General features: G+C 42.4%; 1 protein-coding gene across 2 annotated transcripts; it reads right to left on the minus strand.

The window, feature by feature from the left end:
• Positions 1-8428: 8428 nt before the first annotated feature.
• Positions 8429-38588, minus strand: med4 (mediator complex subunit 4). 2 transcript variants are annotated; one of them, XM_060929167.1, is made up of 7 exons: positions 38481-38588; positions 37893-37959; positions 32354-32524; positions 30595-30652; positions 23107-23193; positions 22395-22526; positions 8429-8992 (listed from the first exon to the last, which is right to left on the minus strand). In XM_060929167.1, exons 1-7 carry the CDS (start codon positions 38546-38548, stop codon positions 8817-8819), a joined length of 759 nt encoding a protein of 252 aa, XP_060785150.1. In that variant the 5' UTR covers positions 38549-38588; the 3' UTR covers positions 8429-8816. The 2 variants fall into 2 exon arrangements, with proteins under 2 accessions (XP_060785150.1, XP_060785149.1); XM_060929166.1 differs by having other exon boundaries at positions 32354-32527.
• Positions 38589-64331: the final 25743 nt, after the last annotated feature.

The raw sequence follows: 64331 nt of genomic DNA on the forward strand, positions 1-64331 counted from the left end.
GCAATACCTCTCCTGCTGGCTTTTTTTTTCTTTTTTCCCCATATCTTATTATTTTTTATATTTGTATATGTAAATACTTAATTTAATTTAATTTATCTAGAAGTTTTTCTCTATTTTCTATTCTCTGTTTATCCTGTAATGATGCTGCTGGAATTTTAATTTCCCTGAGGGAACCCGCCCAAAGGGATCAATAAAGTTCTATCTAATCTAATCTAATCTAATCTAATCTAATCTAATCTAATCTAATCTAATCTAATCTTTTATGGCTGAGGACTACAGTTGACTTGCTAACTTTCAGACTGCAGTTGTCATGAACAGTTTTGTACTCAAGTTTCCATTAATGAAGAGTTATAACATCAACAAAACTGACTTCATGTTAAAACTGTTAATGTTAGAGTCATGTTGTCTGTTGTTGCCCAAATGAGGATGGGTTCCTTTTTGAGTCTGGTTCCTCTCGAGGTTTCTTCCTCATGTTGTCTGAGGGAGTTTTTCCTTGCCATCGTTGCCACAGGCTTGCTCATTGGGGATAGATTAGAGATAATATTGGCTCATGTCTTGGGTCATTCAGATTCTGTAAAGCTGCTTTGGGACAATGTCTATTGTTAAAAGCGCTATACAAACAAATTTGACTTGACCCTGTTTATTATCATAAGGAATAGGGTTAACCTTAGAAATAGACTTATAATCACCACTGAATTCATTCTTGACTTTTTGGGTCTTTACCTACATCGTGTCAGCTGTATTACCTACTAATGGTTGTGCTTCACCCTCAAAAAAACAACTACTACAGCAACTTACAAAACCAGGTGACGGGTGATTGATATTGCAGCATTAGATAAAGAAACACTGATAGGTGCCATTAGGGGGTGACACTTCGCTGTTCTTGACATATTTTGGTGCTCCGAGTGCAGGCACACCCTTTCGCACTCTTCATCAAACTCCATAACACCCCACTAGCCTCACCTACTCACTGTTCTCTTCCTCCTTCATCTATGATGGTTCCCTTTTGTCCTCCTCTTTTCTCCCTGGCAATGGGATACACTTGCAGTGTGAGGTGTGTATCCAAGTGGCTCCTTCCTCCCAACCTTGATAGCTGTCTGCATCGTCAACCACCGCAATCCAATCGCCACGGTCCTTCACCTACTTGTGAGTGATAGCGAGAGCAAAAAACAAAAAAGGGAAAAAGAAAGATCCATACAATAATGCAACATTTCATCTTCACACAACACAGTTAAGGTTTGTGGTTAAGGCGCTGAGCTCATGCCAGTATTGGGTGGTCTGCCAAACAGAATTTCAAATGGGCTCAGATTGTTTTTTGCTCTCACACGCATTCTCATATGAACCAACACAATAGGGAGGACCTTTACCCAATTCAAGCCTGTATTTTCACAGTATTTGGCCAGTTTATTCTTCAGTGTGTCATTTTCTCTCTCTACTGCACCGGCACTTGCCGGGTGATAGGCACAGTGGTGTCTTAGGTCAAAGCCCATCACTCACTTACTTGTTTCAATGCCTGCTTAACAAATGAAGTACCATTATCACTACTAATTTTCTTTGGCATGCCCCAATATGGAATAATTTCAATCAGCAGGGCCTTTGCTACTGCACCTGCATCTTGTTTGGAGGTTGGAAAAGCCTCTACCCATTTAGAAAACATATCCACAATCCCTAGACAGTACTTTTTCCCCTCAGTGGGTGAGAGCTCAATGAAATCCATCTTCAAATGATCAAACGGCATGTCTGGTGTTGAGTGCGCAGCTGTAGGCATAGTCTGATCTTTTCCCATATCGTGTACAGCATAGATGGGACACTTTTCACAAAATCTTTGGGAAAAAATTGAAAACCCCTTTGTAAACCAATATTTAGCCATATAACTCGTCATCCCCCTTTTTGATACATGGTCCTGCCCATGTATTAACTCAGCAACCATGGGGAAATAATAACTAGAGAGGCAGGCCTGATACATGACCTGGCCTAGTATCAGGACCATACCACACCCCATTACATTTGACACAAGTAGTCTTTTCCCAGTGTGTTATCTCCTGTAATGGGGCTGGTGACTGAATCTGCTCTAGCATAGCAAACCTGAAAAGAAGATTTTGAGACACAATTAGAGTTAACGCAAGCGCAAAATGGGAAGCAGCTGCGTTTCCTGTGGAGACAAGATCAGTATAGTTAGTTAGTTAGGTAGTTAGTTAGTTAGTTAGTCGGCACAAGTGCTAAGGGTGACTATTCCCCACGGCTCTGGCCACCTAACTCTTGGGTAATATAGGTACACTTCAACTATGAGAGACAAAATGAGGAAAAAAAATCCAGAAAATCACATTGTCTGATTTTTAAAGAATTTATTTGCAAATTATGGTGGAAAATAAGTATTTGGTCAATAACAAAAGTTCATCTCAGTACTTTGTTATATACCCTTTGTTGGCAATGACAGGGGTCAAACGTTTTCTGTAAGTCTTCACAAGGTTTTCACACACTGTTGCTGGTATTTTGGCCCATTCCTCCATGCAGATCTCCTCTAGAGCAGTGATGTTTTGGGGCTGTCGCTGGGCAACATGAACTTTCAACTCCCTCCAAAGATTTTCTATGGGGTTGAGATCTGGAGACTGGCTAGGCCACTCCAGGACCTTGAAATGCTTCTTACGAAGCCACTCCTTCGTTGCCTGGGTGGTATGTTTGGGATCATTGTCATGCTGAAACACCCAGCCACATTTCATCTTCAATGCCCTTGCTGATGGAAGGAGGTTTTCACTCAAAATCTCATGATACATGGCCCCATTCATTCTTTCCTTTACATGGATCAGTTGTCCTGGTCCCTTTGCAGAAAAACAGCCCCAAAGCATGATGTTTCCACCCCCATGCTTCACAGTAGGTATGGTGTTCTTTGGATGCAACTCAGCATTCTTTCACCTCCAAACACGACAAATTGAGTTTTTACCAAAAAGTTCTATTTTGGTTTCATCTGACCATATGACATTCTCCCAATCCTCTTCTGGATCATCCAAATGCTCTCTAGCAAACTTCAGACGGGCCTGGACATGTACTGGCTTAAGCAGGGGGCACTGCAGGATTTGAGTCCCTGGCGGCGTAGTGTGTTACTGATGGTAGCCTTTGTTACTTTGGTCCCAGCTCTCTGCAGGTCATTCACTAGGTCCCCCCGTGTGGTTCTGGGATTTTTGCTCACCGTTCTTGTGATCATTTTGACCCCACGGGGTGAGATCTTGCGTGGAGCCCCAGATCGAGGGAGATTATCAGTGGTCTTGCATGTCTTCCATTTTCTAATAATTGCTCCCACAGTTGATTTCTTCACACCAAGCTGCTTACCTATTGCAGATTCAGTCTTCCCAGCCTGGTGCAGGTCTACAATTTTGTTTCTGGTGTCCTTTGACAGCTCTTTGGTCTTGGCCATAGTGGAGTTTGGAGTGTGACTGTTTGAGGTTGTGGACAGGTGTCTTTTATACTGATAACGAGTTCAAACAGGTGCCATTAATACAGGTAACGAGTGGAGGACAGAGGAGCCTCTTAAAGAAGTTGTTACAGGTCTGTGAGAGCCAGAAATCTTGCTTGTTTGTAGGTGACCAAATACTTATTTTACAGAGGAATTTACCAATTAATTCATTAAAAATCCTACAATGTGATTTCCTGGATTCTTTCCCCCCATTCTGTCTCTCATAGTTGAAGTGTACCTTTGATGAAAATTACAGGCCTCTCTTATCTTTTTAAGTGGGAGAACTTGCACAATTGGTGGCTGACTAAATACTTTTTTGCCCCACTGTGTGTGTGTATATATATATATATGCACACACACACATTTATATATATATATATATATATATATATATATATATATATATATGGGCGGCACGGTGGTGTAGTGGTTAGCGCTGTCGCCTCACAGCAAGAAGGTCCGGGTTCGAGCCCCGTGGCCGGCAAGGGCCTTTCTGTGCAGAGTTTGCATGTTCTCCCCGTGGGTTTCCTCCGGGTGCTCCGGTTTCCCCCACAGTCCAAAGACATGCAGGTTAGGTTACCTGGTGACTCTTAATTGACCGTAGGTGTGAATGGTTGTCTGTGTCTATGTGTTAGCCCTGTGATGACCTGGCGACTTGTCCAGGGTGTACCCCGCCTTTCGCCCATAGTCAGCTGGGATAGGCTCCAGCTTGCCTGCGACCCTGCAGAACAGGATAAAGCGGCTAGAGATAATGAGATGAGATAAAACCCTGATTCCAAAAAAAGTTGGGACAAAGTACAAATTGTAAATAAAAACAGAATGCAATAATTTACAAATCTCAAAAACTGATATTGTATTCACAACAGAACATAAACAACATATCAAATGTCGAAAGTGAGACATTTTGAAATTTCATGCCAAATATTGGCTCATTTGAAATTTCATGACAGCAACAATCTCAAAAAAGTTGGGACAGGGGCAATAAGAGGCTGGAAAATTAAAGGTACAAAAAAGGAACAGCTGGAGGACCAAATTGCAACTCATTAGGTCAATTGGCAATAGGTCATTAACATGACTGGGTATAAAAAGAGCATCTTGGAGTGGCAGCGGCTCTCAGAAGTAAAGATGGGAAGAGGATCACCAATCCCCCTAATTCTGCGCCGACAAATAGTGGAGCAATATCAGAAAGGAGTTCGACAGTGTAAAATTGTAAAGAGTTTGAACATATCATCATCTACAGTGCATATCATCATCAAAAGATTCAGAGAATCTGGAAGAATCTCTGTGCGCAAGGGTCAAGGCCGGAAAACCATACTGGGTGCCCGTGATCTTCGGGCCCTTAGACGGCACTGCATCACATACAGGCATGCTTCTGTATTAGAAATCACAAAATGGGCTCAGGAATATTTCCAGAGAACATTATCTGTGAACACAATTCACCGTGCCATCCGCCGTTGCCAGCTAAAACTCTATAGTTCAAAGAAGAAGCCGTATCTAAACATGATCCAGAAGCGTAGACGTGTTCTCTGGGCCAAGGCTCATTTAAAATGGACTGTGGCAAAGTGGAAAACTGTTCTGTGGTCAGATGAATCAAAATTTGAAGTTCTTTATGGAACGCCGTGTCTTTAGGGACGCCGTGTCATTCGGACTAAAGAGGAAAAGGACGACCCAAAATGTCATCAGCGCTCAGTTCAGAAGCCTACATCTCTGATGGTATGGGGTTACATTAGTGCGTGTGGCATGGGCAGCTTACATATCTGGAAAAAGACACCATCAATGCTGAAAGGTATATCCAGGTTCTAGAGCAACATATGTTCTCATCCAGACGACGTCTCTTTCAGGGAAGACCTTGCATTTTCCAACATGACAATGTCAAACCACATACTGCATCAATTACAGCATCATGGCTGCGTAGAAGAAGGGTCCGGGTACTGAACTGGCCAGCCTGCAGTCCAGATCTTTCACCCATAGAAAACATTTGGCGCATCATAAAACGGAAGATACGACAAAAAAGACCTAAGACAGTTGAGCAACTAGAATCCTACATTAGACAAGAATGGGTTAACATTCCTATCCCTACACTTGAGCAACTTATCTCCTCAGTCCCCAGACATTTACAGACTGTTGTAAAGAGAAAAGGGGATGTCTCACAGTGGTAAACATGGCCTTGTCCCAACTTTTTTGAAATGTGGTGTCATGAAATTTAAAATCACCTAATTTTTCTCTTTAAATGATACATTTTCTCAGTTTAAACATTTGATATGTCATCTATGTTCTATTCTGAATAAAATATGGAATTTTGAAACTTCCACATCATTCCATTCCGTTTTTTATTTACAATTTGTCCCAACTTTTTCGGAATCGGGGTTGTATGTGAATGTTATTAGCCAGATAGCTACATTATAAGCATAGAGATATCCATTTGATTGCAGTGAAGTAGCTGCTGAAGTATAACTGTAGCAAAAAGAAAAGTAGATCAGGATTTGTAAGATAAGACACAATGTTCCTCTATTACCAAAATTTTAATCAGATTAGTGAAAATTGTATCATTTATGGCCTTGTTAAAATTGCAAGATTGTTTGAGGCTAGATTGTGCCTTGCAATGATTGTACATTCATTTTATTTTTGCATCCTTATCACAGCAGAAGTAGTTACACCACTGCCCAACTCTGACATGTTTCTGAATTATATTAGACAAACATGACCTAAATAAAATGCAGCAGACAAGTCATTTATTTTAAGCAGTTTCAGTTCAGAGATTGGTGCCTGCTGTCCAGTGGCAGTTGCTGGACTATGGTGAGAATTCTGGTGTAGACAAGCAGATACTGCACCATTTCAACAATATTTTTTCAGGTTTATGGAGCTGAAGGAAACAAGACAGTGGGCTGTATTTGGCTCAAGTCGTGTGTTCAATTTGTGTACTTAATTGAAACCTGTTTGAAAATTCAGTGCCCTTTAACATCATGTCCTTCCTATGGGGATGGGATTTCTTGAGATACACTTGTAAAGCAACAGACGTAGAAATAATTTAAAATTACTAATAGTAAAAGAGAAATAATTTCATGTTGAGTTATTCATAAAAAAGAAAAAAGGGGGAATGGTTAAAAGCAAAGTTAAAATCTATCTGGCGAGAGAGAGAACAAGCATGGTTTATGGTTGAAGCCACAGCAGTTTGTGTACTGAATGTTCAACTAACATTTTTCTGAAGCTTATGGTGAATATGTACACTTTTGACCAAATTAACGTTGTCTTCTGTACCTTGAACTAAAGTTCACATAAGCCAACACTTCAAAATTCAATGAATTAAAATCCCACACTGTTGTAATTATACTTATCCTAATTTAAGACTGTTCAAAAAGCCTTGCCCCACAGACCATATTAAAATGTGCTTAAAGGTAACTGCAGCAGGGGGAGGGGGGGGGAGGACCCCACAGGCTAGAAATATTACATATTTTGCACAAATGTAGTTTGACTACCCTGTATTGTCACACTGTCACATAAAGCTGTGCTTTAAAAGTCTTTTGTATTCCCGCTCACTTAAGTTCCACTTAAGGGCATAGCCATATTGCCATTTTGTGGGTGGCGTCAAAGATCAGTATGACGTAGAATCACCGAGGAGTTTCCTGCATCTTGACTGGCTTATTGCTCCTGACACCGCAACGCAGGCAGTTGTACAAAACATTGTTGAAAAAAATAGAGTGCAAAGCCTATGGTTGCAAAAATAATAAACGTGATGAGGGAAAGCATTTTTTTCTGTGTTACATTGCTGACAACTAAGCAATGTAAATGACTTGTTAAACAACTTGGGAACAGGCCACACTTTCGAAACACTCATTTGGCAGGAATTCTGTCTAATTAATATTTATATACACACACACACACACACACGTGTATGTATGTGTGTGGCAATGCCTAAAAGTGGAGCGCCTAACGAGTGTAAAATGTGTTAGTAAATAATCCCACATTATTTTTTAAAAAGCAAATTAAAAGATAAGCACTGGATAAAAACCCATCTATCTTCTATAGATAGAACGTTTGTTGTCCAGTGCTCCACGCATCGCTCTGCTACAAACTTACACTCTGCTTTGAACTGGTCACTAGCCTGTATTTAGACCATATAAACTATTGTGGCACATTGCATGTCTATACCTGTATTCACACATGCAATAAAGACAAATAGGCTTTATAGTTAGTATGGGACACAGATATCCATAAACATATGCACACACTGAGTTTCTATTTATAATAGGCTGCGGACCAATTTGCGAGTTCTCCATATGGTGCTGGCCACACACACCATCATGGTCTGTATGTAGTCCATTTCCAATGCAGGCTTGTGTGCGACATACGTTTCCAAACCGGGTTTATCTGTGAAACAATTCAATGACTATGCCTGTATTACATTGCATACAAGTTCATGCTCTTTACAACAAACACATTCAATGTCAATTTTCTGCTTGGCACACTTTATATCAGCACCAGATAGCTGCCAAACCCTTTGACCTGTCTTCCCAACTTTGAACTTGCAAAGCGTCACAGATTTCATCATCATTAGAATCATGATTTGCTGCTGAAATCATTTACCAGATACGCATAGTCCTTTTTCCAAGGTTCATACAGATACCAGATTTCTCCTACATACTGACTTGAAGACAATTCTTTCGTCTGACTATATCCAGGCTAACAAGTACGTTTACATTGGCTACACTTAACATCCAGTACCTGGCTTTCGTCGACTTGACATCACATCCTGGGCACCATATTGGTTGCCCATGTGCAATAAAGCTTGACGTGCTTTTGGACTTTTAAGCACTTAAAGCTACTTATGATGGTTAATCAGGTGGCTGCACTTGTGTGCATTATTATAGTTAGGGCTTACACTATCAATATTGATCATGTTTAAATGCTATACCAGTACCATTGAAAGTGAGGAACACTCATTCTACTTATTCCTGCTCCAAAGACACGAGAGACGCATTTTTAATCAAAGAAAGTTTATTTACAAGTTTTGAAACCCAAACATTTTTACAACTCTATTTACACAACTGAGATGCACAAAAGGCAATGAAGACAAGAGAAGAGGGGGAGGGGAGGGTGTCTCTAGTGGTGAGCAGGTGGTAAAATATTCATTAAACCTGATGCATGTAAAATGAGCTGTAAAGAACACTTAAATTGTTTTAGCTTGCTATCATGAGATGTTTCCAGCTGACTGAGGTCAGGTTGGCTTTAGCAACATGGAAGGAATGAAGTTACTAATAACCTTAACATTTGTATTATCGACTTAAGGTGGCAGAATAAGGTACCTCACACACAAGGTCGTTTTGGAGAATTTTGGATTCATATTCCCTGTCTCATGCACTCATTCTCAGTCAGAATCACTGCTGCTGCTGGACGAGTCGGTGCTCATGGCCTCCACATCATCTTCATTCTCCTTATTGTGCCCTGGCAACTCCAAGCCGAGGTCGTTACCATGGTGAGGTGGTGGAGGCATTGCCATGGCAACATCTGCAGACTGCCATGGGTACTGTGGGGCCAGTACATCTTTGGAGGGAGAAGGAGGAAGAATGAATATATATTCATATTAACCATCATCAACATAAAGCTCAGACAGGAGGAAAAACAACAAGAAGGGAATGCAAGTGGAGTATCTGAAATAATGTCAGCCTGTGCCAGGAAAAGTCTATGCACATTCAGCTAATTGCCTACAAAATGAGCACCGTACACAGTTAAACAGTCTTCACATTTAAGTACTGATATTTATTACAAGTGACGATATTAGAATTTTTTAAATGAACAAAGAATACTTTCAAGTGTCAATGGTTCAGGATTTTGCATATTAGAAAGACTGAGAAAGCAAGAATTCACAAGCTAAAAACTCAATTACAGATCAGGTTTTAAAGGTTCTGATTTGATGAAAGTTTGAAAACTGTCTTCTGCAGCTGAGAAAACTGACCTAAAAAAAAACCCACCCACAAGATTTTATCACTGACACAGCAGGAATGTGAGACAACTGGTAGATAAAATCCAATGGAGGTTAATAGCATTTTCAGTAGCAGACATCAAGTTCCCAATACAAAGACATTTTCCCCCCCTTAATGCCAGAAAAAAACTTGCTGGCATTGTCCATAGGTGCATAAAAGAAAAGACTATTTCTGTGCTCTTATGTTGTAGTCCCTGTCCTTATTTGTTTTGGTCAGACATGTTGTAGCACTCATAGAACAATCAATCTAGAAGCTGATGATCCGTCTTTAGAAGTTCAATACAGCTCCAACCGTGCTGTTGAGACATTGTTTTACTTGATCAGGTTTCATTAGATAAACTAATCAACTGGTTTTGCAAAAGGTTTGAAATATTTGATAAACAAACAGCAACACAGACACAGGACAGTAAACTTTTTTTTCTACAATTAAAAGATACCTGTCCAATTAAAAGATAACTTCAGGTGTGATAGGTAGTAATTGTCTCTCAATGCTCGTTGTGGTCATAATGTTGGCTTGTGTTTTCTTTCTTGGTTTTTTTTGGAAGTACCATATAATGGATTTATTAATATACAACTACAATCCTGATAGTGTTGTGAGTAGAAAGTGTGAGGCTTTATAACAGTTGTAGTTCATTATAATGGCCTAAATAACAAAAAAAACAAAAACCCATGGGTAGCACCAAAATCTTGGCCATCTTAAAATAAAATAAAATAAAATAAAATAAAATATATACTTGTGGCGCGGCACGGTGGTGTAGTGGTTAGCGCTGTCGCCTCACAGCAAGAAGGTCCGGGTTCGAGCCCCGGGGCCGGCGAGGGCCTTTCTGTGCGGAGTTTGCATGTTCTCCCCGTGTCCGCGTGGGTTTCCTCCGGGTGCTCCGGTTTCCCCCACAGTCCAAAGACATGCAGGTTAGGTTAACTGGTGACTCTAAATTGAGCGTAGGTGTGAATGTGAGTGTGAATGGTTGTCTGTGTCTATGTGTCAGCCCTGTGATGACCTGGCGACTTGTCCAGGGTGTACCCCGCCTTTCGCCCGTAGTCAGCTGGGATAGGCTCCAGCTTGCCTGCGACCCTGTAGAACAGGATAAAGCGGCTACAGATAATGAGATGAGATGAGATATACTTGTGGCAGCAGGGGCGTGGCCAAGCAGCAGTTTGTGAATGGAGGGCGGGGTCCAGGAAGGTAAGTGGCCAAGTCATTACAGCTGCTGTCAATTAATGTGCATATGGGTGTGTGTGTGTGTGTTTGTTGCAGAGATGTAGCATAAAAGGAGGGGGAGAGCAGAGAAGAGGGACTCTCTCCTGACCAGAATGCATGTGTGTGCATGTGAGAGAGTAAGCTGAAAAGCTATATTTATATGCAAAATAAAAGTTAAGAACTTCAGTTCCCGCCTGCCATGCTTCTGTACTCCACCCCCATCCAGGATTCACGACAAGACTCTTTCTGCTTAAACTGCAAAACGAGTAGAAAAAGGGTAATCAGAACGAATGGTACTGTACCCAATTTGTTCCCTACAATTTATTCTACACAGATTAGCAACAGCATTAAAACCAGTGATCAGTGAAGTGAATGACTATCTTGTTACAGTGGCTCCTGTGAAAGGATGGGATATATTAGGCAGCAAATGAACAACCAGTTATCCAAGCTGATGTGTTGGAAGCAGGAAAAATAGGCAAGTGTAAGGATCTGAGCGATTTTGACAAGTACCAAATTTTGATGGCAAGATGACTGGGTCCGAGTGTCTTCAAAACACTAGGTCTTGTTGGGTGTTCCCAGTATGTAGTGGTTAGTACCTACCAAAAATGGTCCAAGGAAGGACACCTGGTGACCGGGTCATGTGCTCCCAAGGCTCACTGATGCACATGAGGATCAGAACTGGACCACGGAGCAATGGAACAAGGTGGCCTGCTTTGATGAATTACGATTTCTTTTACATCATGTGGCCAGCCAGGTATAGGTGTGTGTGTGTGTGTGTGTGTGTGTGTGTGTGTGTACACATCTCGTTTACCTGGGGAAGAGATGGCACCAGGATACACTATGGGAAGAAGGCAAGCTGGCAGAGGCAGTGTGATGCTCTGGACAATGTTCTACTGGGAAACCTTGGGCACTGGCAGTCATGTGGATGTTATTTTGACACATACCACCTACCTGAACATTGTTGCAGACCAAGTACATCTCTTCATGGCAATGGTATTCTCTGTCCCGACAGAACGGTGTTTTCATGTTTTTTTAAAACAGTGTGTATCTGTTCGTCTTTGTTGCGTCCATTAGTCTCAAGGCGCACATACTCCCGTGAGTTTCTGCTCGACATCCGCAGAACTATATTCACGGATATAAATCCAGCGGACGCGGAAGTGCTATGCGGCTACGGTTTGCTCCGGAGGCCTGCTCAATCACCGACCCCCACTCCTGCATCCAGCCCACAGTGGAAGCGCCACAGGCGGAACATGCGGAAGCAGAAGAGAGGCAAACGCGGAGGTATCCAAGCTAGGCTAGCGGCTAGCCCTCACTGGCCGGCTATCCCTACCATCGCTCTGGCCAACGTACGCTCGCTGGACAACAAGCTGGATTATGTCCGCCTGCTCCGCTCATCTTTTAAGTCTGTGAGTGAGTGTTGTGTCCTTGTGTTTGTGGAAACATGGCTTAATGACAGCGTCCCGGACTGTGCAATTCAGCTAGCCCGGCTAACATGCTACCGTTCAGACAGAGCGCTAGTCGGGGGGGGGGGGGAGAGACTCGTGGCGGAGGACTCTGTGTTTACATCAGTGATGCCTGGTGCCGTGATGCTGTTGTGGTCTGCAAACACTGCTCACCTCTGGTGGAGTTTATGATTATTAAGTGCCGGCCATTCTATCTGCCGAGGGAATTCACAGCCATATTGCTGGTAGCAATATACATCCCTCCCAGCTCCAATAACAACAGGAGTGAAGCACTGAATGAGCTCTATCAGCACATCAGTGAGCAGCAGACAGCCCACCCAGATGCTTTCCTCATCCTGGCTGGGGATTTCAAATCATGCAAACTCCAAAAGCGTTTCCAAAACTCTATGGACATATCAACTTTCCTACACGTGGAAACAATACTCTGGACAATGTTTACACCATGCATAAAGATGCCTACAAAGCCCTACTCCTCCCCCACCTTGGGGCCTCAGATCATTCCACTGTTATGCTAATGCCAGCATACAGGCCGCTGGTTAAAGTCACCAAACCAGCTACAAAACAGATGTGTGTGTGGCCAGAGGGGTCCTCAGAGGCACCCCAGGACTGTTTTTCCACCACTGACTGGAGCATGTTCAGACAGACAGGTGGCCACCTACAACACCACAGATCTCCAGGAGCACACGGAGACCGTCACTGCCTACATGAAGTTGGTTAACTTCCTCTAATACACAGGAAGTGCATGGACGACGTTATGGTCACTAGAACCATCTCCATTCGGGCCAATCAGAAGCCATGGCTGACAGGGGAAGTCTATAGGCTCCTGTGGGCTTGGAACGCCGCCTTCAGAGCTGGGGACGAGGTGGGCCTGAGGACAGCTAGGGCCAATCTGTCATGAGGCATCAGGGTGGCCAAGAGACAGCATTCCAGGCACATTGCTGACCATTTCAACGACAGCAGAGACACCAGGAACCTGTGGCGGGGGATTCAGACCGTCACAGACTACAAGCCCTCGCCACAGACTTGTGACAACTCCACGTCTCTGCTGAATCAGTTGAACGACTTCTTCGCTCGCTTTGAGGCAGACAACAGCACCACGGCACAGAAGACCCCCCCCACCTCCTGGCAACCAGGTGTTGACGCTGTCCCCAGACAGCATGAGGAGAGCTCTCAGGATGACAAATGCACGAAAAGCCCCGGGTCCTGATAACATTCCTGGTCGTGTCCTGAGAGACTGTGCCGAGGAGCTCACAGATGTCTTTACAGACATCAACATCTCGTTGAGCCAGGCTGTTGTCCCCACGTGCCTCAAAACCACCACCATCATCCCGGTCCCGAAGAAGCCGTCTCCCTCCTGCTTCAATGACTACCGCCCTGTCGCACTCACTCCCATCCTCATGAAGTGCTTCGAGCGGCTAGTCATGAGGCATATCGAGTCTGCCCTCCCCCCCCGCCCTGGATCCTTTCCAGTTTGCATATCAGTCCAACCGTTCGACCGATGACGCCATCTCCACTGCCCTCTACTCAGCCCTCACCCACCTGGAGACAAAAGACTCATGTGTCAGAATGCTGTTCATAGACTTTAGCTCAGCATTCAACGCAATCATTCCTCAGCAGCTCATTCACAAACTGGACCAGCTGGGACTCAACACCTCCCTGTGCAACTGGTTGCTGGACTTCCTGACGGGGAGACCACAGACTGTACAGGTCGGCAGCAACTCCTCCAGCACCATCACACTGAACACAGGGGCCCCCCAAGGATGTGTGCTAAGCCCCCTCCTCTTCACTCTGCTGACCCATGACTGCACACCAACATCCAGCTCAAATCTCTTCATTAAGTTTGCGGATGACACGACTGTGGTGGGTCTCATCAACAATGGTGATGAGACAATCTACAGGAGTGAGGTGAGCCGCTTGGCCATGCAGTGCAAGGACAACAATCTCCGTCTGAACGTGGAGAAGACGAAGGAGATTGTTGTGGACTTCAGGAGAGAGCACACCCAGCATGCCCCACTATCTATCGACGGTGCTGCAGTGGAGAGGGTGAACAGCACCAAGTTTCTGGGTGTGCACATTTCTGAAGACCTGTCCTGGAGCAACAACACCGCATCACTGGCCAAAAAAGCCCAACAGCGTCTGTACTTCCTCCGCAAACTGAGGAGAGCAAGAGCCCCGGCCCCCATCATGCACACTTTCTACAGAGGCACCATCGAGAACATCCTGACCAGCTGCATCACCATGTGGTACGGCGCCTGCACCGTGTCCTGCTGCAAGTCTCTGCAGCTGAGAGGATCATTGGTGTCTCTCTCCCTTCTCTAACGGATATTTATAACTCCCGCCTCACCCGAAAAGCCATCAGGATTGCAGGTGACCCCACCCACCCATCTCACAGCCTCTTCAGCCTGCTGCCATCGGGGAGGAGACTGCGTAGTCTCTGGGCCAAAACCAGCAGGCTCAAGAACAGTTTCTTTCACCAGGCAGTCAGGAGGCTCAACTCCCTCCCTGTTCTGCCCCTCCTCCCCCCTCTGCCACAGAGTCTGCTCGCACACCCCCCTTCAGCATCTGACATGTCATCCTCACAGTTCCCCCCCCCCCCCCAACACACACATCTCATCGTTCATTAACACACTGAACTCAGGGACCGCACATCTCACTTTACCTCGCTCATTTGCACTATTCCGCACTACCTCCTCTTAACAGCTGCTAGTTTGTTTATACTGCTTATTTCATGTTTACCTGCTATACCTCAAGTGCCCTTGACTGTTTGGTTATTTGAACCAATTTGTGTGCGTGCATGTGTGTGTGTGTATGTATATTTTTATATATATATATATATATATATATATATATATATATATATATATATATATATATATATACACACACACACACACACACACACACACGAGTGTTTAGTCTACGTCTAGTTCATATCTAGAGTGTTTATACTATTTATATTGTCTGAGTGTTTAGTCTACGTCTTGTTCTTATCTAGTGTTTATACTGTTTATTTATACTGTTTATACTGAGTGTTTAGTCTATGTCTAGTTCCTATCTAGAGTGTTTATACTGTTTATATTGTTTGTTTTTTTCAATTATTCTATTTTTATTTATCGCATTGCCTGTTTGCACCGTGGGTCAGAGAGGACTGATATTTCATCTGTGCTGTATGTCGAGCATGTATAGCATATTTGACAAAGTTGACTTGACTTAATAAATGACAGAGCTCAAAAAGTGCTGACTTTGGCCTCCAAATTCACCAGATCTCAATCTGACTGAGCATCTCTGGGATGTGCTGGATAAACAACTCCGATCCATTGAGGCCCCACTTTGCAACTTATAGGATCTGTTACTAGATATCACAGCACATCTTCAGAGATCTTGTGGACTCCATGCTTTGACAGGTCAGAGCTGTTTTGGGGGCACAAGGGGAACCTGCTCTAATACACCCACTTCAGCTCAAGAAAGGCTGACTAAAATAAGAAAAAGTTAACCAAGTTGAATCAGATTTGTTGAGGGCAGGGCACACATTAAATTTGGCAGGACAAAGTGTACTCCAGGACCACGGTTGGAAACCTCTGATCTGGACTAGTGCGTTATTAACCACAAAATATACATGAGCACAAATAGAAGACAGAACAATCTGGAAGTAATGAAGGAAAATGTTGTTTACTCTTTAGATGCTTTCTAAATTAAGCAATGTTAATCTGAATTTGATTAAAACATGTAAGAAATATCACAATGTCTCATCAAAACATTTCCAGCTAGGCAACCAGACTTGCCTCCGCGTTAATGAATCAGTTCACTTGACACACTGCAGTGCAAATATGCACAATACATACTACGCTCCTGGCACGACCAAATTTAATGCTGAAATGTGCACTTTGAGCACATTCAGTATTTAATTTCAATTTCAGGTACACTGTCCAAATATTTATGGATCTACTACATTATGGACCTACTACACTGATCAATAGTTTGCCAAAAGCCCAGCCCCTGAACTGCTCAAGCATTGTCTCAATCTGTAAGCTGAGTTTGAGCTCATTGGAAAAACTAATACCAAGCACCTTCTGTTGTATTCTTGTAGCCCTTACTATGAATAAGGAGATATGAAGGCAAGCTGATTTCTTGCCAACCAGCATAGACATCAAGTAGCTTCATGTCTGAACCCAAAGACTAAATCCTGTACTGATTCTGGCACACTAACTTCTGATTCTGTGGCTGTTAATGCCACTTTCAAATCTTCCTCCACATCCCTATATAAATCAGAATCTCCAACAGATACTAGAGCAATTACTCATTTCAGGCCATCAGGATCACAGGATGCCTGTGATCTTCAGACCCTTAGGCAACACTGCATTAAAAGCAGACACATGTCTGTAGTGGAAATCACTGTATGGGCTCAGGAACACTTCAGAAAACCACTGTCTATGAAAACCGTTCATTACTCCATCCACAAATGCAAGTTATATATTAAAAAAACAAAACAATAACAAGAAACACCACCACCTCCTCTGGGTCCGAGCTCTTCTACAATGGACTGAGGTGAAGTGGAAAATTGCCCCGAGGTCGGGCACATCAAAAGTAGAAATTATTTTTAGAAAGCATGGACACCACCTCCCTTCTCGTCGTAGGGTACGATTGCTGGGTTGCATCCGCAGTCACATCTGCCTCATTAAGCTACGGTCACACTACAGCTCACGATGCTCTGCGAAGGGTTATCGATGAAAAAGCCATTTTGACCGCCCACTTGGAGTTTGCCAAAAGGCACCTAAAGGACTCTCAAACCATGAGAAACAATATTCTCTGGTCTGATGAAACCAAAACTGAACTTTTTGGCCTGAATACCAAGCGTCACGTCTGGAGGAAACCAGACACCGCTCATCACCTAGCTAATGGCATCCCTACAGTGAAGCAAGGCAGTGGCAACATCATGACGGGGGGATGATTTTCAGCAGCGGGAACAGGGAGACTAGTCCTGATGGAGGGAAAAATGAATGCAGCCAAGTACACAGAGATCCTTGAAGAAAACCTGCTCCAGAGCACTCTGGACCTCAGACTGGGGTGAAGATTTACCTTCCAACATGACAACGACCCAACGCACACAGCCAAGAGAACAAAGGAGTGGCTTCGGAGAAAGTCTGAAATGTCCTCGAGTAGCCCAGCCAAAGCCCAGACCTGAATCCAACTGAACCTCTGTGGAAGGAGCTGAAAATGGCTGTATACCAATGCTCTCCATCCAATGTGACAGCGCTTGCAAGGATAACGCCAAGAAGAATGGGCAAAAATGTCCAGAAACAAGTGTGCAAAGCTCATAGCTTCTTTCCCAAGATGCCTTGAAGCTGTAATTGCTGCCAAAGGTGCATCAACCAAGTATTAGGCTAAGGGTGTGTACAGACATGTAACCTCTAAAGCAGGGGTTTTCAAAGTGTGGGAGAGTCAGCCCCCTCTCAGAGAGCAAATAAACAGCGCCCCCCCCCCTTACAATTTTTGTTGTTGCTATACTTAACGTTCCATTCGTATTTAAAAAAAAATGATTGTTGTTGTATACATTTTTATTTTTTCTTTTACACATTTTAAACATCTGTGCTTTTTAAAACTTTTTTTTTTTTACACATTTTAAACATCTCATAGCATCGTTAGCTAGCACCTCTTGGCAGACAACACACTGTGGCAGTGGAGCATCTTCAGATCCAGTCCATGAAAATCCAAACTTTAAATAATCGTGGTCATACTTCCTTCTTTTTTCAGCCCCCCCAGGATTTCGTGGGCCTTTTTTGTGACTGTTGCGGAGGTTTTTCCAAAAAATTACGATGAAAGTTGCGGTGTTTTTTAGGTTTTTGTTGCGATTACATTGCAGGAGGAAGTGAAAGTTGCGAGAAATTGTTGCGATTTTCTCTTTTTGTGATTAAAATTGAGTGATGTTAAATATTAAAGTTATTACGGAAAAACTGTTGATTAAAAGACAAAGAAACTGAGAAATGGTCCTATAAACAACTTTACCAATATAAAAGATTACCAGGACTACAAAAATGCAGAAAAATAGGCTTTACTTATCCAAATGCACCTGTTGGTTCAAAAGTTAAAGTGCATAGAACCTCACAGCACAACATGAAGTTACCTTAAAATATAATATAAATGCCTCAGCTTTCATGTAAGAAAAAAAAAAAACTATTAATACTAGTACTGTGTGCAGGCAGTCTCTCCTGAAGACTATATTAAACAATAATTATAAACTAATAAAATAAATGGCTCAGGCTTCACAGAAGAAAAAAAAAATTTGAACAGAATCTCACAGTATGATGCTGAAGTTGCCTAAACAATGGAAAATAAAATACCATTTTGGCAAAAATGTTGGCCTCCATTAATTTCTTGTATTAAGTAAAAAAATAAAGTGCACACAGTCCTTCACTGTAAACACAACACACTTTCAGTAACAGAATTTAAGCCTATATAAACACTGACTCGCACACAGTGTTGCCAAATACTGCTGACGTTTTCCAGTCCAAAATATGTTCAAAACCCGCCAAAATGCACTTGAAACCGCCCAACCTGGCAACACTGCGCGCACGCTGCTTCTCTTGAACATATACACGGAAGTAAGGTGGAAGTTAGTTTGTCGACGTCACCTCAAGACGACGCCAACGATTGGTCAAATTTGCGGGAAAGTTGCGGTGATTGGATATAATTGCAACACCGCCCTGAATTCGTGGGGATTGGTTGAATTTGCAAATCGCAACATCGCGAAATCCTGGAGGGTCTGTTTTTTTGCTTGGCCCAGACTCTGTCTCCTCACTCACTGTAGCTTTAGGTACTAAAAATCGGTCCATTTTGTCTCTGGCAAAGGCTAGCTGAAGTTCGCTAATGGCCCTTTTCCACTACCCTTTTTCAGCTCACTTCAGCTCGCTTCAGCTCACTTCAGCCCGACACGGCTCGCGTTTCGACTACCAAAAACCAGCACGACTCAGCTCGTTTCAGCCCTGCTTAGCCCCTAAAACTCGCACCGTTTTGGAGTGGGGCTGAAGCGAGCCAAGCCGTGCCGAGTGAGGCTAGGGGCGTGAGCAGACACTCCCCTGTGCACTGATTGGTGAGGAGTGTCCTCACATGCCCACACACGCCCCGCGAGCACGCTGGGATCTGTAAACACCGCAAACCCGGAAGAAGAAGAATTACGAATTACGAGAATTATGAAGCCTTATGCGCCTCGCCTCATCTATACGCTCTTGCCAGTATCTGTTGGCGTTGTCGGTGACAACAAGCCACAGCACCAAGACCAGCAACACTAACGACTCCATGTCCTCCATGTTTATTGTTTACTATTCGGGTCGTGAGACTACCGCTTAAAAGATCACTGAATCAGTGACAGAGCATCGTGGACGAGTTCGCGGAGCGCAAGGCTCGTCGTATGCCCTTCAAATAATGCGCGCAGTAGGCTATTGATGTTTTATTATGAGCCATGTACAGTATGTCACCTGTTTTTTTGTTTCTGAGTTACATGTTCGTTTGAAGGACTTAATGTACAAAATAACATAGTTGCACCCCGTAGTGTTGAAATTGGTAAACACAGTGCATTCAGTGAGGTTTGCACCGCCCTCCTTTTATTTCTGACTCTTCCTGTCACCGTTGCAACCTCTGAGCGCTCATTCGTATGCCCTTCAAATAATGTGCGCAGTATAGGCTATTGATGTTTTATTATGAGCCATGTACAGTATCCTAATGTTTTATGTTTGAGTTACATGTTCGTTTGAAGGACTTGATGTACTAAATAACATAGTTGCACCCGGTAGTGTTGAAATTGGTAAACACCGCAGTTGCGGACATTTTGTAGCCTAAAATGATGTTATGATAAGCTTTAATAAAGGGCCCGGTCATTTGCCCCGCCCCCGGCCCGGCTCTGACTTGTTCCACCACTGTCACTGATGTCACTGTTTGCGCTGCTTAACGACATCACGTGACGTCCACCCACTTTCGCTAACTCCACCCAATGTGTCCACCCACTTCCAGCCAGCACGGTTCAGCGCGGTTGTAGTCGAAATGCAACTCCAACAGCCCCGCTCAGCTCGACTCAGCACGGCACGGCTCAGCCGCGTTTGTAGTGGAAAAGCGGCATAAATGTCCGCAATAGTAACTTAGACCCCGTCCACACATAGCCGGGTATCTGCTAAATCGAAGATATTTTTCTACGTTTTGGCCTGTCATCCACATGAAAACACATCAAAAACGAATATTTAAAAAAACTCCAGGCAAAGTGAAGATTTTAGAAAACTCCATGTATGCCTTTTCGTGTAGACAGAGATAACCGGAGTTTTGCGTTTTAGAACGTCACAATCTGCGCCAAAAAAAATGACAAATCTGCCCTGACGTCAAATGTGCGACCTTTGTTTACTGCAGAAGCCAGATTAAGCATGGACAAAGAGTAATGGATCGGAGTAGTGCCTTGAAAACGTTAATTATTGTGCAGGTGCTATTTACATGTTTAATTTTATAAGCCCAACTACTGCTCCAAGAGCACAGGCGATGTGATTAGGGGGTAGGATTTGGGGAAATAATGCCATCTACAGGTTTGGAATGCTTATGAATGTGATTGAAAACACAGATGTTCGGTTATGTGTGGAAGGGATTTTTTTCGAAGACGAGGTGGTGTGGATAAGACATTTTTATAAATGGAGGGGGGGAAAATGTTCGGTTTTAAAAATACCCGGCTACGTGTGTACATGGCCTTATTCTGGTTTATTTTTCCTCATGTTGCGCCCCCCCTGAAGAACTCTGGCGCCCCCTAGGGGAGGCGCGCCCCACACTTTGAAAAGCCCTGCCCTAAAGAACCTATTTTTGTCAGTAAAATAAAATTGCATATTTTCTAAAAACCTGCTTCCACTGTGCCATTATGGGGTATTTGTGACCAAAAAAAAAAAAGAACAATCTATTGTAGAATAAGTCTGTAACGTAATAAAACGTGGAGAAGGTGAAAGGGGTGTGCACACTTTCCGGCTTGAGTGTATATTATTGGTCAGTCCATATTCAAAAAGGTACATACTGGCTTGGACCTTTACACCCTCCATGGTGTAGACTGGAGGCCTAATCACATACTTCATTTTCATTAATGGCTTTGCTTACTTCTTCCTTGCCTTTTAACCCCTCTCGTTTTACAAAATGACCGAGTACACTTTTGTCCATTCTTAGGATTTACACACGCACACTTCTACATTAATGCCATTCATTTTGAATAATTTATTTCCCTAATTATTTATAGATTATACTGACAGTGGTATGAGAATTGAATAAAATACATAAAATGCTTTCAAGATCATTACAAGGACAGAATATTTGGTAGTTATACAGTGCCATCTATCAAATTTGATCTACCAGCATCTTACGTTTCAGCTCAAGTACTGGACTACTTCTATTTTTTCTGTTCTACCCATCAAGCCACCAAGACAGCTTCCTTTTAACCCTTAGTAACCCTCATCATTCACTAATCTTCATTTGGAATCAGCTCATATCTTTGATGACTGTTCTATTAATAATATTAAGACTGCCTTGAGCATGAGCTGGGTGTAGGTTTTATAGACCAATGGTGGTATTGATAGGATTCATATAATTTATCTGAATATAGAGAATCAATGTAACAATGGCATGTGTTCCCAGGCAATTTCAGCAACACGTCCTTCACATGCTTAGCCTTGTATTTTCTCAGTTACTTTACCACCATTGTACCGAAATTTAGTGTTAAGGTCTGCCCTGACGTAGCAGTATATCTTTGATGTTCCCAAGTACTGGAGTTACAGTTTAATTAAAAAATTTTTAGAAATTTTAGCATTTATACATCTTTATTAGCTAGATACCATCTACAATTGCACTGGAAATCTAACAAACCCTCCACAATCATTCTGTGGTTCAAGGATACTTACCTTAAACTGAGGGAGGGGAAGAAAAAAAAAAAAAAAAAAACCCCCGAGATATCATTGAAATGCAAGTGTGATCAATTTTCATCTTTGTTTCTTTCTTTGTTTGTGGGAAATGGGTGAGATCTGGTGTTAACACAATTGAATAGGGGGAGGAGTGGAAAATAATAGGTTATTACTTTTACTTTTGTCAATATGGGTTTGCTGAAACTACAAGTGTATGCCATGTTTGTTACCTCCCATCATCTTCAATTTGAAGCAAACATGGTTTAATTAATTAAAAAAACAACAACCTGGAATTCCTTTTGTGAGTAATGTAGTAACCTAACAATCCTAAAAGGTCCATCAGATCTCTAGATTACTGTATGCATAGTACAAAAATACACAAGAATATACATACCTGGTAATCTCCCAGCAGCCAGTGCATCTCCAGGCAGGTGGCCGTTCACACCATTGGTGGGCAGGTTACACATATGACCCAGCATTCCACTCCGCATCTCAAGGTCAGTGGGATACGGCCTCCGCGGGTCACCTGACACACAGCATAAGAGCATTAAAAATACACATTCACCTGAATCGCAGCCAGTGGGGATAATCTGAATCCCTCTGATTAAACACGTGTGAATGTATTTTTCAGTTGTTACTGGAAGAAATAAATGTACCTCAAAAAAAAAAAAAAAATTATAAATTAAACAAGTCTTTAAAAAAAAAAAAAAACAAGAGTGCTCTGAGAGCACAATATCCCCCCCCCCCGGCAGCTATATCTAAACTATAAGTGCTTAATACACCCTCATGAAAGTGTCAAAATGCAAGTTTGGAATGCAACTTGCATTTCAAAATACATTTTACTCTGGTAAAATGCGAGTGAACTGAAAATTGCAATATGCGTATTACTGACATATAACAAAGAATCCTGTCAAGTTTCGTGAAATTCCTCCAAAAAATTGCGAGAGGAGTTAATTTCAGAAGGCGAGTACCCTTCCCCGGACGGACGGACATCGCCATGACATAATCCCCCTTCGGACCTTCCGGCAAGCAGGAATTATTAAAAAAAAAAAAGAGAAATTGGAAGGTTCAGACAGAAAAAAAAGGAAGACAGAGAAAGAACATACCTGGGACCCAGTTCAGAGGCGCGCATACTGCATTACTGGCACTTATCCTGTGTGCATACTTTATAATTTCCTCTGAAGAGATGCTGCCTGGTAGAGAGAGACATTACATGGACAGTAAATTCCACTGGCACTGAGCATTAAGTAGCAAAACAAAAATGCTTTCATGCTTTGTATTTGAAACTACGCATTAAATTATATAAAGCTACAAGTTACTTTGGTACTGCACCAACCAGCGTTTGTTTCCGGCTGTCTGGTTATTCTAGTAGGTACTATGTTATCAGTTGTTCATTTTTATTTATTTATTTACAATCCCGATTCCAAAAAAGTTGGGACAAAGTACAAATTGTAAATAAAAACGGAATGGAATGATGTGGAAGTTTCAAAATTTCATATTTTATTCAGAATAGAACATAGAGGACATATCAAATGTTTAAACTGAGAAAATGTATCATTTAAAGAGAAAAATTAGGTGATTTTAAATTTCATGACAACACCACATCTCAAAAAAGTTGGGACAAGGCCATGTTTACCACTGTGAGACATCCCCTTTTCTCTTTACAACAGTCTGTAAACGTCTGGGGACTGAGGAGACAAGTTGCTCAAGTTTAGGGATAGGAATGTTAACCCATTCTTGTCTAATGTAGGATTCTAGTTGCTCAACTGTTAGGACTTTTTTGTCGTATCTTCTGTTTTATGATGCGCCAAATGTTTTCTATGGGTGAAAGATCTGGACTGCAGGCTGGCCAGTTCAGTACCCGGACCCTTCTTCTACGCAGCCATGATGCTGTAATTGATGCAGTATGTGGTTTGGCATTGTCATGTTGGAAAATGCAAGGTCTTCCCTGAAAGAGACGTCATCTGGATGGGAGCATATGTTGCTCAAGAACCTGGATATACCTTTCAGCATTGATGATTCTTCCAGATTCTCTGAATCTTTTCATGATATTATGCACTGTAGATGATGATTTGTTCAAACTCTTTGCAGTTTTACACTATCAAACTCCTTTCTGATATTGCTCCACAATTTGTCAGCGCAGAATTAGGGGGATTGGTGATCCTCTTCCCATCTTTGCTTCTGAGAGCCGCTGCCACGCCAAGATGCTCTTTTTATACCCAGTCATGTTAATGACCTATTGCCAATTGACCTAATGAGTTGCAATTTGGTCCTACAACTGTTCCTTTTTTGTACCTTTAACTTTTCCAGCCTCTTATTGCCCCTGTCCCAACTTTTTTGAGATGTGTTGCTGTCATGAAATTTCAAATGAGCCAATATTTGACATGAAATTTCAAAATGTCTCACTTTCAACATTTGATGTGTTGTCTATGTTCTATTGTGAATACAGTATCAGTTTGAGATTTGTAAATTATTGCATTCCGTTTTTATTTACAATTTGTACTTTGTCCCAACTTTTTTGGAATCAGGGTTGCACATTTGTTGCCTTGTACACAAATTGTAAACTATATTATATAGATCGTATAGAATTCTAGTCCTTTGCATTTCTGTGATAAAGCTCACTGTGATGGCTTCTTGTTTAATGTATGATTTATATAATTTTATTTTATTTCGTGTATGTGTATAGTAAGTTTTAGAAAAATTAGACGTGTTCTTGGGCAGCTCTGTATTTGTATATATGGTACAGAACTACAGATTCAGAACATATTCAGATAATTGCACACAGACAGGTATTCAAAAGAAGTACATATTCTACAGACTTTTTTTTTGCCCACTGGTACTTTCTTTTTGATAAAATATATCAATAAAGTAAATCAAAAAAATAATAAAAACTAGATAGAACTCGACGCCAACGACGTCGATGGGGATGCCTCCGCCTGGTAGACTACATGCCTTATTAAAGGAAAAGGCAACTTTTGTACAAAACCAGGTGTGTAATAGGAGAAAAACATATACGTAATCAATTCCGTTAATTATTTCCATTATATATCGAACATGAAAAAATATTTTTAACTTTGAAATCATGAATTGACACAGAGGAGTCGAAGTTGGAGGAGGCAGCCATTTTGAGATTGTGGGCAACTATAAACCAATCAGAATCTTTCGTTAATGCGCCTCCCTCTGATCTGTGACGTCACTGGGCCCATGAAAACAGTGTTTACAAGCAGATCACTGTGATTAGGAGTCCCGGCGGGTGGCTTGTATTCGATTCGTTTATATCCCGACCTTGTCAGCTGTCAGATTTATGTTCATGGACCTGGTAAGCTGGTAAATAATATTTATTTATTTTTTTCTTTACCAAATTCTAACAGAAAACGAGAGCGCCCGAAAGGGAAAACCGAGCCGAGCCGCTTCACGCATGTGCAGTAGGTTTGGTAGGAAAAATCCAGATAGGAGTCATTCAGGATTCAGCCATGTTTTTGCTCCGTGTTTTTACTCAACCAAAGTTATACAGTATTATGAGCTTTAAGTTGCATAAATAAAACCATTTGGTGAAACTTTGAAGAAGCGATTGTACTGGTTTTTTACCTTATTACCATGAAGCACTGAAGAGTTATTTTCAGTGGTGGGCCGCATGACGTCACGCAGTAGATCAATATGGCGGAACGCATCTTCGCTGAGCTCAGCGCAAGCCCATATTATTAAAAGTTAAAAAAAGATACTGTTATGCGGTCTGTTCTTTCTCTATAAATTCCATGATCGATTACTTTATATATTTATCTATCCATTTGTGGTGATTTTGTACAAAAGTTGCCTTTTCCTTTAAGTTGTGATTTGGGGATGGACATTTGACCTCACAGTAATCTTGACCTGGTGAAATTACTTGTATTAGCCTTGGAGATATTGTGTTCACAAGGTTTTCGGACAGACATTTGACATCACAGTGACCTTGACCTTAGACCTTTTGATCTCAAAACTTAATCAGTTCATCTTTGTCCCCAAATGCACAAATGGTAAAAGTTTGGTGAAATTCCTTTCATTAGCCTTTGAGATATTGCGTTCACAAGGTTTCGGGAAGGACAACCCGAAAACATGATGCCTCCTGCACCTTACGGTGGCGGAGGCATAATTATTATTTATATATAACCCCGATTCCAAAAAAGTTGGGACAAAGTACAAATTGTAAATAAAAACGGAATGTAATAATTTACAAATCTCAAAAACTGATCTTGTATTCACAATAGAACATAGACAACATATCAAATGTCGAAAGTGAGACATTTTGAAATTTCATGCCAAATATTGGCTCATTTGAAATTTCATAACAGCAACACATCTCAAAAAAGTTGGGACAGGGGCAATAAGAGGCTGGAAAAGTTAAAGGTACAAAAAAGGAACAGCTGGAGGACCAAATTGCGACTCGTTAGGTCAATTGGCAATAGGTCATTAACATGACTGGGTATAAAAAGAGCATCTTGGAGTGGCAGCGGCTCTCAGAAGTAAAGATGGGAAGAGGATCACCAATCCCCCTAATTCTGCGCCCACAAATAGTGGAGCAATATCAGAAAGGAGTTCAACAGTAAAATTGCAAAGAGTTTGAACATATGATCATCTACAGTGCATAATATCATCAAAAGATTCAGAGAATCTCTGTGCGTAAGGGTCAAGGCCGGAAAACCATACTGGGTGCCCGTGATCTTCGGGCCCTTAGATGGCACTGCATCACATACAGGCATGCTTCTCGATTGGAAATCGCAAAATGGGCTCAGGAATATTTCCAGAGAACATTATCTGTGAACACAATTCACCGTGCCATCCGCCGTTGCCAGCTAAAACTCTATAGTTCAAAGAAGAAGCCGTATCTAAACATGATCCAGAAGCGCAGACATCTTCTCTGGGCCAAGGCTCATTTAAAATGGACTGTGGCAAAGTGGAAAACTGTTCTGTGGTCAGACAAATCAAAATTTGAAGTTCTTTATGGAAATCAGGGACGCCGTGTCATTCAGACTAAAGAGGAGAAGGACGACCCAAATTGTTATCAGCGCTCAGTTCAGAAGCCTGCATCTCTGATGGTATGGGGTTGCATTAGTGCGTGAAGCATGGGCAGCTTACACATCTGGAAAGACACCATCAATGCTGAAAGGTATATTCAGGTTCTAGAGCAACATATGCTCCCATCCAGACAATGTCTCTTTCAGGGAAGACCTTGCATTTTCCAACATGACAGTGCCAAACCACATACTGCATCAATTACAGCATCATGGCTGCGTAGAAGAAGGGTCCGGGTACTGAACTGGCCAGCCTGCAGTCCAGATCTTTCACCCATAGAAAACATTTGGCGCATCATAAAACGGAAGATACGACAAAAAAAGACCTAAGACAGTTGAGCAACTAGAATCGTACATTAGACAAGAATGGGTTAACATTCCTATCCCTAAACTTGAGCAACTTGTCTCCTCAGTCCCCAGACGTTTACAGACTGTTGTAAAGAGAAAAGGGGATGTCTCACAGTGGTAAACATGGCCTTGTCCCAACTTTTTTGAGATGTGGTGTTGTCATGAAATTTAAAATCACCTAATTTTTCTATTTAAATGATACATTTTCTCAGTTTAAACATTTGATACGTCATTTGTGTTCTATTCTGAATAAAATATGGAATTTTTAAACTTCCACATCATTGCATTCCGTTTTTATTTACAATTTGTACTACTTTGTCCCAACTTTTTTGGAATCGGGGTTGTATTTTTTTTTTCTAAAAAGTTCTATTTTGGTCTCATCTGTCCACAAAACATTTTTTCCAATAGCCTTCTGGCTTGTCCACGTAATCTTTAGGAAACTGCAGACGAACAGCAATGTTCTTTTTGGAGAGTAGTGGCTTTCTTCTTGCAACCCTGCCACGCACACCATTGTTGTTCAGTGATGGTGGACTCATGAACATTAACATTAGCCAATGTGAGAGAGGCCTTCAGTTACTTAGAAGTTACCCTGGGGTCCTTTGTGACCTCGCCGACTATTACATGCCTTGCTCTTGGAGTGATCTTTGTTGGTCGACCACTCCTGGGGAGGATAACACCGCTCTTGAATTTCCTCCGTTTCTACACAATCTGTCTGACCGTGGATTGGTGGAGTCCAAACTCTTTAGAGATGGTTTTGCAACCTTTTCCAGCCTGATGAGCATCAACAACGCTTTTTCTGAGGTCCTCAGAAATCTCCTTTGCTTGTGCCATGATGCACTTCCACAAACATGTGTTGTGAAGATCAGACTTTGATGGATCCCTGTTCTTTAAATAAAACAGGGTGCCCACTCTCACCTGATTGTCATTCCATTGATTGAAAACACCTGACTCTAATTTCACCTTCAAATTAACTGCTAATCCTAGAGGTTCACATACTTTTGCCACTCACAGATATATAATATTGGATCATTTTCCTCAATAAATAAATGACCAAGTATCATATTTTTGTCTCATTTGTTGAACTGGGTTCTCTTTATCTACTTTTAGGACTTGTGTGAAAATCTGATGTTTTAGGTCATATATATGCAGAAATATAAAATATTCTAAAGGGTTTACAAACTTTCAAGCACCACTCTATGTCAGATTGCATGCAGATCTGTTTGTAGGTAGTCTAGCAAGGTTACAGTCCGCAGAATGAGGCTGTCACGGCAACACTACTTGTACCAGGGATATAAATATGAAACGTTGTCTCCCCCTCCCATCCAGTCACGTAGGAGTACATCAGCTGTTCACTATTCCCTCGCTGTTTATCAGTATTATCTTTCCCCCTCCACTTTGTTAGAGAAATGGAATTTCAATTTTTTTTCATATGAACTTTTAATGAAAATCTCCAGCCAGGTGCAGCTTCGAGTCTTAGTCGCTATGCAGAGCTTCTGTGTTTTGCACCCAAATGATGTCAGAGCATTGCTGGAAATGATCGGGGGGATTTTTCTGATTGGTTAAAAATATTTTCAATTGCAGCATCCATGAAATTGTCCATTCTGCATAGAAACTGACTTTCAGAGATATCTTGGTTGTGTGAGCTCCTTATTTTCAATTATTCACATGAATCTGTAGTTCATAGCATAATTATCTTCATAACTGTATTTTAAAAATGGGTTTTCTTTTCTTTTAATGCTGCCCCAATCCATTCCAGTGTAGTATTATTGTAGGCCCTATATTGAATAATGCCCCTCATGACAGCAGTACTTAATTGTGGTGGACTTTGTGGCTTGGCTGCCAAACTTCATGCTGATTGAGCTACCAGTTAGATTTCTTCATTTTTGTTAATATTTTACCAGAATTATTTTATACATACACACACATTTTATATATATATATATATATGTGTGTGTATGTGTGTATATATAAATTATTAATTTGCTAGCACAAATTAAGAATTATCTTGTATTAAATTGTCACACCTCTACTATTTAAAATATCATAGACTACACTTGGGCACATCATATCCACAAGTTGTAATTCACTAAAACCCTTTTTTAATCGTGCTTTATCTTTATCAAAACAGAAAACATTTGTGATTTTAATGCAATGCATGTGTGTAGCTGGTAGATCTAGTATAATCGTTCTTGCTAAATTTCATGGTGGTGGGTGATTAGATATAATGCTTTACATTGGCGACTTGTAATTTAGAAAGGTAGTGGTTGCTTTTGATAGATGAAAATGAGTCTGAAGCAGAGAGAGCTGCCTCATGTTTACCTCCTCCCAGCACAACTACACTACCGTTCAAAAGTTTGGGGTCACCCAAACAATTTTGTGTTTTCCATGAAAAGTCACACTTTTATTTACCACCATAAGTTGTAAAATGAATAGAAAAATATAGTCAAGACATTTTTCTGGCCATTTTGAGCATTTAATCGACCCCACAAATGTGATGCTCCAGAAACTCAATCTGCTCAAAGGAAGGTCAGTTTTATAGCTTCTCGAAAGAGCTAAACTGTTTTCAGCTGTGCTAACATGATTGTACAAGGGTTTTCTAATCATCCATTAGCCTTCTGAGGCAATGAGCAAACACACTGTACCATTAGAACACTGGAGTGATAGTTGCTGGAAATGGGCCTCTATACACCTATGGAGATATTGCACCAAAAACCAGACATTTGCACCTAGAATAGTCATTTACCACATTAGCAATGTATAGAGTGTATTTCTGATTAGTTTAAAGTGATCTTCATTGAAAACAGAGCTTTTCTTTCAAAAATAAAGAAATTTCAAAGTGACCCCAAACGTTTGAACGGTAGTGTACCTCACTTCCAGTATGTGCCACAGCTCCATCTAGCTCTACAACTGTCTCATCTCCAGTTTGTGAAGGACTTGCTAGTGCTACAGCTCCAATCAGCACTACCTCACCTCAAGTTTTGAGCAGTAGTGGCACTAAAACTGAAGGTTAGTAGTGTTGTTTGGTTGACCTTCCATGATATTTTAATAGCATTTGTTTTGAAGTTAGTGTTGGCCTCTATTTAGAGGACTCATTTTAAGTTTAAAATTTCAAAATTATTACAATAAAAACACAGTCAGTGTACTATGCATGGAGTGATAAAGCTTGAAGTGCCCTGGCATCAAATAAAAGTCAAATACCTTTTCTGGCCTTTTCAATGGATTTGAGTTTCTCTTTGGCTTGGTACACAGCAGTGGCCTATAGAGAGAGAGAGAGAAGCTTCAGGGTAAAGGGACAGTCACTGCAATTCTTCCACCTCCTCAAAAGATCAGTCTTCACCAATGTTCTTTCTACTGTTTAATAGAACCAGATGGCTCGACTAGATAAGGAAAAAAAATTATTTTTCATCAATCAGTGTTGCTTGTGTGCAGTTGGCTAGAGAGATATTACAAAATAAAGGGGCAGATTAGCCTAGCAACAGGTAGGGGGAAAGAGGGGGAAAAAAAAAAAACAACCTTACCCAGTGTGATCGATCTCTAACTGGTCCAATAAGATATTGCAAGAAACCCACAGACGACTATATTAGTGGATTAATGTGATGGTTTGAGCAGCAAGTCAACACACATCCAAATACTATATAATTACTTGAAGGTGTGAACACATTACACCAGAGCTGGGGTGGATATGTATAAGCAGAGCACTGAAGGATAACAGCAGAACAAATATCCTCCTGTTGGTCTTGAGAGGATTCTTTGTTCTGACTCACATGCTCCCTGCTTGCCGTGTCTAATTCTGAAAATTCAAACTCTTCTGATAAACATCTCTAGTTCAATAGTTGCTTCTTCAAAGTGTTAACAGCTCAACTTTTTTTTTTGCATTACATAAAGTATGAAGTAGTGTTGTAACTACAAACTTTACTTTTCCAGAGAAAGTACTATAATACTAGTCCAAGACAGAACAATACTTCAGCTGTTAGATAACTAAATAGCAGGTGTTTAAAAAGTACCAAAACATTAACCTATGCTAACCTTGTGATAAAAGTTTACCATTTACTAACCAGAAGGAGGAGGGAGGAAGATGAGGTAGCAGAAGAACCAAATGGAAAAAGGCATCGAATCATGGGAGTTCTGCCATACCCAATTCTCTCTCTTCCATCCATCTTTATATTTCAGCACCACGTTTACATTTTTTGAGAAACACTGATATTTTGCTCTACTGTTAAAGCTGGAGTGATTAAATGGTGTAATTTAACTGTGGGATAGTGCTGTTCATCATGGCTCTGCAGTCTGCAGAAAGCAATTAGCCACACTGTGCCATCAACCCAGGGCAAGTGCACCGCCTGTAATGCGGTAGCATGAAAAAACACAACCTATCAGAGAGAGAGAGAGAGAGAATGACATGGGCCAAAGAATTCCTGCCAAATTGTAATGTGACGCATTTGCCTGTGAATTACTTTCACAGCATTTTTTTTGCACACATAATCCAATGGGGATTGGTCACAAGAAAATATGTGAAAAACATTTAATTGCCATATCCCATATGCTATAACGTATAACAACAACTTGGGTATATTTGGGGACTAGGAAACATCTGACTGTGGCTGCTGATGCTTCCATGGCAAGTGTGAACACAGCCTTACAGGACTTCCACTGTGACCCAGAGCAGCTCAGGAACATGATGGATATGAAGTATTTTAATTTAATAACTACATCTTCGATTATAAAAAAGAAAAACTGGTCACAGTGAGAATTTTAATGGCAGTGACTACATCTATCTTTAAAAAAAAAAAAAAAACCTCTGTCAGATTAAAATGACAAATCATTTGGAGTCGCAGCACTTTAAACCATGCATTACACTACTCCATTGGCACACCCTCACAAGAACGTTACCAATTTAAGAATTTTTTCTCCTTGTATATTCTGACATTGTTTCACTTCTAGTTTACATGAACAAGCTCACCAGGATGTGCTCCGCCTCCTTAAGCTGCTTCTGCAGCAGCTGAATGTCACCGTCCCTCTTCTCTACTTCCTTCTCCAGCTTCTGCATCTCCTCATGAGTCCTGCCCTGCCTCAAGGCTGTCCGCATCAGCTCCTGGAACTCTTTGTCCCTCTGCACTAGCAGCTCCAGCACCTTCTCACATGATTGAGTTCAACAACATGCTTCTGTTTACTTTTACACATATGCCAGTTAAATGTTTTACAGGTAGAACAAACTGTTTCGTCATTGTTACAGATCTAACAAGTGGACATATCTGTATATTGACTGATCTAAAGCAAATACTTGTATATATACACAGTATAACTCATTAAAAAGGTAAGAAGTACTATTTAGCTTACTGTTGATGCATGAGCAGCCATGTTGAGGTCACTTGCTAAACTCATGTTTGACAAGACTCTCCTCAAATCCCAAGTAGGAATTATAGTTGTGTTCAAAATTATTCAACCCCCAATGCTGTAAAGGGTTTTAGGGAATTCAGTGTACATTTGTAATTGTGTTCATAATGACATCTTACAAGGACTTGTTAAAAAAACCAAATGCAACTAAAATGACATCAATTGCTTTTGTAATAAAGTATTAAATGGCCTTTTTGTGATTTCTTCATTGGCAATTATTCAACCCCTTTAAGACTACCACTCTTAAGAACAGAGGTTCATTCAAGTGTTTTCAATCAGGTATTGAAAACACCTGTGGATGTCAACAAGCATCAATCAAGCATAATAAGCACCAATTAGGCAGATTTAAAAGGACTGTGATACTCAGCTCCTTCTAGACATTTACTGGTGTGTTGACAAACATGGTGAAGGCAAGAGAATGGTCCCAGAAGACAAGAGAAGAGGTTATTTCTCTTCACAAGAATGGCAATGGATATAAGATTTCCAAAATGTTAAACATTCCAAGAGATACTATCGGAAGCATCATCTGTAAATTCAAGGCAAAAGGCACAGTGGAAACGCTACCTGGTCGTGGCAGAAAGAAGATCCTGACGGTGACTGCTGTGCGCTACCTGAAGCGCCAGGTGGATAAAAATCCCCGTGTGACTGGTGAGGAACTGAAAAAAGATCTGTCAGATGTGGGCATTGAGGTTTCAGCACAGACAATAAGGCGCACACTGCGTAATGACGGCCTCCATGCCAGAACTCCCAGGCGCACCCCCTTGCTGACTCCAAAGAATAAGAAAAGTCGACTGCAGTATGCCAAAAGTCATGTGGACAAGCCACAAAAGTTTTGGGAAAGTGTTCTGTGGACTGATGAAACTAAATTAGAACTGTTTGGGCCCATGGACCAGCGCTATGTTTGGAGGAGGAAGAACCAGGCCTATGAAGAAAAGAACACCTTGCCTACTGTGAAGCATGGCGGGGGGTCAATTATGCTTTGGGGCTGTTTTGCTTCTAATGGTACAGGGAAGCTTCATCGTGTGCAGGGTACCATGAATTCTCTTCAGTACCAGGAAATCTTGGAAGAAAATGTGATGGAGTCTGTCACAAACCTGCGGCTTGGGAGACGTTGGACCTTTCAACAGGACAATGATCCTAAGCACACATCCAAGTCCACTAGAGCATGGTTGAAGATGAAGGGCTGGAACATTCTGGAATGGCCATCGCAGTCACCAGACTTAAATCTGATTGAGAACCTCTGGTGGGACCTAAAGAAGGCAGTTGCAGCGCGCAAGCCTAAGAATGTGACTGAACTGGAGGCTTTTGCCCATGAAGAATGGGCTAAGATACCCGTTGGTCACTGCAAGACACTTGTGTCAAGCTATGCTTCACGCTTGAAAGATGTTATAACCGGAAAAGGATGTTGTACTAAGTACTAAGAATGAATGTCACTTGGGGGTTGAATAAAACTGATAATGATGTGAGCGCAGAAAAGACATTTGTGGTCATTTTATTATAAATGTTATGTTATATTTGTCTAATTTACAAGTGCCTCTTTGATTTAATTGTAAATAAGATGACTGAAATGATCAAAATCAATGTCAAACTGGCCAAAACACTTAATTTCAGTGGGGGTTGAATAATTGTGAACACAACTATATGACTTTATGGAGGTCTCTTCGGCTTACGAATTGGAAATTTAGTCGAAATTAGCATCAGGACCATCATGTAGCTGCACAGCATTTTGGGACTTTGAGTCCAATGTGTGTTGCATCCACTACTTGTGTTGGGTTTCTCGTCAATGAAATTAGACAGCTCTGGAAAATTGTGAATTGAGAAAAGAAGCTTTTTTTGAGCCGATTATGAAACCCTTATGCTCGAGATTAACATACTTGCCAACCCTCCTGATTTTTAGCCTCCGCCTCCCACCTCCCGATCGTATTTGTTAAAAACTGGATAATCTCCCGGTTTTGGGAAATCCCTACCGCCAAGTTAAAAATACTCCCGATTATGTCCAATCAGAATCGTATGAGAAACACTGCTGACATCAACTGATTTTTAACCAATCAACAAACAGAATGACAGTCACTTCCATAATGTAGGATTCACCCAGGCTGTCCGACATTTTTTTACAAGCAGTCATTCATCATGGCCACTAAACCAAATACCAAACAGCAAAAATATGAATGCAAATACCAGGTTGCATGGGAGAATGAATTTCCATGGATAAACAAATTTTCGACCAGCCAGTTACACATTTTAAGGTAAAGATACCTTAAATCAGAATATAATGGACATTTGAGTGTGAAATTAAACTAGTCTTCTATACCATTTCAGAAACAAACTGTACAACTTCTGAAGTGTTTAGTGAAATTTTGCATGACAGAGAATTTGTTTGGTGAGTGTATTTGAATAGTGTTGTAGTGTCTTAGTGCTATTTTGAATTTATGTTTGAAAGTTTTAAGTGAAAGTTTACAAGTGAATTATCTGGAAAGTGATTGATTTTGATAGAGTTTTGGAGGTTTTAAGTGAAAGATTACGAGTGAGTGTATTTTGGTAGTACTAAAATTTTGCATTCGAGTGAAATTCTTTGTGGAGTATATTTTGATAGTATGGTAGTATTTATAGTGCCATTTTTAAATTTTGTTTGAAAATTTTCAAAGTTTGCAAATGAGCAAATTCCTTTGATGCATTCCGATAGGATTTTGATAGTATTTCTAGTGCTTTTTAAAAATTCTGTTGGAAAGTGTTTAGTGAAAGAGATGCATTTTAGTAGTACTAAGACAGTGCAGTACTTATTTGAGTTATTTTGGTTAAATATTATTAAAATTTAACTTATATATGATATTATAGTTCTCTGTATTTTTACATGAGCTTACAGAAGGAAAACACATTTGATGCAATCCAATAATACTTTCATTCACTGTGACTATTTTAAGAAGTTATAAACATTCTTCTAAAGCATCACTTGTGTTATTTCCTGTGGGTCTCTGTATGTATACAATATTCAGGCATGAGATTTTTCAGCTAAAAATCTGATTTAAGACTTCCCTTTCATTGTTATTATCTTAAAATTCAAGACAAGAGTATTATTTCAGATTTTTCACTCTGAGCTCTCTCAGGCCTGATACATGAATCCCATAACCTATAGTCATTGATAGAACAATATCAACAATTCAAAAACTCATTAATTGTATAAATTTCAAATGGTTTGCAATTAATTGGGATTCACTGTTTTTATCATTTCAACCGCGCATCATACCCTCGTCCAATTGAAAACGTTGTTCACGCACTTTTCTCCCCCATGAGAATTTTGAAAAGTTGGCAAGTATGGATGAATATAATTTTAGATAAATAAATAAATAAATAAAACACCATTGTATCTTCACCACGGTATCCGCTGTTTTAGCCCCATCTTCAAATATGAATAAAGTTGATCAAACATTTGTCTATGATTGCTCATTTCAGATTTAAAAAAACAGAGCTTTTTTTACAAAAAAAAGGAAAGTTTGAACTTGAAGTTTTTGACTTGACTTTTCATTTGACTTGAAAATAAATAAAAGGACATCTCATCTCATTATCTCTAGCCGCTTTATCCTGTTCTACAGGGTCGCAGGCAAGCTGGAGCCTATCCCAGCTGACTACGGGCGAAAGGCGGGGTACACCCTGGACAAGTCGCCAGGTCATCACAGGGCTGACACAGACACAGACAACCATTCACACTCACATTCACACCTACGGTCAATTTAGAGTCACCAGTTAACCTAACCTGCATGTCTTTGGACTGTGGGGGAAACCGGAGCACACGGAGGAAACTCACGCGGACACGGGGAGAACATGCAAACTCCGCACAGAAAGGCCCTCGCCGGCCACGGGGCTCGAACTCGGACCTTCTTGCTGTGAGGCGACAGCGCTAACCACTACACCACCGTGCCGCCCATAAAAGGACATGTAAAAGAAAAAAAAAGAAACCTTTATTTGTCACATGCACACTTCAAGCACAGTGAAATTCATCCTCTGCATTTAACCCATCTGAAGCAGTGAACACACACACACACACACACAATGCCGCTCTGGGCAGCCACACCAAAGCGCCCGGGGAGCAGTCAGGGGTTCGATACCTTGCTCAAGGGCACCTCAGCCCAAGGCCACCCCACATCAACCTAACTGCATGTCTTTGGATTGTAGGGGAAACCGGAGCACCTGGAGGAAACCCACGCAGACACAGGGAGAACATGCAAACTCCACACAGAAAGGCCCTCGCTGGCCGCTGGGTTCAAACCCGGAACCTTCTTGCTGTGAGGCGACCGTGCTAACCACTACACCACCGTGCCACCCTTAAAATAAATAAAAGGACGTGCGTTTCTTTTCTTTTTTTAAACATATTTAAATCACAGAAACACAGCTTGGGCTTCCTATAGTCAGTTGTTCACGGTCACATGGCCGCCAATCAATATTTGTATAATCTCATCTCATTACCTCTAGCCGCTTTATCCTGTTCTACAGGGTCGCAGGCAAGCTGGAGCCTATCCCAGCTGACTACGGGTGAAAGGCGGGGTACACCCTGGACAAGTCGCCAGGTCATCACAGGACTGACACATAGACACAGACAACCATTCACACCTACGGTCAATTTAGAGTCACCAGTTAACCTAACCTGCATGTCTTTGGACTGTGGGGGAAACCGGAGCACACGGAGGAAACCCACGCGGACACGGGGAGAACATGCAAACGCCACACAGAAACGCCCTCACCGGCCACGGGGCTCGAACCCAGACCTTCTTGCTGTGAGGCGACAGCGCTAACCGTGCCGCCCCTTACTTGTATAATTTTTTGTGATGATTCTAAAAGCTCTCATAAATGACTTATTGGTGTCTTAGGAGCCAAAATTTGATCAAACTTAAACTAAACGATGGGGCTAATACACCGAGGGCTAAACCACCGTAATTCTTCACCACCAATATCCCTTTATTACGACAGCACTGCACTTAACAGACAGACACTTTATTGATCCTAAGGGAAACTGCAGACTTCTATAACCACTAACTTTTCCCAGAAATAACGAAAATGCAGCACAATGAAATATGTGATGTGTTACAGGGCGCAGCTTCATAGCAGGGTACCTGAGTGTCCTCTCCAGGCTGGGGAAGTTTCTGGCTTCGTGACAGCGCAAGCATTTCTATCAGTTCTCTGGAGACACAATAACACACATCATTTTACAGCCCAATAAGCAGCTCACTTCTGAACGTGAAGACAATAAAAATAGCCAGATATTTAAAATAAAGCCAGGCACAAATTAGCCTTTCATTAGTACGCATGCGGTTTTTAACATCACATTTCAGACTCACCGATGATAATAAAGCTAATATCCTGACTACACGGATACATACTGTAATTACGAAGCAATATGTATAACGTTAATAAAGCCTGTCTGAGTAGATGATATCAGGTTCCGCCCAGCTCGCCGACTGCTTGCGCTATGACTGGCTTGTTATTTCAGAGTGGCCAATCAGAGGAGAGGAGTATGAAGTATTAGCCAATCCTGGCCTTTGTCGGAGTCCAGGTAAAGCTATACTTTATCACAGCTAGCCAAATTATCAAAACTTTAATTCTTTAGCTGTGCTAAATTGGACTATTTCCCGAACTTAAAGAAAACTTAAACTCATCAATGCTAATAATGATCAAAAACAGAAATCAACCATAAAACCAACCTGGACAACACTTCTATATCATTCAAAGCGGATAGCAGCTTTTCTTTAGTAGATTTGTCGGCCGCCATGTTGCATTTCTTTCCTTCTTCGCTAGTGTGTTATGGAGGTTGGCAGAACCGCTTACGGTGCACTACCGCCACCTACTGACATGGAGCATGTAGTCGTGGATATACGAGTGCAGGGCTTTTCAAAATGTGGAGCGCGCCTCCCCTAGGGGGCGCCAGAGTTCTTCGGGGGGGCGCAACGTGAGGAAAAATAAACCAGAATAAGTTACTATTGCGGACATTTAGCGAACTTCAGCTAGCCTTTGCCAGAGACAAAATGGATCGATTTTTAGTACCTAAAGCTACAGTGAGTGAGGAGACAGAGTCTGGGCCAAGCAAAAAAAGAAGGAAGTATGACCACGATTATTTAAATCTTGGATTTTCATGGACTGGATCTGAAGATGCTCCACTGCCACAGTGTGTTGTCTGCCGAGAGGTGCTAGCTAACGATGCTATGAGATGTTTAAAATGTGTTAAAAAAAAAGATGTTTTTAAAAAGCACAGATGTTTAAACTGTGTAAAAAAAGATGTTTTAAAAAAGCACAGATGTTTAAAATGTGTAAAAAAAAAAGATGTTTTAAAAAAGCACAGATGTTTAAAATGTGTAAAAAAAAAGATGCTTTCAAAAAGCACAGATGTTTAAAATGTGTAAAAAAGATGTTTTAAAAAAGCACAGATGTTTAAAATGTGTAAAAAAGATGTTTTAAAAAGCACAGATGTTTAAAATGTGTAAAAGAAAAAAATAAAAATGTGTACATCAACCATTTTTTTAAAAATACAAATGGAACAAAAATTGTAAGGGGCGCTGTTGTTTATTTGCTCTCTGGGGGGCTGACTCTCCCACACTTTGAAAACCCCTGTACTAGTGCATCTCAAAAAATTAGAATATTGTGAAAAAGTTCAATATTTTCCATCAGTTATTTAAGAAAGTGAAAATGTTATATATTATAGACTCATTACACATAAACTAAAATGTTTCAAGCATTTTTCTATTTTAATTTTAATCAGTATGGCATACAGTACAAAAACATAAAAAAACCCCATCTCAAAATATTAGAATATTTAATTTCGAGTTTGAGTAAAACAGTATGAACACAGTGTATCTCTCGGTCTAGTTCAGTACACACAACCACAATCATGGGGAAGACTGCTGACCTGACTGTTGTCCAGAAGATGATCAGTGATGCCCTCCACAAGGAGGGTAAGCCACAAAAGGTCATTGCTGAAAAGGGTGGCTGGAAAAGGTGCACAAGCAACAGGGATGGCCACAGTCTTGACAGGATTGTCAAGAAAAGTTGATTCAAGAACTTGGGAGAGCTTCACAAGGAGTGGACTGAGGCTGGTCTCAGTGTATCAAGACCCATCACGAACAGACATCTTCAAGAAAGGGGATACAACTTTTGCATTCCTAATATCAAGCTACTCCTGAGCCAGAGACAATGTCAGAAGTGTCTTATCTGGGCTAAGGAGAGAAAGAAATGGACTGTTGCTCAGTGGTCCAAAGTCCTCTTTTCAGACGAAAGTACATTTTGCATTTAATTTGGAAATCACGGTTCTAGAGTCTGGAGGAAGAGTGGAGAGGCACAGAATCCAAGGTGTTTGAAGCCCGGTGTGAAGTTTCCACAGTCTGTGATGATTTGGGGTGCCATGTCATCTGCTGGTGTTGGTCCACTGTATTTTATCAAGTCCAAAGTCAACACAGCCATCTACCAGGAGATATCATCTAAGAAATAATTTAAGTAGCAGGACAGTATGTTGACATTGACCTTATCAGTCAAAGTTAAAAAATAATCAAATATACAGAAAAGTAAACGAGAGAACTAACTTTTGGTCTTCCCATGGCCTTCAGAAGATACAATTGATGTAACTTCCTGTTGCGCATGTGATTTATGGAATGTTCCAAATTTGTCAGATGGGGTAATATGTTTGGGTAACAGGACTGAGTGAAAACCCAGGGACACGACTAAAATGTGTATTTTAACTAAGATATTGTGGATTTCTTATGAAAAAAATATATTTAAACCATGGATAGGATATGGAGTCACACAACAGTGCAAAAGAAATACTGTTTCTGAAGAATTTTAATCATAATATTTCATAGTTAAGTATAAAGTTAGAGTGCAGGGACAGGTAACACATGCTATTTTTCAGTGTTTTAGGTAGTTTTTATTAATCCTTACAATTATATATCTTAAATTTGAAATCAGATCAATGTGCAGGACATTCTGCATAATAAAGAAATGTATTTTAAAGTACATTTTTATGTGCATTTATACATATAATTTTCTAGGGACTGGAATGGCTCTGGCATGAATCCCTGGGCCATGAGATGACTTAGTGTTTTATCCTGCCCCGAGTGCCCAGCCACTGGATTATGTTGAGCTGCATGGAATGAAAGTTCCATACAGCTCTTCAGGACCAACAACTGTGTCATCTTTTCCTTACTCTCAGTGTCCTGCATCACTTGATATAGCCTATCCTTAATAATACAGTAATATGGGAAGGAGAGTGCAATGTTAGGTTGGCGGATTTGACCATCACCTTCTTTTCGTGCCTACAGACCTGCCCAGGCTCGATTTCAGTTCTGGTGGGCATGGATGAGTTCACCTGTGGAGAGAAAGAGGGGGTTAATGGTGGCACAGACACAGAAGGAGAAAGGAGAGCAGAAACACGAGAACAGCACCAATGTGGGGAGCAGGTTTCCACAGGACTGGGGTAGGGTAGGGGCTTTCAGAATTCATTTATGTTCAACTGGACATATATAAACACTGTAGGTGTTAATTCAACAATGTGGATTTTGCGGTGTATCCTGAATAATGACTGTATAAATGAGTGGACAACATGGTGCCATTTACTTCCATAGTGTGGTATTGAAGCTTTTTTGGTCAAAATGGGAGTTACTATCTTGTGAAAATTGAAGCCTGAGTCTGCATAGTAGATATCTAAGTCAGAGCATGTGCAAAAGACTCTTCCTGTCAGACAGTACATCTGCCTCTCACCCTGCCATACTGTTGATTGACCAATTACTGTATATTTGGATGGCCAAGAGATAAATGACAGAACACTTGTCCCAAAAATAATTTGTTGCACTTAAAGTGTAAGCTTGGGTCCTTTCCTATTGACTAACATATGCCGCTTTTCCACTACAAACGCGGCTGAGTCGGGCTGAGCCGTGCCGTGCTGAGTTGGGCTGAGTCGAGCTGAGCGGGGCTGTTGGAGTTGCATTTCGACTACAACCGCGCTGAACCGTGCTGGCTGGAAGTGGGTGGACACATTGGGTAGAGTTAGCGAAAGTGGGTGGACGTCACGTGATGTCGTTAAGCAGCGCAAACAGTGACATCAGTGAGCTTTTAAGCGGTAGTCTCACGACCCGAATAGTAAACAATAAACATGGAGGACATGGAGTCGTTAGTGTTGCTGGTCTTGGTTCTGTGGCTTGTTGTCACCGACAACGCCAACAGATACTGGCAAGAGTGTATAGATGAGGCGAGGAGCATAAGGCTTCAGAAATTCTCGTAATTCATAATTCTCCTTCTTTACGGTGTTTATTCTCCTTGTTTACGGTGTTTACAGATCCCAGCGTGCTCACGGGGCGTGTGAGGACACTCCTCCTCATCAATCAGTGCACAGGGGAGTGTCTGCTCACGCCCCCAGCCTCACTCAGCTCGGTTTGGCTCGCTTCAGCCCCACTCCAAAACCGTGCGAGTTTTAGGGGCTAAGCAGGGCTGAAGCGAGCTGAGTCGTGCTGTTCTTTGGTAGTCGAAACGCGAGCCGTGTCGGGCTGAAGCGAGCTGAAGTGAGCTGAAAAAGGGTAGTGTAGTGGAAAAGGGCCAATAGAAATGGGAGGGGTTAAAAATTGTACTGCAGTACAGTACTGAGACACTAGAGGGCTTCAGAGGCATTTTGGTTTCATGTATGAATCCCTTTCATGACATCCATACTGATCATGACATGCTGTATGAGCATAGTTCAGCAATAAAATGGACAAATTTTCCCATCCATCTATCTCCAATTTGAGATGCAGCTCATTACAACAATAATGATGGTGACAGAATCCAGTAGCTCTGTAGTTTTTAGCTCTTTAAACCTCTTTTTTTCCCACCATTTTTTTACTTTTCTGCTCTTCTTACAAAGACATATTGTGTTTTACTTATAACATAGATATTTTTAACTTTAACATGCAACCAGGAGCCAGTTTTCTCACTTATTCGAGAGAGGAGCTGCTGGCCCTGAAAACAATGGGACGAGCCGGGATACGACACCCCATCCCGGCCAAGCTGAGGAGGAAACCCAGGGGCTGCAATTCTGGAGCTAAGCTAAAGGCTAGGCTAGCGGACAACCGGCGGCGCTGCAAACCATCCATTCCCTCCGTTATCATGGGGAATGTGAACTTGCTGCTGAATAAAGTCGACGAGCTTTCCGCTCTGAACAACCAGCGGATTTACCGGGAGAGCAGCTTATTTATCTTTATGGAGACATGGCTAACACACCTTGTACCGGATGCTAACGTGGACCTGAGGGGATTCACTGCTGTGAGAGCCGACAGAGACACTAACACATGCGGGAAAAGCAAAGGTGGGGGACTCATCATTTATGTGAACAACCGCTAGTGTAACCCAGGACATATCTCTGTAAAGACAGTTTTATGTTGCCCGGACTTGGAGCTGCTAGCCGTTAGTCTGTGGCCATATTATCTGCCGAGGGAGTTCAGTCACGTGATCACCATCTGTGTTTACATCCCTCCAAGGGCAGACGCAGCCGCTGCATGTGAGAGGATTCACTGTGTCACAGCAAGGCTGCAGACAAAGCACCCTGAGGCATTTATCATCATTTCTGGGGACTTTAATCATGCTACTTTGGACTCTACTTTGGCTGCTTTTTACCAGGCTGGGCATTGTCCAACAAAGGAACAACAGGACAATTGACTTGCTGTATGCTAATGTGAGGGATGCATACAGAGTCACACCCCTCCCCCCACTAGGGAAGTCTGACCATAACCTGGTTCATCTACAGCCGAAGTACACCCCCCTGGTTCAAAGGCAGCCTGCAACAACTAGATCCATCAGGAGGTGGTCCCCTGAAATGGAAGATGCCCTCAGGGACTGCTATGACGTCACGGACTGGGATGTGCTGCTTAGCCCACACTGTGAGGACTTAGAGGGGCTGACACACTGTCTGATGGATTACCTTAACTTCTGTGCAGACGTGGTCTCCCCCGCTAAGACTGTACAGTGTTACCCTAATAACAAGCCATGGGTAACACAGGAAGTCAAAGCTGTCCTCAACAGGAAGAAGGCCACCTTCAGGAGCAGGGATAGGGAGGCAATGAAAGCAGCATAGCAGGAGGTAAAACATTGCGTGAGGGAAGCTAAGGACAGCTACAGGAGAAAGGTGGAGCTAAAGGAGAACAGCATGAGGGAGGTCTGAGAAGGTGTGAAAACCATCACAGGCCACAATACAAAGACCAGAGTCATTGAGGGGACAGTGGAGAGGGCAAATGAGTTGAATGACTTTTCAATCGGTTCAACCAGCCCATGTCCCCCCCACCCTCTCCCTCACTGCAGCCATCTCTCCTTCTTCCCTCAACATACCTCCCCCCAGTCATCACAGCAGCCCCCTCCTCCCCCTCATCCCCCACCTCAACACAGACTCCTCCATGCATTACTGCAGACCAGGTCAGAGGTCAACTGAGGAAGCTTCACCCCAGGAAAGCAGCAGGCCCAGACAAGGTGTGTCCCAGACTACTGAAGACCTGTGCTGCTGAACTGGGTGAACCACTCCAATGCATCTTCAACCTCAGCCTGCAGCTGGGGAGAGTGCCCACCCTCTGTAAGACATCATGTATTGTTCCAGTTCCCAAAAAGAATCGCCCCAGCAAGCTGAACGACTTCCGACTGGTGGCACTCACTTCACATCTGATGAAGACGTTGGAGCAGCTCTTCCTCAGCCTCCTCAGACCCCAGGTACAACATGCCCAGGACTGTCTGCAGTTTGCGTACTGGGCAGGTGTTGGTGTGGAAGACAACATCCTCTACCTGCTACACCGAGCCCACTCACATCTGGATAAGGGAAATGGCACAGTGAGGATCCTCTTCTTGGACTTCTCGAGTGCCTTCAACACCATCCAGCCCCTATTGCTTCAGGACAAACTGAACAGGATGTGAGTGGACCCCTGCCTGGTCAACTGGATCTCCAGCTACCTTACTGACAGGCCGCAGTATGTCAGGCTGAAGGACATCACATCTGACACTGTGATTGGCAGCACCGGAGCACCCCAGGGCATGGTGCTGGCCCCTCTTCTCTTCACCCTGTACACCGCGGACTTCTGCTACAACTCAGAGCTGTGTCACATTCAGAAGTTTGCCGATGACACAGCCATCATTGGGTGTATCAGTGATGACAGAGAGGAGGAGTATAGGAGCCTGGTGAGGGACTTTGCTGTGTGGTGCAACAGGAACCATCTGCAGCTTAACACCTTGAAGACCAAGGAGCTGGTCATTGACTTTGGGAGGTCCAGACCAAGGTCACGACCAGTTCTGATCGAGGGAGTCGAGGTGGAGGCTGTGGATTCCTACAAGTACCTCGGGCTGTGGCTGGACAGCAAGCTGGACTGGACTTGCAACACCAAACACTTATACAGGAAGGGACAGAGCAGGCTATACTTCCTTAGGAGGCTGCGGTCCTTTAACATCTGCAGGAAACTCCTGTGGATGTTCTATCAGTCTGTGGTCACCAGTGTCCTGTTTTACACTGTGGTGTGCTGGGGGGGCAGCACATCCAAGAAGGACACATCCAGGCTGGACAAACTGATCAGGCGGGCCGGCTCTGTGGTCGGCATGAAACTGGACTCTCTGGTGACGGTGGCAGAGAAGAGGTCTATGGACAAACTATTGAACATCATGGACAATACCAGTCACCCTCTGCACACCGTCATCAGCAACCAGAGGAGCCTGTTCAGTGACAGAATGCTCCTTCCCAAGTGCAGGATGAACAGACTCAAAAACTCCTTTGTCCCTCACGCCATCAGACTGTACAACTCCTCTCTGGGGGGGGGGGGGGGGGTAACTGGAGGACAGAGGACGGGAAGGAGCAGTAGCCTAGCCTAACAATAAGCAAAACCGGGCAATGTGCAATATTAAGAACAATATCTCTCCTGCTGCCGCCCCCCCTTCTCCCCTCCTTCCCCCCCCTTCCTCTCTTCCCCATATCTTATTCTTTTAATAGTTGTATATGTAAATACTTAATTTATTTTAATTTATCTAGAAGTTTTCCTCTATTTCTTTTCTCTGTTTATCTGTAATGATGCTGCTGGAGTCTTAATTTCCCTGAGGGAACCTGCCCAAAGGGATCAATAAAGTTTTATCTAATCTAATCTAATCTAATCTAATCTAATCTAATCTAATCTAATCTAATCTAATCTAATCTAATCTAATCTAATCTAAGAGTGTGTTTAAAACTTGCAAACTTGTTCAAGTTAGATTGGGTGGAAATTTTGATGAATAGTGAAAATAGTTATTTAGGTTCTTGCACTTGAACTACTCCAGTGTAGCTTTGTCAGTGTACTTTGTGTTGTTGTTGGAAGGTCAACTTCTCCCAGTCTCAAATTGCTGACTGGAACAGGTTTTTGACTGATGATTGCCCTGTGTTTTCCCTCAACCCTGACCAGTTTCCCAGTGCCTGCCAATAAAAAAATAAATACAACATAATGTTACTTCTGCCATGCTTCACTGTGGCAATGGTGTTCACTGGGTGATGACCAGGATGTTTAGATTTCACCAAAAATAACACTTTGTACCAAGGCAAAAAGTTAATTTTTTTGTCTCAGACCAGAGAACATTTTTTTCTACATGTTTGCTGTCATTGTGGGAGCAGGGGCGTGGTCAAGCATCGGTCTGTGACCGGAGGGCGGGGTCAGGGAAGGTAAGTGGCAGAATCACTACACCTGATGCCAATTAACCTGTGTTTGTGTGTCTTCCCAGCGACCACACCCTATATAAGGAGAGAGAGAGCAGAGGAAGTGAGCTCTCTCCCCAACCAGATGGCTGATGAGTGTGTGCGTGTGTCTGAGTGTCTGGGAGAGTAAAACGCTGAAAAGTGTTGTAATAAAGAGTTTTTGGAAACTCAGTTCTGGCCTGCCGTGCTTCTGTGCTCCACCCACCTGCGCAAAGTTCTACAGTCATCAATATTCCTTTTGGAAAACTCATACGTAAGGTTGCAACATCTAATAAAAAAATGAATAAAAATGTGCAGTAAAGGGACGTCATGGCTCAGGTGGCTAAGGTGCCATACCATAAATCCGGGGACCCGGGTTCGATTCCGACCTGAGGTCATGACCTGAGGTCATTTCCCGATCCCTCCCCGTCTCTCTCTCCTGCTCATTTCCTGTCCTGTCTCTACACTGTCCTATCCAATAAAGGTGAAAAAAAGCCCAAAAAATATCTTTAAAAAAAATGTGCAGTAAAATGACTTGGCATCAAATTGCAGGAACTTATGGATGCAGACACAGTGGACAATGGGTGCATCGCAAACTGGAAGCCAAATCCAATGTGAGCCAAAAGACATAGTCAGGGTTGAGCAGGGGTCGGTTGATGTGCTTTCAGATTATCAGAGAAATGATGAGAGTTCAAAGTTGGAAGTAAACAGCATCAGAGTCACCAGCAGTCAGGAAATCAGTAAACGGCTTGGTATGATTGGGTACGGAGACAGAATTATACTTCACATTGAGAGTGTGTGCTTGCGGTGTTAGCAGGGCTAATTACTGGGAGAATGGGAAACAGGTGCACCTTCAGAATTCCAGAGAGGAGGGGTGGGGTGGCACTTGGGAAGTGTAGTTTGTAGTGGCCATGCCTCTCCGAACTCTGGTTTTCATCATTGTTACTGACACAAATTTCATTATCAGTTAGTGTTACAGTATTATATTAATATTTTCACAGTTGTTTTCACAAGTCATACAATTGAGTAATATTTTGATTTGTGGGAATGTGAGAAACATTAACCATGTGTAATTATTTTGTCCTACCTTATCCATATTTCTAGCTGTATCATATTTATGGTCATAAATATCTCTTCTTTTTGTGCTGTCATAAAACATTATCATGTACTACAACCCCGATTCCAAAAAAGTTGGGACAAAGTACAAATTGTAAATAAAAATGGAATGCAATAATTTACAAATCTCAAAAACTGATATTGTATTCACAATAGAACATAGACAACATATCAAATGTCGAAAGTGAGACATTTTGAAATTTCATGCCAAATATTGGCTCATTTGAAATTTCATGACAGCAACACATCTCAAAAAAGTTGGGACAGGGGCAATAAGAGGCTGGAAAATTAAAGGTACAAAAAAGGAACAGCTGGAGGACCAAATTGCAACTCATTAGGTCAATTGGCAATAGGTCATTAACATGACTGGGTATAAAAAGAGCATCTTGGAGTGGCAGCGGCTCTCAGAAGTAAAGATGGGAAGAGGATCACCAATCCCCCTAATTCTGCGCCAACAAATAATGGAGCAATATCAGAAAGGAGTTCGACAGTGTAAAATTGCAAAGAGTTTGAACATATCATCATCTATAGTGCATAATATCATCAAAAGATTCAGAGAATCTGGAAGAATCTCTGTGCATGAGGGTCAAGGCTGGAAAACCATACTGGGTGCCCGTGATCTTTGGGCCCTTAGATGGCACTGCATCACATACAGGCATGCTTCTGTATTGGAAATCACAAAATGGGCTCAGGAATATTTCCAGAGAACATTATCTGTGAACACAATTCACTGTGCCATCCGCCGTTGCCAGCTAAAACTCTATAGTTCAAAGAAGAAGCCGTATCTAAACATGATCCAGAAGCGCAGACATCTTCTCTGGGCCAAAGCTCATTTAAAATGGACTGTGGCAAAGTGGGAAACTGTTCTGTGGTCAGACGAATCAAAATTTGAAGTTCTTTATGGAAATCAGGGACGCCGTGTCATTCGGACTAAAGAGGAGAAGGACGACCCAAGTTGTTATCAGTGCTCAGTTCAGAAGCCTGCATCTCTGATGGTATGGGGTTGCATTAGTGCATGTGGCATGGACAGCTTACACATCTGGGAAGACACCATCAATGCTGAAAGGTATATCCAGGTTCTAGCGCAACATATGCTCCCATCCAGACGACGTCTCTTTCAGGGAAGACCTTGCATTTTCCAACATGACAATGCCAAATCACGTACTGCATCAATTACAGCATCATGGCTGCGTAGAAGAAGGGTCCGGGTACTGAACTGGCCAGCCTGCAGTCCAGATCTTTCACCCATAGAAAACATTTGGCACATCATAAAATGGAAGATATGACAAAAAAGACCTTAGACAGTTGAGCAACTAGAATCCTACATTAGACAAGAATGGGTTAACATTCCTATCCCTAAACTTGAGCAACTTGTCTCCTCAGTCCCCAGACGTTTACAGACTGTTGTAAAGAGAAAAGGGGATGTCTCACAGTGGTAAACATGGCCTTGTCCCAACTTTTTTGAGATGTGTTGTCATGAAATTTAAAATTACCTAATTCTTCTCTTCAAATGATACATTTTCTCAGTTTAAACATTTGATATGTCATCTATGTTCTATTCTGAATAAAATATGGAATTTTGAAACTTCCACATCTTTGCATTCCGTTTTTATTTACAATTTATACTTTGTCCCAACTTTTTTGGAATCGGGGTTGTACTTTGGTCAAAAAGTCTGTACTTTGTATGGTAATTTGATGGGTTAAAAGTGGTTGAACATCAAATGAATAATTAGGCCCACATAAAAATACAAATCATGTCAGGAAGTATATGCATTATGCAGTGTTAGAAACTTGCATAGCATTTTTAATAACTGTTATGTGACTCATGGGATTTTATTTGGCCTTAATTTTTAGTTTATCTGATGAGATTAATCATGGCATGAAATATGGGTAAGACATATAGCTGGGGGAAAAAGCATGCAGAACCAGTAGAAAATGTATAAAAGCCCATCATTTGGTAAAACCTGATAATATTCTAATGTTTTGTCAGATTATCTGATAAATTGCACTATGAATGGACTCCTCCAGCTCCATCCTTCACTGATTATTTGACTAATCCCCTCTTTACCCAGTTACTGAATATGTCCTCTAGGCAGAATCATATCTCTGCCATATTTTTATTTTTATTTTTTATGCTTCTGCCACTTGGTGTCCACCTGTTTATCTGAGAATCTCGTTAATTTGATATCTCAAGAATGATTGGTGAAATGTTTGTAGTAAATTGAATCATCACTGTAACCAGTAGATCAGTTGATTAGATTTAGGAATCAATCCAAACAGGGTCAACATCACAGCAAAGACAAAAGTCTGAAAAAGTCAAAATTTAGGTTTCTGTTTTTTTTTTCACAATCAAAACCCTTTTTCGATAGCTCCTTGGTCTTAATAATGCTGTGTGTTTAGGTATGTTCTCTAACAAACTCTGGGATCTTCCAGGAAAAGGTGTAGTTATACTGAGATCACATTGCACACAAGTTGACTCCTTTCAATTAATGATGTGACTTCTGATCATGAATGGTTGTACCAGAACTAATTTAGAATTTATTTAATGTTTGAGTGAGTCTGTCCACTATAAACTCAGATTCCTGTTCTTGGCTGACAGGCGTGCAACCTGCGATCTTCTGCTGTTGTAGCCCATCCACCTCAGTGTTGGATTTGTTGTGCATACTGAGGTGCTTTTCTGCTCACCAAAGTTGTAAAGAGTGGTTACAAGGTTAAAATTTCTGTGTGATTGGATATTCAGAAAACTGTATGAATGTACAGATATTCCTGATAAAGTGATTGGTGAGTGTGAACTGAAATTCTGTTTCCATTTTTTACACAGTTCTAGCATTTCCAAAGTCTGTTTACTTTGGAAAGAAAAAAGAAAGAAAATTTAAATTCTATTTGGAAGGCCAGTTATTCTTATAACTGTCAAAACAGTTTTAGTCGTGGATTGTGTCCGAGGTGCTAATCTCAGCAGGATATTTAATGTCAACCCATATATTGAAACTTTAGCTAGATCCGTCCTTTTTTTCTGCATTTTCCCTGCATTCCAAAAGTACACTTCCCCACAGTACAAACATGCCCCAGACTGATGTTTTCCTTTTAATCTTAGACCACAATTTAGGCTTGAATTTTGTAAGTCATCATCATATCTTGTCATACCAATGTCTAATCCATGCGATGGCAGCACTGTTGCAAGATTTAAGGTCCTCTTCTGAACATGTAGGTCCTTGGAAGAAATCATGGAGAATGTGATGCATGGTCTGAGGAGTTACACTGCAAGGGCACCCAGCATCTGTGGAGAAACCCCATCTGTGGAGGGAGTCCCCAGTCTTCCCCACTCCTGCTTGTGCCCCATTTAAGGTCATCCACTCCTTTCTCTCTAGGACTGACCCACTGGGTAGCATTTTACTTGGACTTGGCAGGGCTTTGTTGTGGGGGTGTTGGTCAATAAGTTCCCACCTGCCCAATCTGTAAGCCATTGTCTGTGCTTTATCCAGGCCCTCAACTGTCATAAAGCTTCTGTGTGATCTTAATCGCTGTTTCACTTTCTGGTGACCATAGAGAGGGTAGGGTGTCTTGGGTCATATGCTTGTTTGTATTTCTCGACTTTCATGATGGTTTCATGTCGAATGTTTGGTGGTGGTATCCCAGCGAGTCTATATAATGCTGATGTTGGTGTAGCTTTCAGTGTGTCAGTAACGCGATAGAGAGCGCCACTTCCAGTCAGACTAAAAACATGGCTGATCTGAACTACAACACCCAAGAACCACAGTGCCCTCTATTGCCTGTCTATTAATTACACCTGTCACTCATTTCCTGGTTAATCAGCTCATGCTATATAAACACCTCTCCCACACTCACTCGATGCAAAGTATCATTCAGTGTCTTACCTGTCATACCAAGCCTTATTCTGCCTGCCTTATCATCTTCTTGACCCTCGTTATTGTCTCATTCTCATTACTTTTTAGTCTAGCCCTTATTACTCTGTAGATTGATTGAGCTGTGCCTGTCCCTCGACTTCGATTTCATCTAGTGTTTTGGATTTATTTGCCAGTCTGCATTCCCCACTCTCCCCAGCACATACATCCATGAGTGCCTTCATCCTGACAGGATACTTCACTGCATATCGATGCAGCAGAGGCACGGCAGACTGCTTTGATTGCTAAGGGTGCCTCTTAGGAGAACATCAACACATGCTTGTCAATCTCGACACCAAGATGGCTCAGCTTGCTGCTATGATGCCGCAGGCCCTCCTAACGTGCCCCGAAGCTCCTCCAAGTCCCACGCTTCCACTTCCACACCCTGAGAAGTATGCCAGTGATGCAATCAGCTGCAAGGGGTTTCTGCTTCAGTGCTCCATGTACTTCTCCTCACTTCCACACATCTCAGATGAACCCAAGATTGCTGAATTTCTTTCACTTTTAACCAGCAAAGCGCTACAATGGGCCAGCGCAGTGTGGAGGAGCGGAGGTGAACACACCACCTCCTACAACAGCTTTCTGGAGTTATTCAAGTGTGTGTTCGATCACGAACCAGAGGGAATTGAAGTCAGTGAGAGCCTACTCACCATCACCCAAGGTTCAAGGAGAGTCACCAATTATGCCCTAGATTTCTGGACTCTTGCAGCCACCAGTGGATGGAATGAGCCAGAGTTAAAGGTGGTGTTTCGCCAAGGACTTCACCCCTCAGTATTGAGTGAACCAGCATGCCATGATGAACATCTCACTCTGGATGCTTTCATTGATCTTGCCATTTGGCTAGACCATCTGCTATCCAGCCATCCATCCCTCTGGGAGGAAGCCAAGCCTGCCATGACCTCTGATTCTCCCTCTCCCATGGAAGTTTCTTGTGCTCGCCTGAAATGCTCTGAATGAGATCGGAGAAAGAAGGAAGGCTTGTGCTTCTATTGCGGGAGCTCCAGTCACCCTATCATCCAGTTTTCAGTCTGCCCGCTACACACCAGCTCCAAGAAGACCAAGGTACATTCGGTGAGTCCCATGAGATCACTAAGAGCTCGATCTTTCAAGCTTCCAATATTACTGAAACTGTCTTCCTCTACCCACGTGCTGTCTGTGTTTATCAACTCAGGGGCAGAGGGAAACTTCATTGCCAGCTCAGTCATCCAGAGGTTCAATCTGCCCACAAACTTGCTGCAGAGCCCACTCAGCATCTGGTCCATTGATGGAGGCCCCATAGGGGAGGGCCTCGTCACCTCCCGGACCGCTCCCATGCATATTCAGGTGGGAGCGCTTCACTCTGAATAAATCTCACTCCTCCTCCCAGCTACCAAGCATCACAACATCATCCTGGGCTATCCTTGGCTACAGCTTCATGACCCACTCATCTCCTGGCAGAACAAGGAGATTCTCCAGTGGTCCCCAACATGTTTCCAGAACTGCCTCCAACATCCTCAGTTAAATCTTTCCTCCACCTCCATAGAGAGTCCTCACCCTGGCTCCCTGGAAGGGATCCTCACGTGCTACCTGGACCTAGGGGAGGTCTTCAGCAAGGGCAAAGCATGTGGCCTACCCCCACATCATCCATACAATTGTGCCATCAACCTCCTGCCTGGTACTTCTCCCCCACACAGCTGCATTTACCCTCTGTCTCAGAATGAACAAGCTGCTTTGGAAGAGTACATATGTGACACCTCACCGAATCCAGGGACACATGTCGGCCGAAACGAATCCAAGATAATCGCAAAAGAAGCATTTTTTTTTCGAAATTTGTGATTTTCGTTTTTTTCCATCATGTGCAAGTTGAGATCTTGAAGAATGCAATCAGTATTTCAGATAATAGATTTTGTTGGAAAAGCATACATTTTTTGTTGCAAATTGTTTCGTTTTTGTCAGGACTGTAGCCTGCTGGGGGGTGTGGGTAAATTACCATATGGGCCATTCACATGATGATTTAAGTATTTTTTTTTCGCGAATCAGCTGTATGATACGAGCTGAGCTCATGGCTACTTAAGCTGCATACAGGCATGTAATTTCACTATGGAATGAGCAAGCTAAACAGAGCGCAGAGGAGCTGAAACACCGCGAAGCAAACAGACACATGGTATTTACATCGGAGATAACCATTTCTAGCAACAAAAAAAAACGCAACCAAAAAGTGTTCTAGGATTACATTCCATCGGAGGCATTGGTGTGTGCAAGGCGCCGTTTCTCTTTCTGATGGGGTAAGTTTATTAATCTAAGGCTGTGTGGTAATTTTTGCATGTAACGGAGAGTGTTGTGGTTTGGTTACATGAAACTAGTATTGTGTTAGTTGTGTTATCATCGTGCTATTTTTCTTTCTTATGGTGTGAGTATTTTGTTATTTTTGCATGTAACGGAGAGTGTTGTGGTTTGATTAAGCCTAGGTCACAACCGGACGTATGATTTTTTGGCTGTGCCATTTTTGGCGTTTCCCAAATCGCTGCGTTTTTTTTTTTTTTTGTTCATGGAGAAAGATGCGCGTTGGCCGTAAGTTTGTCTTGCAACCTGAAAAAACCGTAAGCGCCCGTAGAGTTTGTTTGACATGACAAAGAACCTCTGCGGCCGGTCTGCGGCTCGAAAATCATCACGTCACATGCGCGCTGTGGGTGCAATCAGTTAATTATTGATATTAAGTGATCAATCTCGTTAAATCAGTCTCATTAAATTTGAAGGTTAATAATTAAAATGAATCAATCCCATTGAATCATTTACTTTGACTCACTTGAAGTGAATCATACCATAGAATCAGTCTCATTCGAAGTGAATCATTTAGTGAATCGTTCAATGAATCATTTAGTGAATCATTCAGTGAATCGTTCCATGAATCATTTAGTGAATCGTTCAATGAATCATTTAGTGAATCATACCATTAATCCTGGATAAATTACCAAACAGCTAGATTATGGTATATTTCCAAATTATGATCACTTACCATATTACATAACATATGCATCCTTTTTGAATTCTTTGAGAAGATTGGGGACTTCAGATATTGTTGTTCACACAAACACAGTTTGTTTAATAAATGAATTTATTATACAAAGATAAAAAGATAAAAATAATAAATCAGTATATACAAGCAGTGAGGTGGGTGTGTGTATAGGACTTGACCATGTGTTTAGCCTCGTGTAGCTAACTACACGTGGTGGAGGCCTAGCTTGTTGGTAGCTAAACAAAAGAATGTTATCTAAACAGAACAAAGGATTAGCTCTGTGTTTAGCCTTGTGTTGCTAGTGTGAGTTTGCTAAAGGCCCTATGGCCTAGCTAAAGTGTGTTTGTTAGGCCTGGTGAGGCCTACTGAGCACGTGTTGCTAAAGACAAGGGTATTAGCCGTAGCTAACTAAAAGCTAGCTTGTGGATTTCTAGCTGAGGTGTGGTTTATCAGGCCTGATGGCCTGCTGAGCACATGGTAGGCTTTGATTAGCTTTGTGTTGCTAAGCAGACAAAAGGGAAGCTGTAGCTAACCCACTAGCTCATAACCATACTGAATCCACTGAAATCTTGAGATCAAGATGTATAATGAGAGAACTATATGTTAGTAGTAAAGAAAAGCATGCACAGCCTATCTATTAAAAAAACAATTGAGAGAACATAGAACAAAATAAATCAACACGCTGCGTGTCTAACAGTGTAACAGATAAACCTGGGTTTAAATTCACACTATTTCAATAAAAGCAAATTCCTAAGACTATCCTAATTATGCCCAAATGCCAAAATCTTACTTAATCCTGCCTTTAGCAAGATATGAAGAACTATTCGCCGGTGTAGCTTCAGGCCTCGCCGTGGGAGCACGTGAGCCGCTTGTGATGGAGGCGCAGAAAACTTTCGGGTCCAGCGGAGCACTTGGGTGGTTCCCGTGGAAAGCAGAGGATTCTTGGTCCGAACCTCAGCGTTCGTGAGGAAAAGTCTCTGATCAGAATAAGATGCACAGCGCTTTTGAGTTAAAAAGGATTCAATCGCTTCTTAACTTTTAACTGCCTGGGCTGCAGTCGTGACGTCACTTCTAATGCAAGTAAACCGGTTGTAACTCAGGCTGAGTTTAAAGATCGCGCGACTCTAGAGTTTACCTTTGCCAAGGGTAAGAAAGAAAATCGCGCTGAGTGATGGATCTTGCAAGAAAGAAGACGTCTTTTTTGATGGAGAGCGCCTCTTTATACGTCCAGATTCATCGGAAGCCAGACGTGAGAGACAAAGATGGCAGAGCTTCCGCTTGGATTTATGCGTGCATGGCAGACTGACGTAGATGATCCCGCCCACGCGTGACGTAGGTCACGCGGAAGTTGCCTGGGAATTGTAGTTCTGACACAAGATGGCGGCATGATACCTACAGCGCTCTCGTGCGTTTCACGCGCGCTCTCTGTGTGTTTCTTGCGTTTTTTGCATGTAGACCGGCCGTAGGAGCACGTACGGCCGGTTGTGACCGAGGCTTTACATGAAACTAGCGTTGTGTTAGTTGTGTCATCACTGTGCTATCTTTCTTTCTTACGGTGTGAGTAATTTTTCAGCCACAAAACGTTAAAGTATACTTTAGGACTTATTTTTGTACTTCATAATTGTTTTGGGCATACTTTGCATGGAAGGAAAATTGACGTGGTGATCTTTGTTTACATGAAAGTAGCATCGTGCTAGCTAGTAGGGGGTAGAGCTTTCCTTAATGTCATGCAGATGAGCACCATTATGTGCCCGCCCTACACCCAGAGTAGCTGAGATGGAAAACTTTGAGGGCGATTTTCTCCCTTTTCTGTTTTAAGAGGTATACACTTTCAAAAGGCCACACATTCTTCAAATATTGTCAGATCTCCACATGGAAGGCATCATTGGAAAGCTTAGAAACTGTACTTTCTGAATCTGTCAATAACTCAAAATGCCCCTGGGCGGACATGTGTCCCTGGATTCTGAATTTGGGCACATATAGGAGGCCCTCAAGCAGGGGCACATACGCCTGTCCATTTCACCAGCATCAGTGGGATTCTTTTTCATGGAGAAGAGAGGGAGCAGACTTCATCCGTGTATAGACTTTCAAGGACTCAATCAGATGTCAGTGAAATACCCATATCCACATCCCTTTTTGCCCTCTGCATTGGAACAGCTCTGCAGCACCACAATCTTCTCCAAGCTTGACCTATGTAGTGTCTACAACCTGGTCTGCATCCATGAGGGCAATGAGTGGAAGACTGCCTTCAGTACCAGCACCGGCCATTTTGAGTACTGGGTCATGCCTTATGGCCTCTCTTCAGTTCCAAGTGTGTTCCAGTGCCTCAGTAATGATGTGCTGCGAGATATGTTGGGGAGGTATGTCATAGCTTACATCAATGACATCCTGATCTACTCCCCTGATGAAGAGAGTCATCTTAACCATGTTCAATCAGTACTCAAGCACCTGTCTAAGAACCATCTCTATGTCAAGGCTGAGAAATATGAATTTCACATGCGTAAGATCTCCTTCCTGGGGTACATCATCAGTGCTGAGGGGGTCAGTATGGACTCCTCCAAGGTAACTGCAGTCACATCCTGGCCCGTACCCACCTCAGTGAAAGAGCTCCAATGTTTTCTAGGCTTTGTAAACTTTTATCATCATTTCATTAGAGGGTTCAGCACCCTCGCAGCACCCCTGACCTCCCTCCTGGGGAAGGGATCCAAACACCTCCACTGGAACCCCACAACCAAAGAGGCCTTCAACAGGCTCAAAATGGCTTTCACCACAGCCCCTATCCTTCACCATCTGGACCTGACCTGACCTTTCACGGTTGAAGTGGATGCCCATGAAATTGGTGTAGGAGGGGTTCTCTCCCAGCACTTCGGTGAAAGGCCCAAGCTCCACCCAGTAATGTTCTTCTCCAAAAAGCTCACTCCAGCAGAGAGAAACTATGATGTCAGGAACTGAGAGCTACTGGCCATCAAGCTCATCTTAGAGGAATGGAGGCACTGGTTGGAGGGGGCCACACACCCCTTTGTCATTTTTACTGATCATAAAAACCTCAAGTATCTCAAGAAGGCAAAGAGACTGAACCCATGCCAAGCCCAATGGGCACTGTTCTTCACCCATTTCAACTTCATGATATCCTATCATCCTGGCACCAAAAACACCAAGGCTGATGCCCTGTCATGCATCTTCAGCCCGTCTCTTTACGACCTGGAAACTCATCCCATCCTGACATCTGAATGCTTCGTCCAGGTGATCACTTGGGACCTCAACAAGGAGATAAGGGACTCACAACCATAGAATCCTCCAGTCAACTGCCCACTGGGCCACCTGCATGCCCCTAATCATCTCAGCAACAGACTCATCACATAGGCACACACTTCTCCTGCCACTGGTCATCCCAGCAGCCATCGCACCCACCAACTGCTGCAAAACAAGTACTGGTGGGAGAACATGCTGACTAAGATCATTCATTTCATTTCTTCATGCACTGAGTGTGCTCAAGCCAAGGTCCCTCGAAATCCTCCAGCTGGCAAACTATGCCCTCTTCCTATGCCTCAGAAACCATGGTCCCACCTGACAATAGACTTCATCACCTACCTGCCACCATCCCAAGGCAATGCCATAGTTTTGGTCATCACTGACCACTTCTCCAAGGCACTGAGACTCATCCTGTTATCCGGCCTACCCAAAGCATTTCAGACCACCAAATTATTGTTCCAGCATGTGTTCTGATACTTTGGCATCCCAGAAGACATAGTCAGTGACCATGGCCCTCAATTAATCTCTCGTCTGTGGGTCAGCTTCATGGAGCAGCTAGGGGTTTCGATGAGCCTCAAGTTGGGATATCAACCCCAGTCAAATGGCCAGGTACAGGGAGTGCAGAATTATTAGGCAAGTTGTATTTTTGAGGATTAGTTTTATTATTGAAAAACAACTATGTTCTTGATGAACCCAAAAGACTCATAAATATCAAAGCTGAGTATTTTTGGAAGTTGGAGTAGGGCTTTCTTAGTTTTAGCTATCTTAGGAGGACATCTGTGTGTGCAGGTGACTATAACTGTGCATAATTATTAGGCAACTTAACAAAAAACAAACATATACCCATTTCACTCATTTATTTTCACCAGGGAAACCAATATAACAACTCAACATTCACTAATATACATTGCTGGCATTCAAAAAAAAAAAAATCAGTGACTAATATAGCCGCCTTTCTTTACAAGGACACTCAAAAGCCTGCCATCCATGGATTCGGTCAGTGTTTTGATCTGTTTGCGATCAACATTGCGTGCAGCAGCAACCACAGCCTCCCAGACACTATTCAGAGATGTGTACTGTTTCCCCTCCTTGTAGATCTCACATTTGATGAGGGACCACAGGTTTTCTATGGGGTTCAGATCAGGTGAACAAGGAGGCCACGTCATTAATCTTTCTTCCTTTAGACCCTTTCTAGCCAGCCATGCTGTGGAGTACTTGGATGTGTGTGATGGAGCATTGTCCTGCATGAAAATCATGTTTTTCTTGAAGGATGCTGACTTCTTCCTGTACCACTGCTTGAAGAAGGTGTCTTCCAAAAACTGACAATAGGACTGGGAGTTGAGCTTGACGCCATCCTCAACCCGAAAAGGTCCCACAAGCTCATCTTTGATGATACCAGCCCATACCAGTACCCCACCTCCACCTTGCTGGTGTCTGAGTCGGACTGGAGCTCTCTGCCCTTTGCTGATCCAGCCACGAGCCCATCCATCTGGCCCATCAAGACTCACTCTCATTTCATCTGTCCATAAGACCTTAGAAAAATCAGTCTTGTGATACTTCTTGGCCCAGTCTTGACGTTTCATCTTGTGTGTCTTGTTCAGTGGTGGTCGTTTTTCAGCCTTTGTTACCTTGGCCGTGTCCCTGAGTATTGCACACCTTGTGCTTTTTGACACTCCAGTGATGTTGCAGCTCTGAAATATGGCAAAACTGGTGGCGAGTGGCATCTTGGCAGCTTCACGCTTGACTTTCCTCAGTTCACGGGCAGTTAGTTTGCGCCTTTTTTTTTCAACGCGCTTCTTGCGACCCTGTTGACTATTTTGAATGAAGCGCTTGATTGTTCGATGGTCACGCTTCAAAAGCTGGGCAATTTTAAGAGTGCTCCATCCCTTTGCAATATATGTCACTATTTTTGACTTTTCTGAGTCCGTCAAATCCCTCTTCTGACCCATTTTGCCAAAGGAAAGGAAGTTGCCTAATAATTTTGCACACCTGATATAGGGTGTTGATGTCATTAGACCACACCCCTTTTCATTACAGAGATGCACATCACCTGGTATGCTTAATTGGTAGGAGGCTTTCAAGCCTATGCAGTTTGGAGTAGGCCAACATGCATAGAGAGGGTAATGTGGTCAACATACTCATTTGCCTAATAATTCTGCACTCCCTGTATAGAGAGCCAACCAAGAAATAGGATGCTTCCTCAGAATCTTCCACATGTGAAACCAAGGGCACTGAGCCTGATTCATCCCATGAGCTGAATATGCGCAAAACTCTCTCAAGCACTCAGCCACACAACTTATACCCTTCCAGTGTATGCTCGGTTACCAACCTCCCCATTTCCTTGGGATGACTCTCCATCATGGGTACAGGCCATAGAGGAGTGGTTCACCCATAGCCAGTTGATTTGGGAGGGAGTTCACCAACGAATTATGTCAGTTAATGCCAAATACAAGGAATATGCCGATAAGCACTGGAGCCACAACCCCAAGTACTCTCCTGGCAATCGGGTATAGGTGTCCACCAGGGACCTTAGGGAACCCAACACATGCCAAAAATTACAGGCACATTACATTGGACTGTACAAGGTGCTCTGGCGCATTAACAAGGTTTCCTTTCGACTAGAGCTCCCACCTCACAGTTGTCGGTCACCCACCTTCCACGTCTCCTGCCTCAAACCCTCCATCCAGGGTCCCCTGTCTGAGAACATGCCCACCCCCGACCATCCGTCTCCTGGCCCAGAAGGAGAACCTATCTACCAGGTAAATCGGATCCTAGACTCTAGATGTAGGAGAGGTCAGCTAGAGTACCTGGTAGATTGGGAGGGCTGTGGACCAGAGGAACAAAGCTGGGTGGGAGCTAAGGACATCCTAGATCCTTTCCTTGCTCAAGAATTTCACAACCAACACCCTGACAAGCCCACACCCTGACAAGCCCACACCCAGAAGGAGTGGGTGTCCTAGGAAGAATGTAACTCCTGGAGGGAGCTCCTCGGGGGGGGGGGGGGGTGTTCTGTCAGTAATGCGATAGAGAGAGCCACTTCCAGTCAGACTACAAACATGGCTGATCTGAACTACAACACCCAAGCACCACAGCGCCCTCGATCATCTGTTTATTAATTACACCTGTCACTCATTTCCTGGTTAATCAGCCCACGCTACAGTGGTGCTTGAAAGTTTGTGAACCCTTTAGAATTTTCTATATGTCTGCATAAATATGACCGAAAACATCATCAGATTTTCACACAAGTCCTAAAAGTAGATAAAGAGAACCCAGTTAAACAAATGAGACAAAAATATTATACTTGGTCATTTATTTATTGAGGAAAATGATCCAATATTACATATCTGTGAGTGGCAAAAGTATGTGAACCTCTAGGATTAGCAGTTAATTTGAAGGTGAAATTAGAGTCAGATGTTTTCAATCAATGGGATGACAATCAGGTGTGAGTGGGCACCCTGTTTTATTTAAAGAACAGGGATCTATCAAAGTCTGATCTTCACAACACATGTTTGTGGAAATGTATCATGGCATGAACAAAGGAGATTTCTGAGGACCTCAGAAAAAGCGTTGCTGATGCTCATCAGGCTGGAAAAGGTTAAAAAAGAACCATCTCTAAAGAGTTTGGACTCCACCAATCCACAGTCAGACAGATTGTGTACAAATGGAAATTCAAGACCATTGTTACCCTCCCCAGGAGTGGTCGACCAACAAAAATCACTCCAAGAGCAAGGCATGTAATAGTTGGCAAGGTCACAAAGGACCCCAGGGTAACTTCTAAGCAACTGAAGGCCTCACTCACATTGGCTAATGTTAATGTTCATGAGTCCACCATCAGGAGAACACTGAACAACAATGGTGTGCATGGCAGGATTGCAAGGAGAAAGCTACTGCTCTCCAAAATGAACATTGCTGCTTGTCTGCAGTTTGCTAAAGATCATGTGGACAAGCCAGAAGGCTATTGGAAAAATGTTTTGTTGACGAATGAGACCAAAATAGAACTTTTTGGTTTAAACGAGAAGCGTTATGTTTGGAGAAAGGAAAACCCTGCATTCCAGCATAAGAACCTTATCCCATCTGTGAAACATGGTGGTGGTAGTATCATGGTTTGGGCCTGTTTTGCTGCATCTGGGCCAGGATGATTTGCCATCATTGATGGAACAATGAATTCTGAATTATACCAGCGAATTCTAAAGGAAAATGTCAGGATATCTGTCCATGAACTGAATCTCAAGAGAAGGTGGGTCATGCAGCAAGACAACAACCCTAAGCACACAAGCCATTCTACCAAAGAATGGTTAAAGAAGAGTAAAGTTAATGTTTTGGAATGGCCAAGTCAAAGTTCTGACCTTAATCCAATCAAAATGTTGTGGAAGGACCTGAAGCGAGCAGTTCATGTGAGGAAACCCACCAACATCCTGAAGTCGAAGCTGTTCTGTACTGAGGAATGGGCTAAAATTCCTCCAAGCCAGTGTGCAGGACTGATCAACAGTTACTGGAAACGTTTAGCTGCAGTTATTGCTGCACAAGGGGGTCACACCAGATACTGAAAGCAAAGGTTCCTATACTTTTGCCACTCACAGATATGTAATATTGGATCATTTTCCTCAATAAATAAATGGCCAAGTATAATATTTTTGTCTCATTTGTTTAACTGGGTTCTCTTTATCTGCTTTTAGGACTTATGTGAAAATCTGATGATGTTTTAGGTCATATTTATGCAGAAATATAGAAAATTCTAAAGGGTTCACAAACTTTCAAGCACCACTGTATATAAACACCTCTCCCACACTCACTCGATGCGAAGTATCATTCAGTGTCTTACCTGTCATACCAAGCCTTGTTATTCTGCCTGCCTTATCATGTTCTTGCCCTTTGTTATTAGCTTGTTCTCATTACTCTTTAGTCTAGCCCTTATTACTCTGTCTACCGATCAATCGACCCCTGCCTGTCCCTTGACATCGATTTCATCCAGTGTTTTGGATTTGTTTGCAAGTCTGCATTTCCTGCTCTCCCCTGCACATACATCCGTAAGTGCCTGCATCCTGGAATAATGTCCCAGTGATTATCCTGCATGACTTGTTCAGCTCTGAGTCCACTTTGTGTGCATGGCACATCCTTGTTCAGACTGGTGAGCAATATTCTGCAGTGGAATAGCAGAGTGCTAGAGCTGTTTGCCTCAAGGTTTTGGGATCTTACCCCCAACTGGTGTTGGTTAGTTTGCTGAGGAGATTATTCCTAGTTGACACTTTCATCTTCAGTTTGTTGACATGTTCTTTAAGGGAAAGTGTTCTGTCAAGAGTGACACCTAAGTAAACTGGATACTGTTGGTGCTCCAGCTCCGTATTGCCCCATTTGATCTTTCGCTTTCTGTTTGTTAGGTGGTTGTTGAGGTGGAAAGAGCTTACTTGTATTTTAGTGGGGTTAGAATTGAGGTACCACTGTCTGTAATAGGTTATAAGACTGGATGGGGCATTTGTTAGTCTCTTTTTGATGGAATTAAATGAACTTGACTATGTGGCAATATAATCGTCAGCATATATAAACCTCCAGATGTTTGGGTAGTGTGGCTGGTCATTGGTGTAGATGTTGAACAACATGGGGGCCAGCACTGAGCCTTGGGGAGACCATTTTTCTGAATCCTCCATCTGCTTTGTTTTCTGTCAATTTCTACAAAGAACCATCGGTTGACCAGGAGTGATTCTATTATTCGGACTATGCTGGTGTTTCTGACTGCTTTAGCCACCTTTAGGAGGAGTGCTCTGTGATTTAACAGTGTCATAAGCAGCTGTAAAGTCTACAAAGACTGCACCAGTGATCTGTCTGGTTTCAAAACCATCTTCGTTGTACTGCATCAAATTCAGTACCTGGGTGCAGCATGATCTAGCTGGTCAAAAGCCTGCTTGGTCTGGTGATAGTTGTTCCACAATGGTTGGAGATAACTGGGTCATGATCATACATTCATATAGTTTATAAAGGATGCATAGTAGAGATATGGGTCGGTAGCGTTTGGGAGTATTTGGGTCTTTGCCTGATTTTAAGAGTGCCACTACTTTTGTTGTTCTCCAAATTTTTGGTAATCAGAGTTTGGTAAGTGAGAGATCCAGAAAGGATTTTTTTTCCCCAGTAAAATAAAAAATCAAACATTTTTCAGTTGACACATTTATTTTTTATTTAGACTTTCTAGAGTGTCTACACTCTTAGGCCAAGTTTACATTAGACCGTATCTGTCTCGTTTTCTTCGCGGATGCACTATCCGTTCACATTAAAACGCCGGGAAACGCTGGGAAACGGGAATCCGCCAGAGCCCATGTATTCAATCCAGTTCGTGTCTGGTCCGGTGCTGTGTAAACATTGAGAATACGCGGATACGCTGTGCTGAGCTCTAGCTGATGTTGTCATTGGACAACGTCACTGTGACATCCACCTTCCTGATTCGCTGGCGTTGGGATCTCACACACAGCGGCTCAGTCCCGAATCACTGCTCGTGCGCTTCACTCGCGCGCTCTGTGAGCTACGCAGGGCCGGAGTGCGCACCCTCCAGAGGGCACTCGCTGTTCAGGGCGGAGTGATTTGGAGCGCAGGAGGAAGCGCTGAGCCGCACTGAGGTTTA

Source organism: Neoarius graeffei, chromosome 9 (genome assembly GCF_027579695.1).
Source record: "Neoarius graeffei isolate fNeoGra1 chromosome 9, fNeoGra1.pri, whole genome shotgun sequence".
NCBI classification, from domain to species: Eukaryota; Metazoa; Chordata; class Actinopteri; order Siluriformes; family Ariidae; genus Neoarius; species Neoarius graeffei.

Excerpts from the sequence above, each read along its gene's own strand:
- med4 (XM_060929166.1), bottom strand. The coding sequence starts at position 38,548 with ATGGCGGCCGACAAATCTACTAAAGAAAAGCTGCTATCCGCTTTGAAT. Across the intron at positions 32,528-37,892 it reads AGCCTGGAGAGGACACTCAG|AAGGTGCTGGAGCTGCTAGT; the intron begins GTACCCTGCTAT and ends CAATCATGTGAG. Across the intron at positions 8,993-22,394 it reads GGCTGCTGGGAGATTACCAG|ATGTACTGGCCCCACAGTAC; the intron begins GTATGTATATTC and ends CTCCCTCCAAAG.